The 65,489-nt window shown below is 60.1% G+C and overlaps 3 protein-coding genes across 21 annotated transcripts; 1 reads left to right on the plus strand and 2 right to left on the minus strand.

Moving 5' to 3' along the window:
- Positions 1–217: 217 nt before the first annotated feature.
- MED9 (mediator complex subunit 9) lies at positions 218–10,599 on the plus strand. Its single transcript, XM_010971814.3, has 2 exons — positions 218–518; positions 7,614–10,599. The coding sequence occupies exons 1-2, from the start codon at positions 298–300 to the stop codon at positions 7,828–7,830; spliced, it is 438 nt and encodes a 145-aa protein (XP_010970116.2). The 5' UTR covers positions 218–297; the 3' UTR covers positions 7,831–10,599.
- Positions 10,441–12,848, minus strand: RASD1 (ras related dexamethasone induced 1). Of its 2 annotated transcripts, none has more exons than XM_010971934.3 (2): positions 11,783–12,808; positions 10,441–11,569 (listed from the first exon to the last, which is right to left on the minus strand). In XM_010971934.3, exons 1-2 carry the CDS (start codon positions 12,066–12,068, stop codon positions 11,028–11,030), a joined length of 828 nt encoding a protein of 275 aa, XP_010970236.1. In that variant the 5' UTR covers positions 12,069–12,808; the 3' UTR covers positions 10,441–11,027. The 2 variants fall into 2 exon arrangements, with proteins under 2 accessions (XP_010970236.1, XP_074198059.1); XM_074341958.1 differs by having other exon boundaries at positions 11,264–11,495; positions 11,783–12,848.
- Positions 12,849–15,257: 2,409 nt separating this feature from the next.
- On the minus strand, positions 15,258–50,473 carry PEMT (phosphatidylethanolamine N-methyltransferase). 18 transcript variants are annotated; one of them, XM_074341947.1, is made up of 9 exons: positions 50,402–50,473; positions 49,019–49,077; positions 39,161–39,268; positions 37,775–37,966; positions 23,447–23,562; positions 20,369–20,514; positions 18,605–18,716; positions 15,793–15,867; positions 15,258–15,505 (listed from the first exon to the last, which is right to left on the minus strand). In XM_074341947.1, exons 3-9 carry the CDS (start codon positions 39,251–39,253, stop codon positions 15,448–15,450), a joined length of 792 nt encoding a protein of 263 aa, XP_074198048.1. In that variant the 5' UTR covers positions 39,254–39,268; positions 49,019–49,077; positions 50,402–50,473; the 3' UTR covers positions 15,258–15,447. The 18 variants fall into 18 exon arrangements, 15 of the variants coding, with proteins under 15 accessions (XP_074198048.1, XP_074198046.1, XP_074198055.1 ...); XM_074341945.1 differs by lacking the exon at positions 50,402–50,473 and adding an exon at positions 49,329–49,453; XM_074341954.1 differs by lacking the exons at positions 37,775–37,966; positions 50,402–50,473 and adding an exon at positions 49,329–49,416.
- Positions 50,474–65,489: the final 15,016 nt, after the last annotated feature.

Below are 65,489 nucleotides of genomic sequence, written 5' to 3' on the forward strand. Positions count from 1 at the left end.
AGCCAAAGCCAGGCCACCCCAGACCGGCCAGCCGGCTGTTGCCTAGTAACGGCCGCCGTGGCCCCGCCCCGCGCCGTGGCCCCGCCCCGCGCCGTGGCCCCGCCCCGCGCCGTGGCCCCGCCCCGCGCCGTGGCCCCGCCCCGCGCCGTGGCCCCGCCCCGCGCCCTAGAGCGTGCGCTGTCAGCCGTCCTCCAGGTCCCGCCCCCGCGGGCGCACGGTGGTGACGTCAGGAGGCCGCGACGCTTCCGGCGCGCTGAGTGGCGGCACCGCTGACCGGCAGCCGGAGCCCGGGGAGCTATGGCCTCTGTGGGGGTGGCCGCCGGCCGACAGGCCGAGGATGCGTTGCCGCCGCTGGCCGAGCCGCCGCTGCCCGAGACGAAGCCGCTGCCGCCGACGCAGCCGCCGCAGCCGGTCTCCGTGCCTCAGCCACAGCCGGGGCCGAGGCCTCCGTCCCCGGCCGGCATGAAGGCGGAAGAGAACTGCTCCTTCCTCCCGCTGGTTCACAACATCATCAAATGGTAAGGGCCCAGAGGGCGGTCCGCACGCCCTCCCGCTGCCCGTCGCGTGCCCGAGCTCCGGGGGCGCCCCGCTTGACAGATGGGGGAGACGGGCCCTGAGGGGGCGGCCTTGCCGAGACCGCATGGAGTCATCCCACCAGTTCAGCCGACTTTGAGTCCCGAGAGTTGCCAGGCCTCGTGCTGGCCAGGCGGTGTTCTTAACGAAGCGGGCCCAGAGACTAAACGCACAGGCTCTGCAGTCAGACTGCTCGTGTGCAGCCTGGTAGCCTGGAACCAGCCAGGCTTCTCGGAGCCTCAGTTTTCTCACCTATAATTAGAGGTGTCATTTTCCAGCAGATTCAACGGATACGGTCCTCTTTCGCGTGGCGCACTGCTAAGTGCTATGGGATGTGCACGGGAAAGGGAGGGTTTTTCACCCCCACATTGCCCACCACTTGGAAGGAAAAAGGACATGAACAGGAGTAACTCCTAATGCAGAGGGATTATAGGGGTGATGGTGGGAACATTACAGGAAAGGGCCGCTGGCCGGGCTCATCACACCCAGACAGGTGCCACAGCCTTGGCTGTCTCCTTTTGTCCAGTCTTCAGGTTCCCTGACTTTTCAAACTGGTCCTAAAGGGAAAAAGAACCCTCAGCCAAGTCTCCCGACCCCCACATTTGCCTAAATTATTTTTACTGTTAAATGTTGTTTACGTCCGCATGATAACTGGGTGCAAACCCCCGGGCTTTTAACTTTTATTCAACCATTCAAAACCAAAACGAAGTAAACTAAGACAGAATTACTGTCTCAGTAGCATTCACGTGAGCATCAGTGTGCTCTGGAATGTTTGACTGGAGTGGAGTGACGCTCACAACGTGAAAGTCGTTACTGGCCCCAAGGGGCTTGTTCTGAGTTAAGGCAGACTCGGTCTGCTTGCTGTGGGGTGACCTGATGCTTCCCCCACTTTCCAGATGACTGCAAAGCCTTTTTTCTCCCTGGACGTTGACTTCATTTGGCTTCTCTTGGTGGACGCACTGTTTAGAGGGTGAGGCAGGCTCTGTTCTGTTCTCAGAAGTCTGTGGGCGTCCAGTGGCACTTGTAGACAGCAGTGACATAGCAAACACAGATGCAGACCCTGCAGTCCCAGGGCCATGCTGGATTATAAAGGCGTTATCCAGATTTACCCAAATATACTTCCCCCGGTTTTGAGGGAAAATGGACACACTCCGTGTACACACTCTGGGAATGTATTCTTGAGACAGGAGCCAGGCTGGGCCCGGCCTGAAGTCGGAGCTGTAATGCACACTGGAGAGGACATGGGTTTTCAGGTCACACGGTCTCAGATTCACATCTGTGTGCTGATGCTTGCTGGCCTTGGAATCCTAGCAAATATGTAGCCTTTCTAGGCCTTAATTTTCTTATCTCCAAAATATGGATAATAATAGTGAATCTCAAATGATGGGTTCAGATGATAGCTTTATAAGGGACTGGCTGGGTGACATTGGTCAGACAGCTCTGAGTCTCTTTTCCCCTTGTGAAATGGGACTGATCGTACTTAAATCGTAAGATTGCTGGGAGGTGTCCTCCTGGGAAAGATGACAGCTTGGTCACATGTGTTGATCTTTGTTCCCTCTGAAAGGACAGTGAAGAGTTGTTTGTTTGTTTTTTTTTTACATTGTTTTTATTGAGTTATAGTCATTTTACAATGTTGTGTCAAATTCCAGCGTAGAGCACAATTTTTCAGTTATACATGAACATATATATATATTCATTGTCACATTTTATTTTGCTGTGATGAAGAGGTTTTTTTAAGCATAAAACTAAAAGGGACAGGGGAGGAGGTGATTGCCACAAAGTGATGACCAAGGGCTGATCTCCCTCCCAGTCCCAGAAGCAGCTGGAAGCAGCTGCCTTTGACCGTGGCCAACCCCCACATCTCAGGAATGGCAGTGCAGGGATCTCTGGTGAAAGGGCTAAGGGGGACTGAGAACAGGAGGCTTACTTGAAAGTCTGTTTAAGAAGCAGATCCCTGGGGAGCAGGGGTAATAGCTCAGTGGTAGAGCACATGCTTAGCACGCAGGAGGCCTGGACTCCATCCCCAGAGCCTCCATAAAACACAAGGAGCGAGTCCCCTTAGTCTTGTCCCAGACTGCAAGCATATGGCCCTTCATCTCAGCCGCCAGTGAAAAGCTTGCCCTTTCCCAAGATTTATTTTTGGGAAAGAATAAGCCAGAGAGCATGTGGGGAACACCAGGCGCACTGCAGGAGCTGGGGGCTAGGGAGCCATGCTGAACAGGGGCTAAGAGAACGTTCACACACTGACTGCTGAGGCTCAGCCCTAACCTTCGCCGCCACTGCCTGCCCCGGCTTCCAGACTGGCAGCCAAAGAAAACAGGTACCTTCTGGGGGGTCTGACCCAGAGGCCCCAGGAACAGTGGGGGCTCCCCAAGAAAGACCTTAGTTCATCCTAAGAAAGTAGAACGTCACTCATCCTGGAACTGCCACTCAGCCGTTTAGTGTTTTACTCTTTTTTGGGGGGATGGGTAATTAGGCTTATTTATTTGTTTTAGTAGAGGTACTGGGAATTGAACCCAGGACCTCATTCATGCTAAGCATATGCTCTACCACTGAGCTGTACTCTCCCCCACCCCCACCCCCAATTTTTACATGTTAGTCTAGGCATGTATTTCAGTTTATAGGCTAATGAGTGAAGGAGACAGAATGGGGTCAGGGCACTTATGGAGAAGAGGCCTTGTGAAGCCTGGAAAAGTCAGACAGAAGGCTTGTTAAGGGGTAGTGCTGGTGATGTGTCTTAAATTGTGGGAGGGAAGGGGGTGGGGCAGGAAGCGGGTGGGTGAGGGTGTGATGGCAGGAAACAGCACGGACTCGTGGGGGGTCCACGCGCAGTGTGGTGGGGCGGGGGCATAAGTCCCTAGTGGGAAGGGAGAGCTGGAGGGGCAGGAAGAGCCAGGGTCTGGGGCAGTGCACCCCCTTTTGGGGGTGGGGGAGGTCTGTGCCCCCTGGGTGTGTCATCTCAGTGGACAGGCTGGGAGCCCTCGAGGACACTGGGCATTGGCCTGGCCCGTTCACCCAGGCCCTTGATGTCTCCCTTTCTGCAGCTTCCCTGCCGGCCCTTTTATTATTTACTCCTCGCCCAGGGGTGAGCAGGAGAGAAAAAGCTGAAGTGAGCTGAGCCTTTGTAACCTGCAGTGAGCCTCTTTGTGAGCTCTCGAGAATCTCTGTAGAGTATGTTTCTAGCAGCGGAACTTACGAACTTAAAAATTTGATCACTGTTAGCAAATTAGGAAGAATGCACCGATTCGGGCTTCCCATGCCCCTGCCATCACTGTTAGACTGTTTAACCTGGGCGAATCTTCTCGGGCAGAAATGATGTGTTGTGTTAATCTGTGTCTTTTATTACATGAGGCGGAGCATCTGTTCATAAGCAACTTTATATGTCATTTGTGGTTTTTTCTTGTAAGCTGCTCCTGCCTCTTTCTGTGAGTTCTTTGTACAGTAAGGAAAGTATGCCTTCGTCTGTCAAGCGTATTGAAATATTTCCCCCAGTTGTTGCTTTTCTTTGGACTTTGTTCCTGGTTGTTAGTGTTTGTTTTTTGTTTTAGTTTTTTGTGGGCTTTGTTTGGTCATTCAGAAGCGGATCCTTTTGTGTAGGCAAGTTTATTAAGCTTTTATGGCCTCTGAGTTCTGGTCCTAGGATAAAGGCCTTCTCACTCTAGTAAAATGGCAGAAATTGATGCCTTTTTCCCAGGACCTTCGTGGGTTCGGTTTTTACTTTCAATCCTGTGATGCTTCTGGAATATATTTGATGTAAGGAGTGAGGGGCAGCCCTCCCCGCTGCTGTTACAGAGGGTGGTTGGTGTCCCTGCGTGAGCCGCCTCCTCTGTCACCCCGCGTCCCGTGCCTTCTGATCTGCTCTTGCACGTTCTGTTCTTCCCTGGCACCAGGCACGTGTCGTCACCTTCCAGGGCTGGTCTCTCTCTCGCCTCCCTCTTGGCTGTGTCTCTCTGCGGCTCGCTCACCTCGCCCGTCCTTTTTCCTGGCAGCCCGTCTGGGATGTGGGGTGCTTTTGGTTACCCAGCATTTAGGCTTTTATCTGCTCCTGTGCCTCCGCGCCCGGCAAGACCACTCATGGTCCAGGCCTTCTAGCCTCTTTTTGATTAGCCTCTCTGCCTTCGCCCTCCTCTCTCTCATTCGTCCTGTGTGTGTGACCGAGGTCATTTTGCTCTGATCGCAAATCCCTGGGGCTCCCTGTTCTGCCCTGGTGGCTCTTCCAGCCTTCAGCCCTCCACTCGTCTTCCAAGGCTGTCTGGCCTATGCACTGAGGCCTGGAGCCCCGAAGCGAGTCATTCTGGCGCAGCAGTTGTTGCCCGGCTCGTGCACCCCCACCCTCCATAGGGGGCCTTCCAGCCTCCCACCCTGCCTTTGCCCAGGAAGATGCCACCTCCTGCTGCCCCTGACTCCTGCCACCTCCTGGCAGGGGATGCCCTGCCCAGTGTCAGAGAGGAGCTCTCGGGCCCTCAGCACTTCAGTCCCTGTTGGTGTCTTTCCCGTAGTTGAATGAAAGGTTAAAACTACACGTTTGTGTCATTGTTAAAGACTAAGGAAAGGGAAAAGAAAAGTCTTATTTTTATGCCTGTAAGAAATGACCCCAGCTCCTTGAGGCCTTCCCTGGTATGTTCAGAAGCTGCATTAGAGAAAGACGTGCCTTATTGTCGAGGAGGAATGAAGTGAGGCCTTTTGGATCGGGGGAAGTTACCATGTTTTTCCCCTTCAAACTTGCCACATCTAATCCGCATGGGGAACCAAGTGTCCCAGCCCAGGAGCCCTGAATCGCGGTTGTCAGGCTGTCTCAACAGGTACAATATGCTGTCACCGTGTACTTTTTGCGGTTTGCATGGATACGCCCAGCGTCTTTGACTCAGCGGGGCAGTTCATGTGGCGGCTCCTGATCTGTCACCCCACGTGGGGCTGGGCCGCGGCCCGCCAGCAAGACCCAGAGCCGCAGGCCCTCTGTGGTGGGAGCAGGCTGGGGCTGACCCGCTTCTTCCCCCGCCAGGGCCTGTCCATGGCCCAGCCCTCCACGCCCACAGAGCCCGGGAGTGACCCAGGGCGCTGCAGCTTGCCTGTGGCCTCTGCCATTCCCTGTCTTCCCCTTTGGCCAAATCCTGGTGAAAGGCTGCGCCCAGATGGGGACTGTTGACGGACTGTTGGGAGGAACTCTTCCTGGGCCGCTCACAGACCTGTTTACTACTCTGCCACTGCCCTCCACCCGCCTGCCTGGTTCCCAAGCGCCTGCCCAAGGCAGCGGGGAACCAAGGAGGCAGCAGCCCGGCAGCAGCGGGGGTGCCCATGCTGGGTCCTGGGGATAGAGGGCACTGTGCCTGGAGAGGCCCGAGGGGCTGGGGTGGTTCTTTCATCCTGGCCCGGAAGTGGGGGGTGGCCCACTGCCCCATCCCCCTGGGGACAGCCTGAAAAACGGACACGGTCGCCCCTCAGCTCAGCTTCCCTCAGGGCAGCCTTCTCACGTGGCTCCTCCTTTATTACCTGAAGACTGTCTCCTTTACTCAAGCTCCCCAGGTAGAGGGCGGGCAGCTCCTGAGATGTGGGTTTTCAGAAACAGGCATCTTCAACATGGCTCACTTTTACTTTCAGAATTAAGTCTTCTTTTGGGCCAGCTTATATTTGCCTCCAGAGCTGGATTGTCATAACTTCTCCCACATTTTTATCTCACGTGTTTTTGCTTGTTTTTACTGTGACCTTTCAGACTTAAGTGCTGTGAATCAGTTTTCTTAAAACTATATTTTAATTTCAGAAGTCCAGGTGGTGTCTGTTCAGAGTTTTAGATCTGAGCTGAGACATGAAAGAATTAGGAGACGGCCCCTCAGAGCTGGGCTGAGGTGCACCACGGACAGTCTGCCTCACTCTGGGGAGGGCTGCAAATGACAGCAAGAACTGTTGGCTGGCCGTTTGTTCCCGGAGTAAACAATTGTTTCTACGAATCTTGCCTGAGTTTGAGCTGTTGATAAATAGTGAGCAGGCCCTGGTGCGTCTTGCTTGCCAAGAGTGAGCCGTAACCAGCAGATCACCAGGAAAGATGGATATTCTGTCTGCGTAAGCGGAGAAATGATTAGTAATAAACATGAATTAACACCATCTGGGTTGAAGTTTCCCATAAGCAAAGAACATTTATTAGAAGAAATAAGTAGTCATTGACAGTTTTTGCCTCTATTCTCTCAATGGGTGATTTTTAAAACCGCCTGTGAATCGGCTTTTAGATTTTAGTCTCAGCTGCCTGTTTCAAAAGCTCTTCCATCCATTTACTAACTTTTAAAAAATGGGTGGGAGCAACCGGCAGGCTGTTTCTTTGACCGAAGGTGAGCGTTTTGTTCTTGCTGTTTCTGATTTAGCAGTGACAGGGACCATGGGTCTCTGGGCAGGTGATAACAGCTGTGACACGGAGGGTATGATCCTGCCTTTAGAATGAGCCTGACCCAAAGGCGAGCGGTCTGCATGGCTGTGGGGGGAGAGGGCGCCTGCCCGCTGAGAATCATCCGGTGCTTGTTACTAGTTGAGCGTTTGTGAGCAGATCTGTGGGAATTGGACTTCATGTGAATGCGCTCAAGCATCAGAACATCAGCTAAAATTCTCTCTTGCTAGTTGGGAAAGCCTCCTGATTGGCCTGGGTGTCTCAAGTTAGAAGAAATGTGGTATTTCAGCAAGTTTCATTTGCCATTTGTCACCTGATTTTGGTAATGGTTTTTTTCATTAATTAGCAGACTCTTACTATCTTATTTGCCAAGTGCTCATTCTTTCAGCAAATGCTGCTTCAGCGCCCGCAGTGCCGGGGCCCGGGTTGGGGCTGTGGCTCTGGAGGAAGGCTGAGCGTCCACCATGCGGGTGCAGAGAGGGGCTGCGGCGGCCCTGCTGGGGGTCGCGTGCTGAGCCGCGGTCACACACCGGTGCTGAGGCCGCGGGCACAGCCGAGTGGGGGACACAGCCGACAGGTCCCGATACTGTTGGGGCAGCACGCTCGGGGGTGCGAGGAGGGCGTGGTCCGGGCTGCGGATGCTAACCACTGCCCTCTGCCCCTGCAGCATGGACAAGGACAGCCCCGACATCCACCAGGACCTGAATGCGCTCAAAACCAAGTTCCAGGAGATGCGCAAGGTCATCAGCGCCATGCCTGGCACCCACCTGAGCCCGGAGCAGCAGCAGCAGCAGCTGCTCAGCCTCCGGGAGCAAGTCCGCACCAAGAGCGAGCTCCTGCAGAAGTACAAGAGCCTCTGCATGTTCGAGATCCCCAAGGAGTAGAGGCGGGGCGAGGGGCGGGCCGGGGCCTTCCTACCCCGCCCCCCCCCCCCCCAGCGTGGGCGGGGACTGCCGGGCTGCGGCTCAGCTGGACGGCGCTGCCGGCTTCCTTGTGGCGTGAACCCACAAGTCTAGATGCACGGTGACCTGAGTGCCTGCAGGTGGAAGGAAGAATGTTCCCCAAGGCTGGGGGTGGGGGTGGGGGACTTTACCCCCTCTGCGGGGGGGCCCTGCTGCGCTGGCAGGCTGGCAGCTGGGGATCCAGAGGCACAGCAGGGAGGGGTGGCTGCGCCCTGATCTCCGCCCCCCCGGAGCTGGTGAGTGTAGCAGGCACACAGCGTTCTGCGAACAGCAGTGTGTGTGGCATTCACCGGGCAGTAGGCCTACACGCGCTCAGTGAGGATGTAAGCCGTGAAAGAAGACGGGTGGCTTTCTGCCCCGGAATAGCTGTTTCCTTTCCTTCTTGCCCTGTGGGTGTGACTGGGGGATGTCGGCCTGGAGCCCTGCCTCCGCGTTCTCTGTCACCTACATGTTCTTGTTACTTGTAGCTCTTGCTCCTTTGTCCCCTGTCTCCTTCAGTCAGCTTGTTTAGCCATTTAATGCCCAAGAATAGCCAGACCACCTCAGCCCACGCAGTACTGGTGGCCTTGGGCTCCAGGTGAGCAGACCCGCCTCTTCCAGCCTTTCAGAGTCCTGCTCCCTGGTTTAAAAACCGATTTCCCCTCGGCCTTGTCCCTGAAAAGTCGGCCACAGATGTCCTCTGCACCAAAGACAGGTGGTCATGATGGGGCTTTTTGCTCAGAAAAGGGCAGCTCAGAGCGCTGGTTCTGACGGCCCCTCGCGGTTGGGGAGGGCTAGGCCTGGCAGCCAAGCAGCCAAGGTCTGGTTCAAGGTGTTTATAAACACCCCTTGTTTCTTCCTGGCAGGACATTGAATGTGTGTGGTCAGACTGAGACCAGAGCACTTCTTTCCCTCGCCGCTGAGGGATGAGGGAAAAGTCAGCAAATCCTGTTTAGATCTAGAAATGAGCTCGTAACCTGTGCTGACCAGTCAGGGGCTTAACAGATGGCCGCCACTGGCAGGATCCACCACTGGCAGGATCATTGGGTGAAGATGTTCTCAGCAGGAGTTCTGTTCGCGTTGACCTGCGCTCCCGCCAGAAGGTCTGGTGCGTTGGGAACTCCGGGTGTGCAGGAGAGGATCCAGTTCCAGTGGCCTCGGAAAGAGGAGCAGGCTCTGAATTTCAGCGGGTGTCACCTATTAGACCAGCTCTACTGTGGGGCGGTATTAACTGAATCAGTTATTTTCTTGAGATTTCAGAGTAGTGTGTGGGCCAGTTTTAAGGCCCTGACCAAATAGCATGGAACACGAAGCACGCAGAAATGCCAGGAGGCCGGGCTGTTGCGGGGCTGCAGCGGACGAGGGCTCCTTGTAGGCGGAAGGGGACGGAACCTCTCCTGTGCTCCAGTGCTTTGACTTGTGGCAATTTTCAAGAGAGTAATTTTAAAAACTTGTGCTCTGCTGTCAGGATATCTTGGTTTTGTACTGAGAAATTCACAGTAGTATGTCTCTTCTGGACAGTTTGGAGGAAAACGTTAACTTTGCTCAGAGGAGACCGAGCAGATTTTGAGGACCTCTGTCCGCACCTCCTCCCACAGCCCCAGCCCCCAGCACTCACACAGCCAAACCAGTGAGACCAGCGTGAACATGGCGTGACCTGTCCTGTGAGCCACACCTCTCCCCAGAGGCACTGTTGGCCTGGTGGGTCGTCCTGCCTGCCTGTGACCAGCCCCCAGGCGTCCCTCCTTGTAGGGGAGAATTTGTCTGTGGTGGGCACAGTCACAGCGCAGGGTTAGTCCCTCCCTGGGACAATATTGAGTGCATTATTTGGATTACGGGGGATGGGGCCTGTACTGAGTACTCAGGCACACGTGACCCTCCCCGCACACCCGAGCAGAGGCGCGCTGCTCTCTGTGTTTCCCGGATAGGGACTGAGGCTTGGCAGGCGTCACTTGCCCCAAGCTTGCATGGTTACAAGAGGCAGACAGAGCTGGGCCCTCAACTGCAGAGAGAGACTGCAAGACAGAAGGTGCCGGACCTGACCTGGGTGATGAGCTCTTCCTGGAGCTGGAGGGGCCGGGCCGGGCCGGTGACCATGACTGGGTCCCACAGCTACGTGGCCAAGCCTGCAGCTCCCTGGGGACTGGAGTCGCGCCCAGAAGAGGGCCTGAGTGACCCCTCACACCACCTGTTCCCGGGGTGGTGATGCTTCATTGGACCTGTGCTGAGTGGGACCAGGCTGGCGGGGCCCTCGGTCTCAGCCACGGGAAGACTGGGCAGGTGTGCGGCTAGAAAGGTGCGTCTCTAGGAGGGACCCTGAAGTCCTTTTTTCCCCTGGCTTTCTGAGGACTGGCTCCTGAGATAGACGGGCCTCCAGTCAGTTGTCTGAAGCTTTTCGGGAGCCTTTCCTCCAGGAGGGCTGCAGCTGTTTTCAGAAGGCAGAGTTACTTTCCCACTCTGGGGAAGGTGAGCCTCATTCCTCAGAAGTAGAAACTGCCCCTCCCTGCCCGCCCCTCTGTCTTCCAGCCACTTCTAAAAGCAGAGGAAGCAAGGTTTTCTATTTTAAAGTATTTTATTTTATATTAAAAAAAATACAAATAATAACTTGAGAGACTGTCTCACACACACGGTACAAACAGCCGTGCACGATTTTGTTCATGTCACAGCGACACCGGAGCTGCTAATAAAGTGCAAGGTTTCTGTTTCGCTTCACTTTGTGCCGTTGCACACACATGTAAACGAGTCACTCCCTCCAGTCTGACCCGTACCCTCGTTTCAGGCCAGCCAACACGGGGACCCCCAGTCACGGACAAGTTAGTGCCAGTTTGTCCTGGCCCTCCTGCCCAGCCGTGGTTGGTTAACTCCCACCTCACCCCATTCGTAGGTCTTTGTGAGAAGTGAGGCAAACCCACCCTCTGCTGGGACTTGTCCCCAAGTCGTGGGGGTTGGTGGGGGGTCCGGCCTCAGCCAGTCCTCTCTCCTTCCAGAGCAGATGATGGTCCTTTCTGGTCCGGATCCTCCCCCGCGCCTGGCCCGGCTCCGGGAGGGAAGACGCCCGTCCGTGCGCGCTCAGCCGTGTCAGTAGACTTTTGGACAAAAGGGCCTCCTGAGGTTCTGCGGCCCCGCGGGGGCGGGGACTCCTAGCTGATGACGCAGCGCTCCTTGTCCTTGGCCTGGCCGCCGCTGGCCTTCTCGCGGATGTACATGAGGTCGCTGTGCACGCTCGGCCGGCGCGCCCAGGGCGCCACGATGCCAAAGGCGTCGTCCGGGTCTCCGCTTGCGCGCCGCAGCCTCTTGCCCCGCAGCGCCTTCTTGTACAGCGCGTCGCAGTGCTGCACTGACACCCTGCGGTGCAGGTCCGGGCTCATCTCGCAGGGCAGCTTGGCCATGGCGAAGAGCGCGCGGAACATCTGGTCCAGGCTGCTGTTTCTCTTGGCCGAGATCTCGAAGTAGGCGCAGGGCTGGGAGTCGGCGCCCACCAGCTGCTCGATCTCGCGCTGCTCCACCTCGCGGTAGAAGTCCCGGTCACCTTTGTTGCCGCAGATGACGAGGGGCACGTCCGCGTTTTCCTTGGTTTTGTTCTTGAGGCAAGACTTGGTGTCGAGAATCTGCTGTTTGAGCCTCTGCACCTCCTCGAAGGAGTCGCGGTTGTCCAAGCTGAACACCAGGATGAACACGTCTCCTACGGGGACAGCAGAAAAGGAGAGGGTGAAGGCGGTGGCCAGGGGCTGCCTAAGCGGGCTGACTCTGGGGCTGCTGCGCGGGGCGCGCTTACCTCTCCAGCGCACCTCGCGGCGTGAGAACCGCGCCTCCAGCCGGGGCGCCCTGGGACCAGGGTCCCCCGTCTCCCGCGGCGCACCACCTCCCCCGCCCGCTGCCCGGCCCCGGGGCTCACCAGTGAGGATGGAGAGGCGCCGCATGGCGGGGAACGGGTGGTTGCCGGACGTGTCGAGGATGTCGAGCTGGTAGATCTCGCCGCGGATGGAGTAGAACTTTCGGTGGAAGTCCTCGATGGTGGGCGTGTAGGTGTCCTCGAAGCGGCCCGTGAGGAAGCGGGACACGATGGCCGTCTTGCCCACCTTGGACGAGCCGAGGACCACCATGCGGTAGCAGTTCTTGGCTGGAATACTCGGCTCCGAGTCACTGGGGCACATCTTCTTGATCATCGCAGCCAGTTTCATTGAGCACAAGGGCCGCGGGGGCGGGCGCGGAGCCGCAAGACGCGCAGACGGTGGTTGAAGGCGCGGGGCAGAGCGACCGGGCGGCCGGGCTGGGCTGGGCTGGGCTGGGCTGGGCTGGGGATCGGACTCGTGCTGCAGCTGCGCTCTGCTCCGGGACCAAAAGCTCTGGCCCTCTGCACCCTGTGGCGGCCCCTATATGCAGCCCGCGTGGTCGCCCCGCCCTGCGCCCGCCCAGCCTCCGTGCGTCACGCCCGCGGGCCCCACCGCGCCCTCCCTCCACCTCCGCGGGCCGCTGCCCTCTCCCGCCCGCTGAGCCCGGGAAGGAAACAGCTCTGGGTCTGGCCGCGGCTACGGGCGCCCCGAGGCTGCCCTTCTCCCCTGCGCGGAGCTCAGCGGCCGCAAGGGGGTCAGGGTCGCAGTCCCACCTGTGCCTCTGACTTCAGGCAAGGAGCCCCCACTATCCCTGCAAAGCACACGCGCGCGCGCACTCTTTGGGCTGCAGTTTCCCCAGAGAATACACTGGGCTCGTGCTGGCCACAGAATGGCAGCAGGTGCTTGCCAGGTGCCAGGCACCGCGCTGGGGGCTCTGCACACCTTCTCACCCACCCTGGGAGCCGGCCCCTTAGCATAGCGGACTGGTTTTGCTCCGCGCAGCTGTGCCAGCGCAAGGTGGGTGCCACCCACTCCCGCCACCAGAGCGCAGCAGAGGCCCCGCCGGTGGAGTAGGGAGGCCGTGGGTGCCTGGCTGTAGTCCCGTAGCTGGAGTGTCCTAACCCTGCGTCTACTGCAGGTCTCAGCTTCTTTCTCCCAACCAGAGCTGCGCTGGAGCCTGGCAGGGGATTTGCAGCCAGAGGCTGCCCACCTAGACTGGAGGGACCAGAGGCTTGCCCTTCCTCAGTCAGGCCTAGGCGAATGTCCCCTCCCTCCCCTGCTGCATTTTGTGCCTTTGGAGTCCCATTTTATAGTTGGGGGAGCTGGTCTTGAAGCACAGCTGTCCCTAGCCTTCTCTGGGCTTCAGAGATAGTGGTCTGTGGTGATTGTGGCTGAGAACTTGCAGTTTAGGGGGCGGGACCTGGTAGTAAGAACAGCAAGTGATCCTTGAGGCCTCAGGTCTGGGTGGAGGAAGGTCAGGACAGCCCAGGGCCCCCCGCTGGGGAGGGGGACATGTGCACCCTCCCTGGCACTCTTGCCTGTGTCCCCCACAAACTGCACTGGTTTTCGGTTGTCCAGGTTCATGGTGTTGGCCGTGATTTCCTGTTGTTTGGATGTAAGGCCACAAATGGCACTAATGAGGCCACGCCTGCCTATGAGGACCGATTACCTGCAGTGTGATTTTCCAACTCAGAGTGGAATGGAAAGTTCTTAAAACATTTGACCAAATGTTGAGGGTGAGTTGGGGGTTGGACAGTGACCCCCGAGGCAGGAAATGTCCACCACAGGCTGGTCTGTTGGCAAAGAGTGGTTCAGAAGTTTCTCGAAAGCCATTTGAGGAGTGTGGGCAGGCCCGGTCAAGGGGCATGTGGACACTTCCAATAAGCGCTACGTGCCGGCCTGCGCTCACCCCAGCCGCTCCTTGCACAGGGAGTCCTGGTCACCCTGGCCTGCAGCCGCTGGCTGAAGAGCGCAGGGCTGAGCGGAGCCAGCTTCCCTCTGACCGGCTCCTTCATCATGCCGAGGTCATAGGTATCCAGCAGTTTCCTCCTCAGCTGTGAGCTGCTGGGTCACAGGAGCCCCTCGGGCAGAGCCAGCTGGGCCCGGGCTCTGGCCCCACCCCAGGCCCCGCCTCCCACGCGTGACCCATGGGTCAGAATGCCTGGAGGTGCTCAGTCCTACCCTGACAATGGCTTGGCTCACACCGTGGGAGCCAGCGCGTCCTCAAAGGCTGTGTGCAGACGTGCCTGCAGAGGGGTGAGCGTCCTGTTTCTGGAAGTAAGTGAGCACAAGGCATTGCATCAGATCAGCCTCCATGCCTCCCATGGCCCCTGGAGCCCACTCTGGACTTCGGAAACCAAAGGGGCAGGCTTGAGGAGCTCTGTGGTGAGGAGGTGGCCCGGCCAGCGCTGCTCCAGCACCAGCGCACCACGGGCGGCCACGTCACCGGGGAGGGCGCTGAGGCTCTGGGCCCACCTGTCTCCCAACCCGAAGGGAGGAAAGGCCCGCCCATCCTGTGTCCTTAGAGGGCTGGGGGCTGCGAGGTGAGGCTGGGGCCAGGACAAGGGGCCGGCCCGGCCCCCACAGCTATGTGGTCAGGCATAACAGCAGGCCTCTAGTGGTCCAGGAGGGATCAGGAGAGAAACGTCATTAACCAGAGACGCGTTGTCAGCCGGGCCGGGGGGGGGGGGGGGGTATCGCCTGGCGCCAGCCCAGTCTCTTTCCTCTGAATCCTCTCACCTCAGAGGGAAAGAGGGAGGCGTGGGCTTGGAACAGAGCTGTCACTCACTCACGTGCCCCCTGGGACAAGTCACCCAGGCTCTCTGCACCCCAGGTCCTCTGTTCCCAAAAGGGGTGACCAGCCTGCACGGGAGTCAGGAGGCAGCCAGTGCAGAGGGCCTACCCCTACCCAGGCTCAAGCATTGGAGGCAAGTTGGCCCCTTCCCCCGCAGTGCCTCCAGGGTCTGCCACGTGCCGGCTTCTGGGGCAGGAAAACCCTCAGATCACCCACCAAGGGCGACCTGTCTCCCAGGCCAGCTCTCCTGGGCTGGATCCAGTGGCGTGGGGCTCCTACATTGAGCTCACCCCACCTCAGGGCCTCTGTAGTCACCTTTCCTGTGCCCGAAGGCTCTTCCTCCAGTTTGCTCCCTCCGGACATGTGGGTCTCAGTTCAGCTGTCACCTCCTCAGGGAGGCCTCCCCTGACCACCACGGCTGAAGTCTAGTGTGCCTCCCTGGCGGCCTACACAGGACCCGTCCACAATTTCTTGTCACTTAAATTTTCTGCATAGTATTTTTCACCCTTTAGTCATTTTCACTGGACAGCAGCTCACAGAGCTGGGCACCATAGTGACACCTCCACCCTGAGGCTGGGCTGGCTCACTGAAGGGCAAAAGTGGAGTGAGGCAGGTGGCACAGGTGGCTAAGGCCTGGGCAGGTTTCCCCAGGTGTGGATGGCAGTGCCCCCTCCTGGCTCAGGAACCCCCTCTCGGAGCCCCAGCCTGCTCCTCCCAACCTGGATAGACAGACTGACGGGGGCTGGGGTCAGGCGCCTTTATTGGTAAGTTAGGAGGCGGTGGGCGGCAGGGGCAGGGGGCTCTGTCCAGGGCCCCCAAGGCCGCGTTCCAAGGCACTGGAGCAGCTGCACCGGGCACCATCCTCCCCTCCCTGGGCGTGGCGCAGGGCAGGCTGGAGATGGCAGACCCTCAGCGGAGTGGCCACGGGCCCAGTCAGCTTCTCTTGCAGGCCTGGGAGGCTTTCTGCCGGTAGACCTCAGCGGTGAAGGGCCTGTGGGGGCAGGAGAGAGGCTCCGGTCAGCTGCGCTCGAGGTTGACACTGCCACCCAGGCCTCCCTTCTCCGATCTGGGGTGGATGGAGTGAGGGGGTCCGTGTGGGACCAGGAGGCTCTAACACTGCCTGCCCGCCCCCAGGCTGTACTGCGTCTGCCCTAAGCTTCCCAAATGCCACCCTGTGCACGGCCCAGCTGCCTGGGGCCCAGGAAAGGCCCTGAGGGGAGAGGCAGGGCCAGCCGGGGGTCACACAGCAGACAGCAGCCCTGGCCCCGGCCTACTCACTCCTCGTACAGGATGGCGACAACGTAGATGAGGGCCACCACCGCGGTCAGCAACAGGCCGGTGGGGCTGGCGTGCCTGTGGAGAAACGCTCAGTCAGGGGCAGGCCTGCTGCAGGCTCACCCGCCACGGGCCAGGCAGCCCCTCCGCGTCTGGCCTTCCCTCAGACCTGGGCCCCCGAGGCGCAGGCCCTGACCCGAGGACCAGCTCGCTGACGGCCTGGCCTGCCCGGCCCGGTCCTCAGGGTGGGGCCACGCTCCCTTCTCTCCAGCCCCCAGCCCCCTGCTGGGAGCTCAGGACAGAGTGGGAGTGACGCAGGATAGGGTGGAGGAATGACTGGCCTCCTCAGATCTCCCGAGGGGCCAGGTGTGCTCTTCTGCACTGGAGGCTTTCCCAGGGGCAGAAAGTGCTCTCTGCCCTCTAGGGGCGACATTCTCAGGCTGTTTCCTGGAAATGGGTCTGGGGCCCCCAAAGCCTGGCAGAGTGTCCAGGGGGTTCCTTCATGGGCCCTTCTGGCCACTGTGGCAGCAGCCGGGTCCCTGTGTCCAGAGAGGCGGGGAGGAGGTGGGGAGCTGGCTGGAGGGGCCACCATGGAGCCTGGGGGCCGGCAGGGAACATGGCCCCCGGTGGGCTCTGCGCCCCCAGCACGGCCTCCTTCACGGGCCCCAAGGCAGAGGGGCTTGAAGACATATGAGTGCCCTCTGTGGGCAGGGACCCTCTGCCCTGCCCACTCCCCTCCCCCCAGGACCTCACTCTGTATCTCTGTCAGGGGCTCTGGGGACAGTGGAGGCAAAGTGTCCTCTCTGAGCCCCCTGGCCCCCATTCCGTGGGCTCCGTTCGAATCAGCCTTGAAGGCGGAGCAGGCCCCCTGGCCCTCAGCACTGCCACCCGGACATGCCAAGGCCACAGGAGCTTCAGGGCTGAAATGAGATCTGCCCTCCCGAAGCCCGGCTCACTGCCCCGGTGCTGTTTCCTGGGGTGAGCAGAGCCTCCTCACCCACAGCCAGGCACCCCAGGAGCTGAAGGGGGGGGCAGCAGGCACGCTGGACCCCCTGGGTGGGCCTCATGGGTAGGGGCCTGTGGTCACAGTATCTCTAAGCTGACAACCCCTGGGAAACCACATTATCTAGGAGCCACAGAGGCCAGGGGTGGAGGTGGCTCCGGCAGCTGACTGCGGCCGACCCCCGGCCAGCCCCCCGGCACGGGCCCTGGGATGTGAGCCAGGCACCCTTTCCCAAGGGGTGTGTGTGAAACTTTCCCACTTTGAAAATGCTGTCAGGCTAACCGCCCTGTGAGGAGAAACTCATCCACATCTTGAGCCCAGGCCCGCCCCCAAGCCCAGGAGGGGGCGGGTCCCAGGGACCCCGCTGTGCCTGCTGGGGAGGGGGGCGTCTCACCTGGGCCCCTGGGCCTGGTGCCCCGAGGGATCCTGCTGCCCTGGGCCTTCCTGGGCCCCCACAGCACGGTTGTGTGGACACCAGGCGCCCATCCATGGGGCCCCAGGTGGGAGATGGGGGGATGGATGGGCTGCAGAGGGCCTGGGAGCAGCCAGCCCTGCTGGGTCAGCGTCTGGCCACCCGGGTAATGGTTTGTCTCTAATGAGCTCTCAGACAAAGGGTTCCCACCCCAGCACAGCTGAGGCCCCCTCCTCATCGATGACTGCATGGCTTATGTCCTCCTGAGGGCACCTGTGGGAGCCTGGCTTCCCTAGGGTCCCTTGTGTGTTCCTGAGAGCCCTGGCCTGACAGCCCTGAGGAGGGGGTGACCTCTCACTCCTGGTGAGAGGCACTGCTGGGGCAGAGAGGACCCACGTGTGGGCAGAGGAGGCACCTGTGTGTGGGAGGGGGAAGGTGTGGCCAGGGAGGGCTTTCTGGAGGAGGGGACACTTCAAATTGGGTTTGGAAGGACTGGGGATGGAAGCAGGAGGGAACAGTGGGTGTGCTGGCAGGGAAGGCTGCAGGGAGGACCTGTGTGGGGTTCACCCAGCCAGTCTCAGGTGGGAGATGCTTTGGGGAGCAGGTTGGGGTGTGGAGCCTGTCCCCCTGGATCCCACTGCCCGGGTGCAGGGAGAGGGGACAGGCTGCAATTCCCAGCCAGACCACAGTGCCCTCTAGCTCCTGGTCCCCCGAAGCCCAGTGCTGGGTCCTGGCAGCCCCCAAAGGTGGGGCTGAAATTGGCTCCTTTGGATCTTACAGCCTCTCTGGTCTCTGAGCACCTGTAACCTTCAAGGCAGAACGCTGTGTACAAAAACCTTCTACGAAAGAAGTCCTAATCCAGAAAATGGACAAACAGGAACCGTTCTGAAGGACACTTGGTTTAAGCCCAGGGCCCACAGCACCCCAGTGTCAGCCTCCTTGCCCTGAGGGTCACTGCTGGTGCCCGCAGCGGGCGATGCAGACAGCTCTGTGGGGCAGGGACCGCTGCAGCCTGGATGTGGCCACCAGGACCCCTAGCCCTGCTGTTCTGGCATGGGGTTGGCGGCCTATGGTCCCCAGGCCAAAAACAGTTTTTACATTTTTTAATGGTTTTTTAAAAATCAAAAGAATATTTTGTGACTCGAGAAAATTATGTGAAATTCACACACTGGTGTCCACAAACAAGGCTCGGCCACGCCCACCGGTGCACCTACTGTCTTGTGGCTGCTTCCACGGGCAGAGGCCTGCCTGCGGCCTGGGAACCTCCTCCCCTTTAGGAGAGTCTGCCAACCCCTGTTCTAGGATGTTATCTCCAGAGAGAACAAACTCCCGAGGTAGGGGAGCCCTGGGCTGACCCGTCGTCAGGCGGCGCACAGGGAGGGTAGGGGCTGGGGGCTCACATGATGGCCCAGCCCAGGTAGTTGGCCGTGCTGCCCCAGTACATGGGGTTGTCCAGGATGTTGAACGGGAATGAGGTCACTCTTGCCTCCTTGAAGATCCCGAAGTAGTCACCTGTGGACAAGTCAGGGCAGGACAGAGGGCCACGCTCGGGTCACACAGCCTGAGGGAGGCCCCCGGGGGCGTGGGGGCCCCCGGGGCTGAGGCACTGAGCCCCCAGCCCCTTCCGCTCTGGGCCTCAGTGCCTCTGCACGTGCTGCTACCTCTGCTTAGCTGTCTGTCCCTGCTCTCGGGACAGCCGTTCCTCCTCGGCCACTTCCCTCAGTTCACAGGGCCTACTGCTGGACCCCACACGCCCACTGTCCAGAGCAGCCCAGCCTGCTGCTCGCTATTTCTGCCCCCAACTCCACCCTCCTCACCCAAAACTGTGGTCCGGGTGAGCTCCTACCCATGGCACTGCCACCCCAACCCCTGGTGGTCAACCTGGAGGTCAGCTTTCCCACCGCAGCCAGGAAAGTGTGACTGCCAGATGGCCAGTCCCCCCTCCTCGAGGCACAGGGACACGGGGACAGGCCTGTCCATGGCACTTGCCCCCAAGGGCACGGTGCTGCTCGCTACGACCCCTCCCCAGACAGCCCTGAGCATCGTGGAGGGCGGGAGAGGGGCAGCTGCATTATCACTGTCTGGGGACAAGGGGGATGGGGGCTGGGGAGCCGCGGGGGCTAGGAGAGCCTTTCTTCCCAGCGGGCTGGAAGGCAGCGGCACAGAAACCTGCTTTGGAGTGACTCACGGGAGGGGGTGGCCGCTGTGCCCTGCATCCTGAGTTTCCAGGCCATTTCTCCTGGGGGGGCCGTGGCGACTGGTGCTCGAGGCCCCTTCCCGCTCCCTCCTCCAGACCTTGCGCCCCACCCTCCCCACTCTCCACCGACTCCCAGTGGGGCCACCCGCAGCCTCCTGACCTGCAGTGAACCACGCCCTGCCCCTCCATCCGCCAGCCCCCTCCCCATCCCACAGCCTTCTCTGCGAGCCCCACACCGTATCCCCACCTCCTCCCTGGCCCCCGTCCAGCCTCCTCATCGCTAGGAGAGGGTCTTTCCACCCCACAACCCCCACCTCCCGAGAGTGAAGCCTCAGCCCCTGCGTCGCCTTCGGGGACACGTGACAGGTCCGCCGCTCACCTTCCGCTGTGGCCCCACTGGCCCCTGTGCTCCAGCCACCCTGCCCGCCCCCACCTGCGGACCAGGGGCCCCCACGCGCCACCCAGTTTCCTGCCTGTGCACCCTCTTCCAGCAGCCGGGTCCCTCCAGCTCCTGCATGGGCACAAGGAGGCGCTGCTAGGGCCTCACCGCTGCCCAGGCCTCGCCCGCGTGCAGGCCTCTCGGGATGGTGCCTCATCGGCCTGTGAGCAGAGCCCCCGCTCCCCCCCTTCTGCCCACTGTCCCCACCCTCCCGTCCCTGTGGCTTTTCCTTCCACGTCCGGCCAGGCCAGCCCTGGGCTCCCAGCCCCAGAGCCCTGGAGCCGCAGGCAGTGGGGTGAGCAGAAGGGACAGTGCCCCCGACCTGTCACCTGCCCCAGCCCCACACCAGCCCCAGCATGTGGCTGGAACACAACGAATATAAATCCTGCCTGTCGGGACAGCCACCCAGCAGGACAAGGCTGGATAGCCTGGCCTCCCGAGTGGACCGGGGACGGGGGGACCGGCGGGGAGAGGGGGCGGGGCAGACAGGGAGACAGCAGGGCCCAGGCCCTGTCCTCATGGTCTCACCTAGGAAGGTTCCAGTGAAGCCCAGCGCCAGGAAGCTGGAAAGTACAAACACGCTGCCCACTCCCAGGAGTGCCAGGCCCGCGCGGTAGGCTGTGGGGTTGTCCAGGCTCTGCATCCTGGGCTGGCTCAGCATGGCCTGCATGAAGCTGTGGGCCGGGGCGGGGAGACAGGTCACTGCTGTGGGGAGGCCCCCTGCCCTGCCTGCCCCTGTCCCCCAGTGGCCCCCAGAGTAGTCAGTCCAGGGCCCTCAAACTCAGTGCCTGCTGGGGCCAGGCAGGTGCCGGAAATGGGTGAAGTGGGCAGCAGGGCCTGCTCGATGTTTAGATTCTTCCAGAGGAGCCAGAAACCCTAACTTGTGTGTAAAGCATCCCAATTTCTAGAAACAGACAATTAATGACAACCATTTTAGACTGGGCAGGACAGCAGGTGGGTTGGCCCAAAGACCACCAGTTTGCAGTCACTGACGGGGCAGAGGGAAGCAGGCTCACGGAAGGCAGGACGCGGGCTGGCCCTGCAAACCCGGCGCTGGGCGTGTGCATGTGTGGCCGTAGGGCACAGCCACTGTGCTCGGGGGGGAGCCAGGAGCAAGGGTCAGGGTCCGCCTCACCAGGGGAGGCGGGCGGCGCGGCGAGGGGGCAGGAACAGACTCGAGGAAAGGATGTGTGTGGGAGCAAGTGCACGCCTGCATCACGACGCACCCCACGCCAGGGTCCTAACGCTCAGGAAAGACGCAGGATCTGTCTCACGCAAGACAGCTACCTGACTCGCTTCGTACCAGGAACCCCCCAGCAGGGTGGCTCGCCATCCACCCACCCACCGACCCGTCTCTCCATCCGTCCACCTGTCCTAGCCATCCAGCCATTCATCCTTCCCTCTGTCCATCCGTCACAGGGTCCTTCTGTTTGCCAGGCTCTTGCAAGCAGAGCAAATTCACCATCTCTGTCCATCTGCTCCATCAGTAAATTCAGACTGTCGTAAAAGGACCCTTGTGTTGAGCTAAAACCCACCTCCCTGGACCTCCCTCCTCCAACTACCTTCAGCTCTTGGAGAACAGAGGCTGCCTCCCCCTCCCCTGAGTATCCCTGGCACCTGGCACACGGCAGGCAGAAGGGGTCCCAGTACATACGCATCAACTGGATGAAAAGCGGCACCCCTCCCAGCCCCCCAGGCTGAAGGCGGGGGAGCAGGGAGGGAGAGGGTCTGTGAACAGACAGCAAACAGGACGCCAGGGGCAGAGCCCGCATGGTGACCCGACAAACTGGCACACGGGTGTCAAGCATACCTGGCCGCCGCTCACACTGCCCACGCCCCCTGCTCCCTGGGCTCAGGGTCACCTGCTGCTCCAGGCTGAGCCTCCGGGACGGGCTCAGGGTCACACACACCCAGGGCTGTGCCCAACTGCCACCCCCATGCCCCACCCCCACGCCCTCACCTGGCCTTTCTGGTAAACCAGCAGCCCTGAGACCCAGGCACACCTTCGAGCCTGCAGGCCCAGCAGCTGAGGCCACGGAGCAGACGGTGAGGGCACGGAGCGGGCGTGGGCTCTGCTGGGGCGGGGCTCACCTGCAGGCCCTGAGCTCCTTGGCCACCAGTGCCTTAGGGACCACACAGCAGAGACAGTGCGAGTGTGTGTGTGTTGGGGCTGGGGGGGACGCACCGCTGTTCGGCCCCTGGGCTCTAACTGCCAAAACACCAGTCTGACACCTGCCCCTCCCTCTGGACTGACCCTCGACCCTCAAACCTAGGGCAGTGAGGCATGGTGGGCACCCTCTGGCCAGCCCCAGGCTGCCCACAGCCTGGCAGACCCACCTGACTCAAGCTTTCTGGGGCCCTCTGGGGCGACCTGGTAAGAGACTCAGAGCCCCAGCAGAAGAGCGGTGCTGGGCTTCGGACCTGGGTGCCCCGGGCTTCAGCGGTCACCTCCGTGTCATGGTGACACACACTGGGAGCCATGAACCCGCTAGGCTCTGCCCACGGGGCCTGGGTGCAGTGGGAGGGACTGGAGTGAGTCGAGGGGGACACCATGTGACAAAGCCGGACAGGCACACTAGACAGGGCCAGAGCCGAGATCCGACAGGAGACGTTCGCCGGGGGAAAGGTGGGCAGGAAGAGCGTTCCAGGAGGAGGAGCAGCCGGGACCCAGAGCGAGGGGACCAAGTGCGGCCCCCCCGCCGGGGGTCACTGGCATTGTCCGGCAGCAAGGAGGCCCCTCGGGGTCCCATCAGGGCCGGTGCCCACCGCGCCCACACCGGGCTTCCAGGAACACGTGGCCACCGTCGGGTCTGCAGTTCCCAGCGGCTCCATGAAGCCAGGAGAGCACAGTCCTGCACCGGGAACCTGACCAGGACGCTGGGCTCCCACGGAATGTTCTGTGCTGGGGGTGGGGGCGAAGCGACCCAGCCACTTGTCTCGGGGCTCCACTCTGAGAACTTGGAGTGAGCTTTTGGTCACCAGTGTGACAAGGCTGTCTGCCAAGGGGGTCCCACGGCGCCCACTTCTATCCGCGACAGACAGCCGTGCGGGGACCTCGGGCTCAGGCAGCTCGCTCGTCTACCAGCAAGTAAGCCGAGCAGAATCCCCAGGAAGCAGGCGTCCGACTCACTTATCTCTTCCTGGTGCGCAATGAAAGAAGCCGTACCCCAGAAACAAGCAAGCAGAAACGCTCACCTGCGCAGCCCCTGAAAAGTCACCTGGCGTTTGCAGCTGTGATGCTGCGCTGACTCTGCGCGTGTGACGGACACGGCGCCTTCACACAGGGAGCCCCCACAGCCAGGGGTCCTGTCCCACAAGGCGGCGTGGGAGGGGCGGGGCCAGGCCGCAGACCAGGAGCAGCCTCTGGGAGGAGCCCGGGGCCCACCCAGCCCTGTCTGCGCCACCCCTCCGTGCCCAGACCCCAGGACGTGGCCCTGACCCGTCCCTGCGGTCGCCGGGCCGCCTCTGCTGGCAGGAGTGTCAGGACCGGGGGCTCGGTGCAGTCAGGCGTCTTGATGGACCCCGATACCGTGGCCGCCCCACGCAGGTGCGGGCTTCTTACAACGAGCGGACAAAGGGCCGTGTCTGGGTCCACCGGGGACTTACCAGTGGGAACGCAGCACGTTCAGGAGCAGGATGGCGCCGCCCAGGGTGTAGCAGGCCAGGTGGGGTGACCGGAAGGCCCTGCTCAGCTTGCGGGTCTTGTGCTCCCATCTGGCGACCTACACGGGCGGGGAGAGGAGGAGACGCGTGAGGCGTGTGCGGGGAGAGAGAGGACGAGAGCCGGGGAGCCCAGCACGCACCTCCACCCTTAGGCCTCTGCGGACGGACCACAGGCCCCTGGAAGCAACCTCTGCAACACAGCAACAAGCAGTGGGGGGCCTGGCAACCAGGGAGACACCCCGAGCCCAAGAGCGGCTCTGAGCAGCCGAGGATCCCTCCACCAGGGCCCAGCACATGCTCACGTCCCAGACACACAACATCACAGACACACATCACACGCATCACAGACTCACATCAGACACATCATAGACGCACAACATCACACACACACACACCAGAGGAGACAGCGGAGGGGAGGGGGGTAGAAGGGCAGCCTGAGGACATGGGGGCACAGGCCCAGTGCCCCACCCCACTGGGCACTGTCACCTGCTGTCCTTTGGCAAGGCCACAGGGACCACCCACACCCTCACCCCAACTCCCTAGCACTCCCCGAGGCACAGACTTTCACACTTAATTTTCAGCCACAGAAGCTGTATTTAACTTTCCAAACTAAACACACCTAGAATCTCAACAGCTACCAGCGGGGCTCAGTGAGGAACCGGTCCAACCAGCGCCCCTCCAGCCTCTGCTGTCTGCCTGCCTGCTTCCCACACATGGGCCACCGGGCCCCCACCGTGGGGCCCCCACTGCAGGGCTGGCTGGGCACCAGGGGATGATCAAGCTGTGCTCTGGGGCAGGAAGCCGGGGTGGGGGTGGGGGGCCAAGACCCAGCCAGGGACGCGGGGGGAGCAGTCGGCAATTTCATGAGCTCGTTACCCATCTGGGCCCTGAATGTGAACACGGTATAAGGTGCGGAGGGCCCCCGGGGCTCAGTCATGCCTCTCCAGGACAACTGTCACCTCCACGGTGGCCTCAGCAGTGGCAGGAAGCCTTCACCCTGCGGCTGCTCCCTGGACTGGACTGCAGAGCACCCGGACCACTGCTGAGGAAAGGCTTTCTCCACAGAAGGCCCACAGCTAACAGGGCAGGAGGGAGGGCGCAGGGGAGCATTGCGCTGCAGCTCCCAGTGAAGGGAGGGCAGGCAGCCGCCAGTAACTGGGTCCGGGACAGGGCGGGAGCCCGGCGGTGAGGGCCAGGCTGAGCCCCCAGCCCATCTCCGTGTCGCTCAGAGGCCCTTCCCGAGGCACCGGGACCAGAAGCGTGAGGCGCGACGGCAGGAAACCAGGAGCGGGGCAAGCAGGCAGGTACGGGCAGGTTCGCACGCTCAGCATTCACGATGGGCCCCCTGCCCCTGCCTGCCTGGCTCCGAAAACACACAGGAGCACGTTAAAAAGTGCCACAGAGATACGCTCACCCAAACCCAGGAAATTCTACCGGACAAATGGCTCAGCCCCTTGAACACACACGGCGTGGGGAGGGGGGGAACTGTTCTGGTGCAGGGGCTTGGAATCGTGTGACTGCGGCAGCATGCAGACCTTGCTTGGCGCCTGCTTCAAACACCCCACCTGTGACAGACACTTAGGAGACAGGGAAAGGGACAGCTGAATGGCCCTAAGTCACTGCTGCCGTCCTTTCTGTCTCCAGCCACGATGGAGTTCAGCCTCTCATCTGAAACAGCCAAAACACAGACAAACGTACAAGGGCCTTCCAGACGCTGGACATGAAGGAACGAAGGACGTGATTTAAACCTGACCACGTCAACACTAACGCTAAATGCTGACGACCCAAACACCCCAATTAAAAGGCAGAGATCGTCAGACTGGATCAAAAAGCAAGCTCCGACTGCGAGCTGGCTACAATACACTTTCCTTATGAAGATACAAACCAGGCAAGAGTGCAGGCCGGCCCGAGAGACGTCCTGCTGACACGGGCCAAGAGGAGGCCGGAGCGGGGCGCTGAGTTCAGACAAAGTAGACCTCAGAGCAAACGTTATTACTGAGACGAAGACTGTCCCACAATTAATGGAGAGGACACAGCAAGCACCCTTGCGCCGATCCCTGAGCTTACAGGGCCTAAAGGAAGCGACAAGCCTGCAGCACAGAAGAGCGACTTCCACACCCCTCTCGATATGGACAGCACCAGATACAAGCCTGACCCCCAGCCAGCGTGGTCTGTTTACGAAAGACTTCACAGGAAACAAATCTGTTTCAAGTGCACAGGGGACATTTACCAAGATAGACCGTATTCCAGGAAATAAAACAAATCACAGTAAACTCAAAAGAGCCTCACATCACACAAAGGGTGGTGTGCTTTCGGCCGCAGTGGAATTAATCGGAAATTAGTAACAGAAAGGTCTCTAAGGAAATCCCCAATCTTCTGAAAACTAAGTAACACATTTCCCCCCCAAAAAAAATTCATGGGAAAGAGAAGAAATCAGAAAGGAAACCAGAAGGGTTTTTGAACTGAATAAAACGAAGGCACGACATACTGGTGTCTGCGGGATGCTGGGTGGACAGCGCTGGGAGGCGTTCACGGCGCTGAGCACCCCCAGGAGAGAAGGAAGGAAGGGGTCCAGTCACTGGTCTCTGCTCCCACAAGCAACTAGACAAAGAGAAGAAAACGAAAGCCAGGTGGGTAGAAGGAAGCTTGGAGTGGAAATCAGTGACAGAAAACAGAAAAGCTACAGAGAGAAATCAGTGAACCCAAGGGCTGGCTCCCCGAGAAGAGGAGCAAAGCCCCTCCACCCAGACGGATGGACAGAAAAAGACACAAACTCACAGCATCAGGATGGCATCGCTCCAGAGCCTGCGGACGCTGAACGGGCAGAGAGCGGGCGCGTGCTCAGCAGGCACCAGCTCCTGGGTTCAGTCCCAGGCCCTCCACTAAATAAACAAACAAGTAAATCTAATTACCTCCCCTGACTCCCCCCAAAAGAAGAAGAGGTTAAAAATTCTCAAAAATAATAAAAGGGCAAAAAGGGAATATGCATAATACTTTATATCGATGATTTTGATAGCTTAGAAAAATGCAGAAATTACAAAAATTCTCCAAAGAAGTGGAGACCCTGACCAGCACTATATCCATCAACATACATGTATTTTTTTGGTGGAGGTGCTGGGGATTGAACCCAGGACCTCGTGCCTGCTAAGCACGTGCTCTACCACTGAGCTATTAACCGTGCCCTCGTTAACGTATTTTAAGGTAGAGTCAAAAACCTTCACACAAAGGAAGTTCCAAATCCAGATAGCTTCACTGGTGAACGCTACCAAATATTTCAATACCAATTATGTCCAAATGCTTCCCAAAAACTGAAAAGGAAGGAGCACTCCCCAATGAGGTCAGCATTACCTGATACCAGAATCAAAAACATTACAAGAAAACTAGAGAAAAATATCCCTTCTGAACAAAATGCAAAAATTCTAGACAAAATGTGAGCAAATCAGCAAATGGAATCCGACAACATACCACAAGGACAAGTAGGGTTTATACCAAAAAGGAAAAGCTGGCTTAACGTCTGAAAACGCATCCATGTCATTCACCGTGTAAACAGACTAAGGAAAACATGATGATCACCTTGTAACAGACACAAGAAACATCTGACAAAACCCAGCACAGGTTCCCAACAAAAACTCGGCACGTGAGGACTCACGGGAAAGGCCCCCGTCCTGACCAGGAGCATCTGAGGAACCTGCAGCGACGGCACCCCGAGGGCCGAGCCCCTCAGATCGGGAAGAAGGCGGGCCAGGCGAACGTGGCCCGGCCTGAGCTACGCAGAAACGCTGAGGGAGGCGACAGGGAGGTGGGGGACTGGCACCCGAAAACTGTGACGCTTCGCTGAGAACTTAGAATAAATGGAGACACAGCGTCCATGGGTCTGGAAACTCAGAATTATTACGACGTCCGTTCTCCCCAACGGGTCTATAGATTCAACGCAAACCCAATCACAATCCCAGCAGGCTTTCTGTTGCAAACTGACAACCTGATTCTAAAATTCACACGGAAATGCAAAGGACTTGAACAGCCAAAACAAACGAAAAGAACAAAGCTGGGCTAAAGTGACAGATTTTGAGCTGTGTAATAAAGCAACACGATCAAGACTGTGCTGCAAAGACAGACAGATCACTGGAGCCGCACGGGGAGTCCAGAAAGAAACCCACAGCTGCAAGGTCCACGGACGTGTGACCAAGTGCAGAGCAAGTCAGGGGAGGAAGGCTGACCGCACCGGGCGTCGCGCACGAAGAGCAACCGACCTGTAGCCCAGACCACGCACAAAAGTGAGTGCAAAATGGATTGCGCATCCACACACAAAACCTGAAGCTACAAAAGGGCCAGAAAAGCTTTAGGGCCCTGACTTGCGCAACGATCCCTACTTACACCACGGGAAGTCCATAAAAGGAGGGCGTTCGATGAACGGACCCTGCGTGTCGGGCGCTGCCGCCACCGCCGCCCCCAGGAGTGAGCGCCCCCCGCTCCCACACGCGCTGCCCTCCGCCTGCACCGACACCCAGGGCGCGCAGCCGGCGGGGCCCAGACGGCAGTGGCCCGCGACATCCCAGGCCCCTTGGACACCAGCTTCACACTGAGCCCCCACCCGCGGGGGCGCCCTGGTCCCTCCGCACCTCCCCGACCTCTCTTTGCCTGCGAGGACACCCACAAGGGGCCTGGGGACCCTGTGACAGGCCCGCTGGCTGGCACGTGGGTCCTCACAGGAGGCTAAGCACCTAAGAACCACCCTCTCCCCTCATACGGGCTCCGACGGCTTCACCAGCCGCTTAAGCCAAGTCCAAAGGCCTCCTCCACCCTCCCAGGGGAGAGCTGGCGCCTCTGGCCCCAGCATCCACCAGGCAGGGGGTCTGGGGACACCGTCACCCCTACCAAGAACTCGCCCTGCAGTGGGGCCCCTGCCCCAGCGGGGGAGGCGGGAGTAAGGAGCCCCTCGAAAGGCACCCCCCGTGGGTCTGGGTCGGGCCTCGCGACACACCTGGGGGCCCGCTGCCAGCTGAGCTCACGGCACAGCCCTGGCATCGTGGGAGGTGCCTGGCCCGGCAGGGAACTGGGGCTGCTAACGGTCTCTGCACCTGACAGGGAGGACCACACCCCAAGCCTGTGGGGAGTCTGCCCTCAGCCGTCCCCTCTGCAGGGGGGGCGGGGGGAGAGGACACAGAGTGACTCGGGGCTGGACAGGGACACTCTGTGTGGCTACTGCTCCTGAGTCTGTCCGAATCCCAAACCAAGCTCTTTGTGTCCCAAATGTCACCCTTGAGAAGAGCAACAACAGACAAATAAACAACGTGATTCAAAAATGGGCAAAGAACTCGAACAGACATTTCTCCAAAGAAGACATGCAAACGGCCAAAAAGCACATGGAAAGATGTTCAACATCACTGCTCGTCGGGGAAGTAAAACCAAACCCCGGGTGAGCTGCCCCCTCGCACCCATCAGGACGGCTGCAGCCAAAACACAGAGGATGCCGAGTGCTGGCGAGGGTGTGGAGAAACTGGAACCCTCGTGCCCCGCTGGTGGGAATGTAAGATGGTGCAGCCGCTGTGGAAAACAGGATGGAGGCTCCCCCAAAAGTCAGAAAATAGAACCGCCATACGACCAACAATGCGGGCAGCTCCCAGGAGAACGAAAAGCAGGGTCTCAGAGAGAACTCTGCATACCCACGTCCACGGCAGCGCTGTTCACAGCAGCCAGACGGTGGAAGCGGCCCAAGCGTCCAAAGGTGTAAAACGGATACACGAAGCATGGTCCACACACACTGCAGCACTGCTCAGCCTTTAAAAGCAGGGAGCTCCTGACAGTTGCTGCAACACGCATGAATCTTCAAATTATTTTAGGTGGGGGGAGGCAATTAGGTCTGTTTGTAACGGAGGTGCTGAGGACTGGACCCAGGACCTCGTGCATGCTAAGCACGTGCTCTACCCCTGCGCTACAGCCTCCCCCAACACAGGCAAATCTTAAAAACATCATGCTGTGTGAGGTGAGCAGTCACAAAAGCACTGCACGATTCCACCGACATGAGGCCCTGGAGCCGCAAAACCCCCGGAGACAGGAAGCTGGGCGCTGGGCTGGGGGAGGGAACCGGCGTGAGTGCTCAGTGGAGACAGGTTTTCAATTCTACGGGATGAACAGAGTTTGGGGCAGACACTGATGATCCACCGAGAGGAATGTATCGATACCACTGTAATGCACATTTAAAAACCTGAGATGGCCAACTTTACGCTAAGTATATTTTAACACAACAGAACAAGACGGCAGCAGAGGGCGCGCCTAGGGGTTACTCAGGGGAGCACCCAGGCCACGTGGCGGCTCCACGAGACCCCTCCTATCCCTGGGTCCCTGGCCTCTCCCCACCCTCTGTGGACACCCCAAGACGGCCGATCACACCCCTGCAGGTCCCCAGGCACCCCCTGCACAGGGTGACCACCAGGGCAGGACGCAGCTGCCCGCCCTGCGCTGGCGCCCAATGGGGTCGCTGTTGGTACAGCACATCTGCCACGCATCCTGCCCCGCTGCGTGGCCGCCTCTTCTTCACTGATACGTGCCTTTGGGGAAACTGGGAGGAAAGATAAGCTGGGGGAGCCCAGGACCCAGAGGCCCTGTCCCCACGAGCCCACCATCCCGACAGGCAGGCGGGGAGACAGCTGGCGAGTTCAGGTCCAGGTCTCACCCCCGCGGAGCCGGGGGGCTGGTGAGGGTCTTCCCACTGCCCGGCCGCGCAGGCGGCCCAGGAGTATCTGACGGTCACACAGCTGTGACTTGGGTGGGACCCGGTCCCCCTGCTGGGAGCCTGGCTGCAGGGCCAGGGTGCTCTCCGCTGGTAAATCCCTCAGGAGGGGACAGCTCAGTGGTGGGACCCCGCCTGTCACCCCCTCGATACGCCAGGAGGCTTCTGGTCAGAAAGAGGGTGGCCAGGTGGCCAGGGAGCCCCAGGCCGGGGCAGAGGTGCCCTGTGCGTCCCCGTGCATCCCAGTGACGCAGGCCTCGCTCACCGAACACCTGTTTTTAAGTTTTACTTAATACACGAAAGGGGAGGGAGAAGTGCTTCTCCATGGAGGACCCGCTCGCGGATCCGCCTAAACGTGCGGCTTTCCTGCTGCGCTCGCCACGTCTGAATCACACACAGCTTTTCAGGGTCTTTTTTCGATTTTAAATGAAACAAGCCTCGGAGGAAACAGCCTCAGAGAGGCTCTTCAACCATTAACCAAATACAGCACAAAACCTGGTCTGCCTTCTCTGGTCAATATTTACCTGGACTTCAGCCCCAGAAAGGAAACCTGGACGTGTCCGTGAGCAGCTGGGCCTCCCCTGGTGCTGCCAGTGGGCCGGGGACGCACCGAAGACGCCCGGCACCACCGGCACCACCGGCACGGGCTCAGCGTCAGCACCTGCAGGGCCCCCTTGTTTTGTGCCACCATCCCTGGTCCCCGCACCCACCCAGCCTCCACAGCTCTTCCCGCACCGCTCCTGCCCCCTGCAGCGGCTCCAGACCCTCCCCTGGCAGCCCCACCTCCGGGGGCCAAGACCCCAGGAGCCCCCCCATCCAGTGTCCCCGACCCGGGCCTCGCCGCCTCCTCCAGGCTTCTGACCACAGGGCCTGGACTGTCCCCTCCCGTTCCCGGGGGTGGGCACGTCCAGCGACTCATCTGCGCGTTCCACTCCAGAACACGGAACAGCCCGCTCCCGCCTGCTCCCCAGCTTTGCTCACAATGTTCTCTCCTGATAATGAGGTTGTGCTGAGGCAAGAAGTGTCCTCCGCTCTGGAGGCAGGGCTGCGGGGAAAGGGGCTGTGCCAGGTGTCCCGGGGCCCGGGTGCCGGCAGGGCCCTTCTCCCCACTGCTCCACGCACTTAACATTTGCCAATAAAAAAAAATTCCCACTGCCTGGGAGCTGCGCCTTCCTGCTGGAGCCTCAGGTCCTTTGTGGTCTCGGCCCTGCGTGCTCCGAGCCCCTGGGCCACGTGCCACTGCCTTGCTCCCTGCTGGCTTCCTCGGAGCCCTGAAGCCTATTCTGGCAAAGCTGTCCCTCCTCAAGTGGCCTGGGGACACCGGGGAGGGGCCTCACTCCTCCCTGAACCCCCAGGCAGGCGTCCTGCACTCAGACCAGGCTGAATCCCGACCCCCTAAGTGCCCACGCTCACGACGGCTCCTGCGTGTGTGGCGGCCCAGGCGCAGCTGGGGCCGTGTCCACGTGGCTAGGCCAGGGGTGGGGGGCGTGGCAGGATTTAAGCAGCCTGGAGGCTTCTGCCGTCTGCAAAGCCGGCTAGGAGCGCGGGAAGAGTACAAGCAGCGGTGCTGTCTGCGGGGCTGAGCAGCAGGGGGAGCCTGCCAGCCCACCGGGCCTTGCGCCCACGGGAGAGCTCCCTGTCCCGCCCAGGTGCCCCCTGGCCTGCGGGGCGCCGAGCGGGCCAGCCTCCAGCTTCAGAAGGCGGGGAACGGAGCGGGCTCAGGGTTCGGCTCCGTCCCTCAGACGTGGTAGGTAGAGGCACCGAGGAGAGACACTGCCATCCCCGTGACAAGGAAAACGGGATGTAGGAGTGGAGCAGTAGAAACAAAGGAGGCAGAGAAAGAAGGAAATCTGAAACTCCAGAGACCAGTCAGAGCAGAACCCGCAGCACAGGAGTGGAACCAAGGAGCCCAGTGGTTCAGCTCACGTCGGCCAGGGGCTCCCCACCTCCCAGGACCCGCCATCCACAGACCAGACCAGGGGATGCCCACGCCTGGGGGGCCGCAGGAATGAGGCCAGGAGCCTCAAGGAGGGGGCGCCCCGTGGGCAGAGGATCCGGGAGGGGTTGAGAAGGACTGAGGGCCATCTCGCCCACGGCCTCCAGGGACCCAGGGACCCGACGATCAGAGGGCAAATGTGACCTGGAGTCCATGAGCTGTCTGGCGGGCGGGAGGGAGGCCCATCAGGCAGTGGGACCCAGAAGTGCACGGGCCACACACGTGCAAAGATCAGCGACACTCGTCCGGAGTCTCCCTGGCCTGATCAGCGGCTGATCCAACGCTCTGCAGTGACAAGAGCTGTGGCATTTTTAAAATAAGCTTTTGCTTTGGAATCTAGCAGATTTCACGAAGCCGCGAGAGAGCAGGGGGCCCGAGTGCCCCTGGCCGGCTCCCCCGAGCCGGCCGCCTCCCAGACCCGCGGTCCACACGTCCCCACCACAGCTGAGGAAAGCCCTTCCCTGGGCAGGGGCAGCGCTCTGCTGCCGGGTCTGAGCCCCGGGGGGTGGGGCAGGCACGGCCAGGGCACGGCCACACGGCCAGGGCCACCAGGGCCCGCGCGCCCTCCCGAGGCACTGCAGACGCAGTGGGCAACCCCCCCAGGAAACCCGATCCCCTTGCAGAGCCCTGTGACAGGGACAGCGCCAGGCACAAGGACGCTCTCTTCCTGCTGGGTACAGCCTGGGTAAAAATACCGTGTTCTGTGCTGATCACCGCCACCCCAAACATCCCTTTGACCTCTGAGGAGGGGCTGTTTACGGCTCTGTCCTCCTGGACAAGGACAGACGGGACAGCACAGGACAGTCCCTGCCCACAGCGCCAGCCCCCCGGGGACAACCCCGCGCCCCCTCCCTAGGCGCTCGGCCCAGGCGGAGGCAGGAGCCCCTGGGCCCAGCGAGGCACTGAGGAGGCAGGCCTGGGGGGCTCCCAGGGCACTTGGGGGTCAAGGTCACACCCACAAGCCACACCGGTTGCTCAGACTCGGGGACAGTGTCTCCTGGACACGCTGCTCCCCCGCCCGCCTCCATCAGTCACAGCCACACCTGTCCTGTCCGGGCAGGCCCTGGCCGTGCCGCGTGTGCAGGTGAGCAGGGCAAGGACGTTGCTCTAGGGCTGCTTACGGGCCAAAGTCTGGAAAAAGGGCACCTCCACCAGCGGAGCCCGGCGAGTAAGCACGGGACACCCACACACGGGGCTGAGAGCAAGGAGGCCTCAGGATGCAAAGCGAGCCGTCCCCCAGGCCCAGGGAGAGCCGCTCGGAGGGCCCAGCGTTCTGGAAACCCCAGCAAAAGCCAGTTTCCACTGCTGCTCCCAGATCCGCAGCCTCTGCTTCTACGAAGGAAAAGATGCCGATGCGCAGGGGCTGCCGTCTGCGCAGCAGAGGCCACCCCTGTGCACGCAGGGGCCTCGGGCAGAGCCCACCCCGGGGCCCAGGGGCAGGCCCCAGAGAGGCCCTCTCACCGCAGGCCTTTGCACCGTGGGAATCTGTATCATGCACGTGCGCTGCCGACACTGAAACTTTCAACATCATAACTTCAGAGACTGAAAACAAGCACCCTGTCCTCGGTGGGGGTGGGGGGCGCGCGGACGGCTCCCCGGGGGAGGCAGGGACCCCGGGGGAAGCCGGAACTGACCGCGCACCCTCAAGGCCGTCCCAGGCGAGAGGGCATGCAGCCCTTCGTAGGTGCCCACCGCCGGGGCAGGGCCCTTGCCCCCCCAGGCCGAGGGCAGGCACGGGGACGGTGACTCCTGCTCTCACTTGACATACGACTCTAACAAGCCCGAAACAGCAGACGAGTGTCGGGTCGGGAGGAGGATGCAAGCAGGGGCCATGACACCCGACCAGGGCTCAGAAACACTGGACCAGCACAGGGCCTGCCGTCCAGCCCCGAGCCCGTGCGCGACTGAGGGGGCGGTGGGACCAGCGCGACTTTAAAGCTGAGACCTGGCAGGTTTGCTGATGCGAAGGGGGCTCTTCCCAGAAGGCGCTGACAAACCCGCCTCATGAGCCCAGCTAGCTGCCTCCAATGGCGCCTCGGCCCCCCACCCGGCCCCTCCCCGAGGCTCCTCTGAGTTCGGCCCCGTGGTGTCCCTCCTCCCAGGCTCGTGCTTCACCACGGCCCTGGCCGGGCCAGCCTCGTTCATTCTTTCCTTTTAATTATCCTCCTGTTCTGACACGAAGACCCAAGGTCTAAAATTAGGCCACTGGATCTCACACCTGACTTTCCAGGCTCCCGGGGAAGGTGTCAAATCCGCACCTGGGGACAGTGTCTCCTGGACACGCTGCTCCGGGCGTGCTGGCTGGGGGACGCCTGCCTGTAGCCCGGGCCCGGGGGTCCCAGCCCCTGGCCGCCACTTCCAGCCACCAGCGCAGTTGGTGCAGTTTCCAGCAGGGTGTGAGGCGCCTGGAGGGCGGGGGTCAGAGAAGCCTGAGGTCCTCCCCATGCCCTCCGGACCAAGTGCTCAAAACCCAGAGCTGCCTCCCTCCGTGCAGGCCACACTCAGACCTACGGCAGAGAACAGGGCTCGGGGCTCTGCAGGCCCTCTGCCCACCACCCAGCAGCCGGGGTGGGGGCGCGGCTGAGGGAGTCCTGCCCTCTCGCTTTCTTGCCCGTGACAATCCCCGTAGCTGGCCCGCCTCCTGGCTCCCTGCCTCGGACGCCCAGGGAGGATCACTGCACTCCCAGTGTTGCTGAGCCAGATATTCCAGCAGTTTCTGCAAAGAGGGGACGAGGGCATCCCCCGGGGTGTGAGCCGTGGGGGGCAGAGGTCAGGAAAGAGGAGGCGCAGGCCCGAGGTCCTGGGGGAGAGACGGGAACCAGCCGCCCGCTGCAGACGAGGACTGAGAGGGGACGGGGCCTGCAGGGCTCGCCCACCTGCACCTGCTGGTGTGCCTGGGGATGGGGCCCTGCAGGCTGCGGGCTTCCCCCACCTGCACTCACCCCTGCTCCCTCCCCCCGTCCTGCTGCCCCTGCTGAAGAGGGTCTGGGCGGCCCACTGGTGCTGAGGGCGTGCAGCAGCACAGCGAGCAGACTCCTGGGAGCCCACGCCGCCCCCAGCACATCCACGTCTCCAGTCTCCCCCTGGGTAATCCTGACCCCTGGAGGCTGGGGAGCAGCCACCAGATACAGAAATGCTCCCCAGGACGCACTCCTGAGCCGTGGAGCCTCTCTGGGCGTGAGATTCTGGGACAAGTGAAAGCACGTGGTGGCCTGCTGCTCAGGAGGGCGGGGAAGACTGGGCGTGGCCACTGATGCCTCCGCCCTCGGGGACGTGCGGGACGGGGTGGGGCAGACCCAAGAGATTGCCCTCCCGCCGCTCCAGCCACATTTGTCCCGCACAAGCTACCGCTGCAGACGCCAGACCAGAGACGCGCCTCCTCCACCCACGCGGCCCCCAGCAGGAACGGTGCGGAAACTCTGCCGCATCCCTAGTGTCAGGGCCCCGAAAAGGGCTGGCAGAGCAAGCCCAGTCCGGGGGGTCCCGCCGGGCTGCGGCAGAGGAGCCTCCCTCCTCACCCTCCACGCGGCCTCGGCCCTCGGCGAGCTGACCCCATCCCAGCAGCCAAGGACACTTTACCAGCTCACTGCTCGAACCCTAGCCCTGCCGATGCCAAGACAGCTCTCCCTGCAGAGACGGTGGGGCCACAGGCAGAGGGGCTGCTAGCAGCTGAGAACACAGCCTACTCCCTAAAAAGCGCGCGCGCATACACACACGCGCACGCGCACACACACACACACACACACACACACACACACACACACACGCGCTGCAGAACACCTTGCACTTGAGCCCACGTCGAGCCCAGGGGAGCAAGTGTGGGTCGAGGCCAGACGTCCATTAGTCCTTCGGGAACCCAGCTCTGAGCACAGCAGGTGGGGGCGGGGAGAGGGGGTGCGCCGTGGTGTCCGAGGGGACGCTGGTTGGAAGGGACAGTGGTTCCTGGGCCAGAGCCCTGTGCTCCCAGAGCCAAGGTCTCAGTTCGGCCCGCCCAGCCAGCAGGCTCTGCTCAGGAGAGCCCTCCCTGGGCCACAGTTTAACATCCCCGCAAATAGGACGCACCTGGGGAGAATGTTTTTTGGTCCAGTGGGTGCGTGGCCATCAAGCCAGACTTCTGAGCCAGATGGGAGCGAGGTGTCAGACAGCTCCCCTCACTCACACATGCACACACGTGTCCACCCCTCAAACACCAGCACACGACCTCACTGAGGCCTCTAGCACACAGGGTGGCACTTAGGGTCCTCCCTCTGCAGCCCAGCTGGCTCGTCCACCTCCCTACCCCAACCCTGCTCCTCCAGAAGCCCAGGCACCAGCTCTGACGCTGTGCAGCCCCCCACTAAGGAGCCACGAGATCCCCGAGGAGCCACGAGACCCCTCGCTGAGGAGCCACGAGACCCCCCGCTGAGGAACCACGAGACCCTCCACCAAGGAACCATGAGACCCCCTGTTGAGAAGCCATGAGACCCACTCCCAGGCTTCTGGACAAGCTTCATTGTTAACCAACTCCAGTGTTTGGACTGTGGATCTAATAAACTATGCTGTCTCCTCCCAAGCACCACCCTCTCCCCTGGGACCTACCAGGGGCCACCCCACTGGCGGGGGCCTCCTTCCTACAGGTGGGGCGGGGAGAAGTCGGGGAGGTCTGGTTTGGGTGCAAACAGCGAGCTCCCTACAGGGCCTGGACACCCCCAGGTGGGGCCACAGCACCTGGACAGAGACACAGGTGACAAAGGAAGAGCCCCCACTGGTCCCTCTCCAGCTCCTTTCCAAGCACCCTCGCAGTTTCATTCCCTGGCGACTGGAATTGGGGGGTGAGCATTTGCATGAACAAATGAGCGAGTGGATGGATGACAGGCAGAGGAAGAGGTCTCGGCAGAGACAGAGCCAGAAACACAGCGAGGAGCCAAGGAGGCCCCGCAAGGGAGGAGAAGCCTCCTGCAGGCGGGGCTCCGGGGCTGCTCAGGCTCGCGTGGGCTCTAGCGGGCGCGGATGCTGGGCGCTGCCGGGCGGGCGTGGTGGGCAGCGCCAGTAGCTGCGGCCCAGGGAGCAGTCCAGGGGCCCGGGCTCCAGGCCAGACGCAGCCCTGGGTGGCCACCCCCGAACCCTGCCTCCCCTGGAGGCCCCGGGGCAGGTCTGAGCTCCCCCCACGCCCTCGCCGCTCTCACGCTCTCCAGCGGCGCACCAGTCCCCACGGGAGGATCCTCCCCACACACCCAAACAATTCCAACACCAGCCGGGCGTCCTACCCCTCAGCGCAATCCCGACACGGCCGTCCCAGCTCTGCAAGCTCCAGAAACCAGTTTACTCACGGGTTACAGGTTATTACAAAGGATATGAAAGGATACCGATGAACAGCCAGAGGAAGATCCTGTGGCCTTGGGCAGGAGGGCCTGAGTGGAAGTCTAGAGCTTGCTTTGCCCCGAACCATCCTCCGGCCTCCCAGGTCTTCCCTGCCTGAGCAGCCCTGACCTGACACAGGCCTCCCGCCAGAGCTGGAGTCGCCGTGCCAGGCCCCGCAGAGATCCTGCTTGCCCTTCGCCCTCACCCTCACACCCCGTGCACCTTTCCCTCCGGCAGCACCGGGCAATGAAGGGTAGAGGGTGTAGCAGCTGAAAGCCGGCCTCGGTGATGTCCACGTCCGACCACAGAACCTGGGGAGGCTGCCTTGCTTCAGCCTGCCTCTGGGGTCTGGAGGTGGGCGTTGTCCTGGCTCCTCGGGGCCCCAGTCACGTGCTTCCTTGCAGGAGGGAGGCAGAGGGAGTGTGAAGACTGGGGGAGCCAAGGGAGGTGCAGCCGTTGGAACCAGCGTCTCCTGGGGACCGACTCCCGCAGCCTGGGGGCAGCGTGGCCCTACCCACGCCTAGACCCGGGCCTGGTGTACTGATTTCAGGCTTCTGGCCTCCAGAGCGGAGGCGGGGAAGGGGGAAATATATCCCGGTTGCTCTAAACTACCCAGTTTGTCACAATTAGTTCTGGCAGCACAGGAGACTAGTGGAGTGTGTTAAAAAGGGAGGTGCATTAACCCCCAGAAGGAGGGACGCATCTGTCGGGATGCGAGTGGAATGCAGCCTCTTTGAGGTGAGCACTCGGCCCCTACCCGCTCTCCCCGATGAAGAAAAGGCCTAACTCCTCAACCAGATGCAAACACGTCCTGTTCTGCCCCTGGGAGCAAGTGGCCACCTGAGATGAGCGCAGTTCTGAACAGCCTGTGCTGAACTGGGCCCGCTTCGCTCATCAGGCCGCCCTCCAGGAGGGCCCGGGGGGCCCAGGGCGTCCGGGTTCCGTACCAGTGGGTGCAGGGCAGGAGCCTCGGGGAGCAGCCCCAGACCACCCTGCCGCCCTTCTCTGTGCCTCCAGAGATGCCACCACGGGCAGTGGGCCAGAAACCCCTAGAGCTGCCCCCACATCTTGGCAGGAGAGAGGCGTCTCAGAGAAAGGCTGGCGGGAGGCACAGCCCAGAGCCCACCTACCACTCAGCCCAGCCACCCTGCTCCGGTCCTCCACGTCCCGCGCACCCACGGAAGAGCCGGGTGCCGCTCTGCAGGTGCTCTGGGGGGTGCAGGCCGCTCTGCAGGGAGCCTCACTTAGGAAAAGCTTCCGGAGCGCGTCCTCAGGGCGGGGAGTCACAGGTGGCTCCCCTGGGGTGTGGCAGAGGGGCACACCCCACCGAGACCACTGCCCCGCCAGCCAGGAGACCGGGACCCGCCGGCACACACGGGCAGCCCCGCTGCGGCCCAGGGCCGTCTGCTGGGCACCACCACGTCGTGGGGTCCCCGAGGAGAGGGGCTTCCCCGGTCAACGCCCTCCAACTGGTGCCGATCTCAGTGGGGAAGCAGAGGGGATGATCCCACACGGGCCAGACAGATGGCGGGGGGGCGGGGAAGAGCCATCCGTCCGTCCGTCCGTCCGCACAGCCCGCCGGGACACTTACCACATTCCAGAAGAGCGGATTGAAAGCGATGGCGAGGACCGCAGCCACAAAGCGGGGATCTGAGGGGTCCACGTAGCCCAGCAGCCGGGTCATAACGCAGAGGTCTGCCTGCGGGGACAGAGCTGGCGTCAGCGGGAGCCCGCCTGCTCCCCCCCCAGACCTCAGAAACAAAGTTACCCTCCGGGAACACGGCGGGCGGCTCAGGCACATCCAAGTCCAGCAAAGGTTAATGTAATCTCATAAATCTGAAGATAAAAGCCGAAACCCAACCAGCCGTGTCGTGCCCGGTCGGAGGGTGGCCAGGCCGGCGGCGGAAGCGCAGGAAGGAAGCCAGCAGCTCTGAGTGTCCAGCACCTGGTCGCGGCAGGGACCCCACCGGGGTGACCGGGCCCCTGCTGGGGGTCCGAGGCCCCAGAGCAAGCCCGCGGGGCCGATGCCCAAACAGCAGATGCTCAGCTCAGCCTCCCAGAACCAGGAAAGAGCCGGCGACGCTGCAGCAATGGCCTCTCGGCTTGTCGGCCCTCGGGCCGGTCACTCTGCGGCCTGGGCCTCCTCCACACTGGTAGCGCCCCCCCCCACCGCTGTGGCAACAAAACTCGACTCCAGACGTGGCCCAGATGTCCCCAGGGACAGAACTGAGACACCCCCCCCACCGCAGCCTCCAAAGACAAGCGAAGAAAACAGCTGGCCGTTTCCAACGCTGAGCTCTTTCTCTAAGAAGACGAGACACCTCCGGCGCTAGAGTGGTGAGTAGTTACTGAGCCCTCGCCTCGAGCTTTGGGTTCTACTTTTTCTTCTTAGTAACTCGTGGCACCCCTCCCGTCCCACCTGGGAAGTAAATCTAGGTCCGTGAGAGTTCCGATCTTTGCCACAACATCTACTTCGATGGTGTTTTATGTTTTTTTTCGTTTGGGGACAGAGTTCATCCTTTCAGAGGATAACACCCCTGGTCTCCTCTCACCTGCAAGTCCAACCTGTGTGGTGACCCCATGGTTCTCCTGCTCAAAACTCCTCCAACAGGTCCCACTGCCCTCACTCCCAGCCACGCCCACACCCCAGGCCTCCTCACCTACACAGGCTCCCTGACGGGCGGTGGATTCCTGTCCATCCTCCTCACCCCCACCCTCCCTGCGCCCCATCACCCACAAACACCGTCTTCTGGAGCCTTTCAAACGGCTTCTAAAATACCCCTACCCCTCACACTCCTGTCCATCCCTCAGGACCTGGGGGAGCGTCCCCACCCCCTCACCCACGGCACCCTCCTTTGCGTCCTCAGCGAACACCCCAGCACAGTTATTTGCGCATCTGTCTCCAGCTTGTAATTGTTCCTCCAAGACTTGGGGCTGTTTTCTCCCCCATCTCCATACCTTCTGCCTGGCACAGACAGTGAATGTTTGCTGGGGGAACCGTGGCCCTCATTTCATCATCCGTAACACATGGGGACTAAAGGCACATCTTAGCCACCTGTGCTCCTGGGACTCTGGTCCCCTCCCTCTGGCTTGGGGCGGAGGCAGGAAAGGCCCCGAGGCCAGCACATCCCTCTACTTCGGAGGCCAGAGATTCACCAGCTGCCAGACACTGCGCTCCATAAAAATTTACTTTTCCGGCACCATTCAACCTAAGAAATCAAGCGATGTTCACAAGCCTTGGCAGAAGGGGGCGGGGTCTTCCTCGGTTTCTTAGGAACTTGGGGGTGGAACCCACTCTAGGCGGTCTCCCTTGTCAGGCCTCCGTCCCCGGGGGGCTCAGCTTGGGGATGAACATGCACAGGGAGGAGCCCCAGGGACCCCCAACGGGTGCTGAGGCCCTGACCCTCCCCGAATTCCACCCCATCCAACAAGTCCATAAACCACGCTTCCTGTCAGCGCCTGGCCAGCCTGGGCCCTGAATCACGTGCAGCTCGGGGCGGCACACGAGACGCACTTCTCACCACTTGCGGGGTTTACCACGGCAGTTCCCCCCCGAGATGATACAGCATCTCTGCAGACCAAGGGTTCACTGTCAGCCAGACTCTCTTTTAAAAAAGGAGAGTTCTGTCCGAGGACATCACTCCTCCAAGCCAGAATTCTCCTGCCTTCTCCTGCGTGTCCACGGTGACGCCAACGTCCCCGACGCCAGGGCCTGCAGCTGGCCGTGGCCCCTCCCCTCTAAGCAGACAGAGGCCTGCCGCTCTCTCCTGCAATCACCACCAACCCTATGCGCCCAATGTCACGCATCTGCATTCGCGGAGAAGCACAGGGAGGTGGCCGGTGGGTCAGATCCTCGGGCCCACTGCCCACACAGCCTCGAGCTCCATCACTTTCATCACTTTTCACTACAGGCCAGGAGCTGCCGTGGGGACGCCCACCTTGGCGAGGGCAGGAAACCACACAGACCCAGGCAAACCCCGTGTGCCCTCAGGTTGTGCCTCCTGCCCCACGGGTGGCCTTGGGCTGGCAGGGCCAAGAGGAGAGAAGGTAAAAGGTCACGTGTGAAGTGCGGAGAGGGGCCGGCCCACCCGAGAGGGTGGAGATGGGTCAGGGGCCCCCGGGGACAATGAACCAGAGAGAGCTGGCAGCCTGGGGGGCAAGACGTTCTGGGGTGATGGCAACATTCCCTGGCTCAGCTCAGAACTCTCCAGCTGGGCCTGACTCTGCATTTCCCCGTGCGAATTAAACCTCAGGAAAGAAAGTCAGCTGGGAACTGGGAACTGCCCCCTAATTCCTCATAGGGCCCTGGGGGGAAGAGCATCCAGTCCCCTCCCAGAATGCTTCAGATATTTTTAAGGATTTGATTCAGACTCACTGAACAGGGGCGTCTGACACTGAGCCACCTGCAATGCACATCTGTTTAAAGCTCTCACACCTTACCTGCGGCAACGCAGGAAAGACAATAGCCATTGCCTGCCCACAGGGAGATAAGTAAGCCGCCCCGCCCTCCGGATTCCGGATTCCCCTAGAGATTCTGGATTCCAGCAGTGGGGCCAACCGCTCCCAAGGAGGCCGGGCAGGTGGGGAGGAGAAATCCCGGAGCAGAGGCGCAGGAGGGACGCCGAGGCACACAGAGGTCGCCCAGCCGGCAGCGGCCGAGGCTGACAGCAGCCCACGTCCGCCAGCGCCGCTCAGCACTAGAGCCTCGGCCCCACTCAGGCCCCAGAGCCCTCGGCCAACCTGTCAACCCGCCCAGGGAGGGAGTTGTCCACCGGTCACCTAGAGAGGAGATCTGTGTCGCCTGGAGAGGACCTGCTGAGCCAGGCAATGCTGACAGGTTGGGGGCAGCAGAGGGAGCCCCTCCGGCTTCCCACTCCTGGTGGCTGTCACCCGCCTCCCTCCAAAACCCGGGTCAGGCAGGAGCAGAGCAGGAGGGCCCCAGGTCCCCCCACGCCCTCACCCCACACATGTGTGGGCCACCCTGACTAAGAGGAGGGTCCCCCCGTCACCCCTCTGCCCCAGCCTCATTAAGCTGCAGGAGTCCTGGCCTGCTACCCAGTAATTCTAAGAAAGGAACCCCTCAAGGTGACAGACTGCAGAGTCTCTGAGTTTGAACAGCGGGGAGGAGGGGGCATGACCTACCGCAACCAGGGGCCACGCACTCCCATGTGGGGGGGTCAGCTACCGACTGCCCACTTTACTAAGGAAGCGTGGACACGGCAGGGACTCAGCCCCAGGGTCACATTGTGACACCCAAACAAACAGAAGGGGCCCAGGACAGGCCCCTCTAGGTTGGCGCTGAGCCCATCCGTCTAAGAACACACTCAGTGTCAAAGGCAGCGATGCCAGGAGGTCAGCTGACCCAGCCTTGGCCACCCTGGCAGAGGCAGGGCCCATCCTGGGACAGCGTCTGCCCCAGACTGGCTGAACCCATGCCCAGAGGAAGCCAGGGCAAACCTCGGTGGTGGGAGTGCGTCCACCCTGGGACTGTCACGGAGACTAAGTGAGGTGATGTGAGGAAACCTTGCCAGGTGGTAGCTGTTCTTGCCACGTGACCCGGTTTACCCAGCCATTCTCTAGATGAAAACACTGAGGCTGGGGTGGGGGTGCAGCTCAGCGGTACAGCACCTGCTTAGCAAGCACGAGGTCCTGGGTTCCATCCCAGTGCCTCCATTAAACAAAACAAAACAGCAAAACCTGAGGCTAGCACGAAGCAAAATCCCGTAGACAGAAAATCCCTGAGGACGCAGTGGGTCTGAGCCCCACCACGACCACGGGGCCCAGCCGCCCTACCCCCGTAACAGCAGGAGGCCCAGCCCTCGCAAGGGCACGTGAAAGCACAGATACAGGGTCCTACTGTGCAGCACAGGGAACTATATCCAGTACCTTGTCATAACCTCTAGTGAAAAAGAATATAAAAAGGGTGTATGTGTGTGCAACTGAATCACCATGCTGCACATCAGAGACTAACAACACTGCAAATCGGCTGTACTTCAATAAAAAAGTGTTACAACTGCACACACTGAAAAACAAGAATAAGCAAATAAGTTCTTGAACCACAACAGAATCAAACTAGAAACCAGTAAGAGAGATGCTTGTTAAAGACGCATTTCCAGGTGCTCCACGGGTCGGAGAGAAAGTCTGAGGGAAAACTCTAAAACAGTTTGAGTGAAAATGGAAAAACGACCTAATAAGAGTTGTGGGACGCAGGGCTGGGAGGGAGAAGCGCAGCTCATGCCGACGGAGCAAAGTCTTAAGGCAGCAACAGAAGCCTTGTGAAAGCAGAATAAGGAGTAAAGCAATCTCAAGGCCAGCAGAGAGGAAAAATGAAAGTCACAATCAATCAAACTGGAAACAGAAAAATAAAGGGGAAAAAATCCCCAATCTAAAGCTTGCTCTTTGGGAAAAAATAAAATCAATAAACCTCTAGCCACAATGACCAGGAAAAAAGGGGGAAGAGATGAATTATCAGGAATAGATGAGGCCACCCTGCTGACCTCACAGCCGTCCTGGGTCCTCAGGGGGCGCTGAGACCACGCCCACAGCCCCACAGCTCAGGGGAAACCCCCCCGCCCCGTCCTGGAAACACACAGCTGCCAAAATTCACTTGAGACGACGCAGTCCTGTACCCATTACTGGACCTGACCTCACAGTTTACTTTTTTTTTAAGAGGAGGTACTGGGGATTGAACCCAGAACCTTGTGCATGCTAAGCACTCGATCTACCGCCTGAGCTACACCCTGCCTTCCCTACCAAATATTTAAGGAAGAAGTAACACCAATTCCACGCAATCTCTCTATTCCTCGGGAATGTGGCCAATGAGATTCTCAACAAAATGACAGCAAATCAAATCCAGCAACAACAAGAACACCCAGGACCAAGTAGGGGTCGACCCTGGAATGCAGGGCTGGTGAGACCTTAGGACAGACGTCAGTGCAAGTCACCAGACTGACAGGTGGGGGCGGAGAAGCCACGTGATCACCTCAACCCTCAGTGGAGGCAGAAGAAACCACGGCTACTTGGCGTGCCCACGGTCACACGGAGCCGGAGAAGCCAGCCTGCTCTCTGGCCTCTGATCCAGAATCACTGAAGACAGGGGAGGGTATAGCTCAGGGGCAGAGCGCATGCCAAGCATACACGAGGTCCTGGGTTCAATCCCTGGTATCTCCATTAAAAAAAATTTAATAAATAAATGAACAAACCTCCCCCCACGGGAAAAACACTGATGACAAAAATCACGTCCTTGCAAGCTTCACAGAATAAGTCATCCAATAAAGTAGGTTGACGCTTACTCTGACGTGGTAAGGCAGCTGAGAAGTCTCCTACCTGCCCCTGGGGCTTGCCTCCCAAATGGTCACAAATGAGTCACAAGTGGGGACTGCGCACCTCAAGGGACACCCCCAGCAGGGCCTCGATGCTTCCGAATACAGGGACCCTGCCTTCTGCAGACCACCCACCCTCAGGAGGGCTGCACCTTACAGTTTGCAAAGCTCCCATTTTACAGGCCAAGTAACTGGCGCGCACCTCGTGACACACCTCCCCCAAGACGGACATGAAAGGGGCTCCCCGGCTGTGCCTGGCGGGCTGGGTTCTCCAGGAAGTCAGCACCCCAGGAGCCCTCCGTCCCACTCCCACCCGCCACCAGCCAGCGGGCCTCGTGCTCCAGCCCTGGAGTTCAGGGCAGGAAGGGCCCCGGTTCATGTGGCGACAGCAGGGACGTTCTTCTCACCAGCAGGGACCTTTTCAAGCTAAAAACAAAACCAAGATTCCATTCTAGCTGGAGCAGGCCCAGAAGATAGCCGGTCAGGGGCACTGTGCCCACGCCACATGCAAGGCCACGAGGACCACGGCACACCTGCCGGGGTGACACTGTTTAGGTGTTGCGTTAAATAAGACGTATTGTTAACAGCGACGTCACTGGTTCTCTCTTTCTTGGTAAAATGTGGCTACCAGAGGCGTTTACATCCTAATGGGACAGGCTGCACCCCCGCCAGACGGCTCCAGGCTGAGATCTTGCAGCTCAGACGCCATGGGGTGAAGAAACACCTTCCCACTCGCTCAGGCCCAAGACTGACATCTTTCCAAAGCAAAGGTTCTGACGGAGGAAGGAGGAGGCACGACAAATACCCAGTGTTGGATGTTGTTGGCAACAGGGAGCTTAACTGTACCAACAAGGGTAACGGTGGAAAAAAACAGAATGTCAACCAAAGAGGGTCACCCTGACCTGTCCCCCAAAATGCTCCCAGATCTCTCCAACTGCACAGCCCCGTAGGGCTCTGGAGGGGAGGGAGAGGGCACAAAAGACCTTCCCACACACACACCCAGGAAATCCTCCCCTGACCACGGCTGACGCCTGCCTCCAGCTGCCAGGGCCACAACTCCAGCCTTGCTGGATCCCAGGGCAGGACCCTAACCCTCAGCTGGGCCCCCTGCCCCACCTTGATTTCTGCCTGAAGGCTTGACCACCTCCGGCTTGTGGGGACGCACACTTTCACCCAGAGTCACTCCCCCAAGAGCACCTGCCCTGACACCAGAGGCCCTCCTCGGAATTTCAAGTGCCCTTCTCGTCTGGGGTCTTCTGTCATGGAAAACATGGATCTCAGTCCCACCACTGACCATGTGGGCCAGAGGTCTCTAATGGCCACCTACAGTCCAAGGTTCTAAGGATCCAGTGGTCCTCCTGAGGGCGGCTTCCGGAGAGCTGGCGTTGGTAACACGGGCGAGCTGACTCCATGAACGTGACTGAGCTGTGCGGTGTGACCGGGCCCCCACCTGACTGTTACACTTCAAGGAAACTTCACTGACATAGTGAGTCTTCTCCTCTCCTCCCAAGCATGGCCTGGGACTGCCCTGCACTCCCTCGGAGCCAGACACCAGTCGTCTTTGTTCTTGAACAAATACTCCTCCTCAAGGCCACTGCTCCGCCGGCCTCCCCACAGCTTAGCACCTGCCCCCTGCTTAGCACTCAGGACTCCGCTCAGAGGTCACCTCCTCAGACCTGGAACCGGCTATCTGGGGATCTCAGTCCCACCTCCCCACCAGCTCCTCTCTAAATCACTGACCAGTTTTATCACCGGCTGAGAATGCTGTTTCCAGGCTCACTGGAGTGAAAGGTCACTGAGAGCCAGTCTCCAACACCCCTGTGGACAAAGAATGTGGCCCCCATCAAGCCATCAGCCACTGCAGCCAACCTGACTGTTTGCCCTGAAGGGAGTTCAGGATGGAGAAGGGCAGGAGGCTGGCCCAAGCAGTTAAGAGGCACATGCAAGGAACAATTTCGAGGAGTCCAGGGTCTTGCATCTTCCCACACACAGAAAAGCACTAAAGCACGAACGAGAGAGGTCTGCTTTCTGTTACCAGCAGAAATGTCTTGATGTTCGCCTTGACGTTTTCTTTTTTCCAGCAAAGACTCCTGTGTCTTGGCTCCTCCCTCACCCCTGCGAACGGGCCCCTAGAGCTACCTGAGGGGCCGCATGCCGGCTGTAGTCTCAGCAGCGCCCCCAGTAAACCAGAACTGGCAACTTGCAGCTGTGCGCCGTTCCTCAGCGGACACCCGGCCCTCCCTGGGGACCGGCTGCGCGCGCGAATGGACGCCACCAAAGGCGGCCTGAGCGCAGCCCCCGCCTCGGGCGCGGCCGACGCCGACTAGGCTGAAGCGTCTCCGGGGAAGGCGCGGTGGACGAGCACGCAGGGCGGAGGGAGAAGCGTGGGGATGGGGGCCTCCAGCCCCGCCCATCCCGGCGCATCCCGCGCGACTCCGCAGGCTGTGCCACGCGCTGCCACGCGCGCACACACGCGGACTCACACACGCGGACTCACACATCGACTCACACCTGCGACCGCAGCCCCGCCCGCGCCGCCCGTTGCCTGGTAACGGCGGCCCCGCCCCCGCGCCGGATGCGGCCCCGCCCCCACGGACCCAGCCGCCCTCGCGACCCCCTCCCGGCCCGGCGGCCAGCGCGGTCCGTACCTGCCTGAAGTCCAGGTTGCCGAGGCCCCCGCAGCAGTCAGGCCCCGCCGCCAGGCTGTGCATGGGCCCAGCCCGGCCCAGGCCCCTCGGCGCGGGCCGCCTTGCAGGGGCCTCGCGGCAGCCCTCCGCCCCCAGGACCGGCCCCATCGCGCCCGGGGAGCGCCGCCGGCCGGCGCGCTTTCCCGGTGACCCCGCTGCCCCGGCCTTCTGGGAAATGTAGTCCGCGCCCCCGGCTCGCGCCGGCCTCTCGCGGACCCAGAACTACGAGTCCCAGGGCCGCGCGCTGCGGCGCCGTTCAGTCCCGAGGCGGCCACGCGGCCTGTCCGCTTGCCGCCCGCCGTCCCTCTGACGCCCGGTCCCCCATCCGGCCGGCCAACTGACCTGGCGTCCCTGTCCTCGGCCGGCGGCGGGCTGGAGGCCGCGGGCGGCGGGTCGTAGGTTTAAGTAGCGCGCTGCGTAGCCCCTGCGGACCTGGACTTTGGCCCGCTCGGCCCCCCGCCCCTGCGGAGGCAGCCGGTGCCGGGGGCGGGGGGCGGGCACGCCCCGCAGCTCCCGCCCCGCAGTCGGCGACCCCTCCTCCACTCACCCTCGAGCACTGACCGACGCTGCCCACACGGTCCCTTGGGGGATGAGAGCCGAGCAGTAATAAAGGATTATAGCTTGATGCGTACTGGGACGGAAGAACGGGGGGCTAGGTCGGATGGTCACAAGGGACACTGGCCGGGAATGCTCAGGGAGGGGCTCAGAGGGAGGCCTGTGCGCTGAAGAAGGTGCCAGACATGCAAAGTGCGGGGGGCAGGGCGGGCTAGGAAGAGAGGCCACCTATGCAGGGGCCAGGAGGCAGGACAGAATCAAGGGTCCTTCAGGAATCTGGAAAAGTCTGGAGGAGTGGTGGAGGGGGGACGATGGTGGGGAAGGAGTATAGAAAAGTAGGTGCGATTTTGGTTGGTTGGGTGCCAAGAGAGCCTCTTTTGTAGCTAGGTGTCTGTACCTGGGGAAACGACTCAGACTCCCTAATCTGGGAGCCCAGGCAGGCCTCTGCAACGCCAGCTGCTTCCTGATTCCGCGCCCACCTCTCTCCTCCTCGACCCCCAGCATCTACCAGGCTGGAGCGCTTGTGAGCACCTGCCTGCCGGGTTCTGGCCCCTGTGCCACCCTCCACAGCATCCTTAGCACCGAGCAGGCCCACCGTGAGACAGGAAGGACGCTGGCCTTGCACGCGCAAGCTCTGTGGCTGCGAGAAACTTTCAGTTCCTCAAAAGTAAAACCCACCACACACGACCTGACCTGTGGCACTGGCCATGACTGGGCTGGGTGAACAGCAGGTGCTGGAAGGCTGGTCTGCCCCCTGACCACTGTGCTTAGGGTGTCCAGGCAGAGGCTGCCAGAAACAGAGCCCATTCCCAAGGGAGAGGGGCCCCAGCGAGCACCCCCCACCACAGTCTATTTCACCCAAGCCCCGGTCTTCTCACCACCTACCTGGCCACTCCCGTTCTTTTATTAAGCCAGGAAAATTAGTTTTTGTGTGTTTGGAGTATCTGGGGACAAAGAAAGGTAAGTGTCAGAGGTCACCCCAGAGCTGATGCAACTGGAGGAATCCACTCCTCCACCCCTAACCCACCCCCACCACTCTCCCGCCGCCGAAAGAATGGCAGACGGGCAGAAGCCAAATGTGATCTGGACTATTTGCACCAAAAACCTTCTGCCAAAGATATTTTGGGGCAGACGTCTTTGCCTGGCCCTTTGAAACTCCCAGGTCTGAGCTTGCAGGGAAATCACCGAGGCCAACCTCTCTCGCTGGAATACTCCTTTTCAGGCATCCCTGGCGAACAGAAAAGTCACTTCTGAGCCCGCGTGCTCCTGTTGGATGGGATGTTTGTTCCTGATGCCGACCCAAAGTCCCCCTTCCTGATGCTTTAACAAACAGGGCCTTCTACCTGCAGGGTTATCGCTCTGCCCCTTGATAGCTCTTCAGATACCAGGACCCATTTATCACAGCCGACTCCTGGTCTGCTGCAGGGCAAACATCTCCAGATGACCTCTCTGGCCAGGAGTTTGACCTTTGCTACGAGAGGATCAAAGCTGACAGCCATTACCTTGCCTTCTTCCAACTCCCTGCCCGCCCTCCCCCAGTGCCACTCAGTCTGGCTGTCTGGCTCCCAGCAATCCCCAAAACTGGCTTTTATTACTAAAGTGAACATCTGCGTATTGGGTGGCCTTGGGTAAAACCTAAACCTTCCCCTACTCGGAGGTACCAGCTTATCGCCTGCGTGAGGCTGAGGTGAGGCTCAGCGGTGACAAGGCGCAGAAGTTCCTGGCTGGCACACAGTAGGTTCTCAGGAGATGTCTGTCTCCCTCCTGTCCATATAACTAAGACTCGCCTGGTAAGACCACACTCATGAATGAAGCTCATGGACATGCCCAGGTTTAGGACCAGCCCAGCACTGGGGACCAGGGTGGGGGCAAGGAGGGCAAGGGGGCTCATGGCAGCTTAGGGTCCCCCGAGCTCCTGGGAGGACGTGGCTGAGAAGCCAGGCCAGATAGCGAGAAGTGCTCTCCAGACAGCCTCTCCGGAGGGTCACCAGAACCAGGTCATCGGAAAGCCTTTAAACCCAGGAGGGCCCTCGGGGACTGTGGCCAGTATGCCCGGCACCCCCCTCCTACGTTCAGGCCTGATGGCCCCCACCGTACCCAAGGGTGGTCCAGGAACCCAGAGCAGCAGGGTCAGCAGGGGCCAGGTGGGAGAGGGGGCAGGGCAGCATTGCTGGTAATGAGTAAACCCTCCCTTCCGCCAGGGCCTAGGGAGGAGCCCCTTCCCCAGTGACCTCTGCTGCTGGGAAGAGGGCTTAGGGCTAGACTCACCGAAATCCAGTTATCCAGGGCCCAGGAAGCTCTAGCAAGGACCCAGGTAATGGTGGGGACTCCCTGCCCCCTCACCGTCCACAGCGCAGGCAACCTGCCTTCCTGCTGTTCCTGGAAAACCCCAGGCACACTCTCACCCCAGGACCTTTGCACGTGTGTGCCCTCTGCCCCGAATGCTGTTCCCCGAGATGTCCTCACGGGCCCTCCCTCACCTTCCACTCAACTGAATGTGTCAGCCTCCCCCACACTCTCCATTCCCTTCCCAACTTTATTTCTCTCCGCAGTGCTGGTGCCATCTCACCAGGTATGAGGTGTCAGGCTCCCCCATTGCATGTAAGCTTACCAGGGGCAATGTTTCTGTCTGTTCATATTCAGCTGTCTCCCTGCCACCTGGGTCATGCTGGCACAAAGCAGGCACTCAGTAAACAATGAATGACAGAGTAGTTCTGCCATGCCCAGGTGCTGGGTGTCTTTGGGTGAACCATTTCTCTGGGCCTCTGGGACCATGTCTATGGAATGATGAGGGTGAAGGATCCTGGCCATGTGGCCAAGGGCAAGTGGCTTACCCTCTCTGACCCCCAGTAGAAGGGAAAATCTTAACCAGAGAAACAAGAGCTAAGATGTTTGAGCTGTTGCAAGGCTGCAGGCCTGGCGCTCAGCACCGTCATCTTTGAGTCTCATAACTGCCCTGTGAGGGAGGGGATGTTATTCTGCAGCCCAAGTGGGAAGGTGACTCATGTGGAAGGGGCTGGTCCACAGCCACACAGCTGAGTGCATGATGGGCTTGGAACCTGCCGGCCCAGATGCACGCCTGCCTTTGCCCCTTGGATGGAGCAGGCGATGCAAAAGGCCCAGCACCAGATCTAGTGCATTTGCAGGACCCAGCACTTGTTCACAGCCTCAGTGCTCAAAACCCACCGTGTTTCTGCACCTTTCCTGCTTCTTTTCATCACATCCACCCTTCACTGAGGAGCCTCACTGCTCCTGTAAGGACAAGGACAAAACGTGATTCCTCACCATGTCCTGTGAGTTCCCCTGTGGCCCAGGTGTGGCCACCTCCCCAGCCTGTCTTGCTCCCTGTGCTCCAGCCACAGGGCCTTTGCACATCCCATTCCCTCTGCCAGGCACACACTCCCTTCTCTTCACGAACAGCAAGGGCGTTTCCTGCTGTGGCCACCACCGCATCCCCTGCACGCACTCAGCACCAGTCAGATACTCATCAAACATTCACCCAACGAATGAATAAGTGAATGAATGACGGTCAAAACTGCATTTCAGCCCAGTGAAATTATCCCTCAAAAATGGAGACAGAGTAAAAGGTGTTTTCAGACAAATGAAGGCTGAGAGGATTCATCCCCAGCAGGCAGGAGGCAATCCCTGAGAGTTCCTGGGGAAATGCCTGTTTCCACAGAAGCCTGGGGACACCAGAAGGATGGAAAGGACAAATCCAATGGATGTTAGACATTTGCATCAGTAAAAACATCTTGTGAGGGAAAATATTTATCTTCGTGATGGAGAGAAAAGGCAGAAAGGCAGAAAGCCCCTAGGCTTTGACCATAAGCCGACTGTCCCTGACCCCTACAGAGCCCCCTCCATCCGCAGAACATACGTCCTCCCCAAGGGCACGCAGAGCATCTGCCAGAATCGACCATGTGCCGGCGCAAAAGGAAACGTCAATCAATTTAAAAGGACTGTGGTCACACAGTTTATTCTCCTAAACACCAGTGGGAAAGAGAAAGATGACTAAAACATCTCTGACGTTTGGAATTAGACTTTTTTTGGCCGGGGGGGGGTGGGGGGTGGGTAATTAGGTTTATTTATTTGTTTATTTGGGGGGTGATCAGGGCTTTTTTATTGTTTGTTTCGTTTTATTTTAATGGAGGTGCTGGGGATTGAACCCAGGACCTCCTCCTGCCTGCTAAGCATGTGTTCTGCCACTGATCTGTCCCCTCCCCGAAGATTTTTTTTTAAAGCCCCAGAGACAAGTTCCAGTTGCTTCTACCTGGGCCAGGTGTCCAGGAGCACCAGGGCGCTTCACCTGGCCCGAATGGGTCAGGTCACCAACCCCAATCCAGCAGAGCGGTGGGGAGACAGGTCTAGGAGAAGAAGGCATTTCCTGCTCACTCCCAGGTTCCGGGAGGGGAGGAGTAGGGGTGGGCGGACCAGGGGCCTGGGCACGTGTGCAGGAACCAGCATTCCTGGCCCAAAGCTCCGGGGTGCCTGGAGTGCCAGAGTGAAGGCTGCCCCGGGGGCTCGCACGGGACGGAGGGCTGAGCAGGAGCTGGAAGCACCGGGGATCAGCGCTAGGGTGGGTCAGCTCCACGTGGGGTCTCACTGAGGGTTATTCCCTTAGCTTTGACCCCAGGAGCACAGACAATGCGGACAGGCAGGCTACTTTCTAAAGGCCTGTCCTCTGCATGCTTGCCAGCGTGGAGTGTTACTATTCCAGACATGCTGACAGTAAGTTCACAGCTGATTAATTGTACCTCATTTAAATTGGTTTTTGGGCAGAGGGTACAGCTCAGTGGTAGAGCACGTGCTTAGCACGCACAAGCTCCTGGATTCAATCCCCAGGACCACCTCTAAAAATAAATAAAAAGATAAATAAATAAACCTAATTACCTACACCCCCAATAAATAAACTAATTAAAGTCACCTAGAAAATGTTTTAAATTAATAAATTGCACCCCCTCACCCCGCTTTCCTCCTTGATTGGAACAGGGCTCTGTGCACAGTTGACCGGGCGCCCTCGGGGCCTTCCCCCAGAAAGGCCTGTGAGCCTTGCTCTCCGCAGTCTCTCAGACTTCTTTCTTAAATCAGTTGGGCCTTTGCGACTTTTAAGTGATTAAAACTTTCTTTTTTTACTTTGAAAAATTTCCAACCCATCCAAAATTGCAAGAATTATACAATAAACACCCACCTACCCTTCACCTAGACCGACCCACTCTCACTCCTCGGCATTTGCTTTGTCCGTTCATAGGCAGTTTTTGTCAGGGAGTAATTTGAGGGTCTGTTGCGGGTTCTTCACCCCTGAACACTTCAGCGGGTCCTCCTGAGACATCCCGTGGGAAGCCTCAACACCACCCCCAGAATCAGCAGGTTTGTGGCGGATCCGGAGGACGGCGAACACGGAGGCCACATTCAGATGTCACGCCTCTCCTGGTACGTTTGCTCAGATCCAGGCTCCAGGCAGAATCACGCGCGGCCCCGAGCGTCGTCTCACTGCCGCGAGAGTGTGCGGTGGTCCTCACCCGCATCGCTGTGGCCACAGCTGCCGGACGCAGCCTGGGGTCTGGGGCCAGCTCGGGCGTCCCAGAGCTTTGTTTCCCGCCATGTGAAGGTCGCCCAGAGAGCACTGACCTTGTAGGACTGTGGTCAGGATCAAAGGGGACAATGCCTTCGGCCCAGTGCCCAGCGCACATGACGTACTTAGTAAGTGTGTTATGCGTTCCTGTTACCACACTGCTGGACTCTTACCATCGGCTGCGCTGCCCAGGTCCCCCTAAGGAGCCCCAGCCTCTGCTCTCAGGGACTCCAACGGTCTGCTGTTAACGAATTAGATGGAGAACTAGCCCCTGCTTAAGGTGGGCAACCCCCGGGAGCGCCCTGCCCTGGTCCCAGAGTTGCCCCTTCCCCGATCCAAACTTGAGCATCTTGACAGGGCTGCCGGGGCACCAGATGGCTGAGGGCCTTGAAAGGAGGTCCGGCCAGGTCACAGTGACCCATCGGCCACAGGAAACTCAGAGCCAGCCTGGACCCTCCCCGAAGGGCTTTGCCCTCCTTCGGCCCAGCTGGGGGGCCCAGCCCCTAGCACGCGTGTGTGGATCAGGTATGAGAGCCTTTGGGTGTGTGTTTCTGGGCATGTGAGCAAGTGTCTAGTTTCAGTGTGTGAGAACAGGTGTGTCTGTGTTCAGGGGAGGGTATGCCCAGTATAAGCGAGCGTGCATGTGTGTTACCGGGGCAGTGGCTGTAAGTCTCACACTCAGAGCACCGCCGTCCAGAGGCTGCCCCTCCCGCCCACGTGGGGACCAAGCACACCCGGGAGGCCCGGCCTGGCTCTGCACATACACACTGATCAGGGGCAAATGCCCCGGCCTCCCTGGGCCCCCAATTCCTCTGGTGCTTGTCATGAGGGTCAAAGGCGGCAGCCCCTTTCCCCAGCTCCCGGTGGGACACTCAGACCTCACTCAGGAAGAGGACAGGGTGAGCTCCAGGTGGCCTTGACAACGGAGAGGTTACAAGAGGTCCCAGTGTCCAGCGGCCGGCAGGTGTGGGGCCCAGGGCCACAGCTTGCATGCTCCTCACGGCCATTCCATGTTTGTGTTTTTCGGCCACTTCATATTTTGTTTTGCTTTTTTAATGAACTGACTATTTTTCAGAGCACTTTCAGGTTTACAGAAAAAAAGAGCAGAAGGCACACAGTATCCCATATACTTGAAAAATTTTGATATTGATATAAAATTAATCATTTAACCATGTTAGTGTATGGTTCAGTCGTTTTTAGCACATTCGCAATGTCGTGTGACCGTCAGTCATCATCCCCCAGTTCCAGAACACGCCTGTCCTCCACACGGAAACCCGGGACCCACCAGCAGTCCCCCTCCACCCTCCTCCCCACGCTGGCAACCGCTAATCTACTTTCCCTTCAGATCTGCCTGGCCTGGAAGTTTCACAGAAACAGGGTCAGGCGATATGATGTGCGGCCTTCGGCGTCTGGCTGCTTTCACCGAGCGGGAGGTTTCTGAGGGTCCCCATGCTGTAGCAGGTGTCGGTGCTTCAGCCCTTCCTGCGACTGAATGACATCCCGCTGCTTGGATGGACCACACCTGTTCACCCAGCCACCTGCTGATGGGCACCAGGATTGCTTCCTCTTTTCGGTGGCTGTGAATTGTGCTACTGTGGGCATTTTTTGAGGAACTTCCAGGCTTTTCCAACGCGGCTGAACCATTTCACTTTCCCACTGGCTTCTTTGAAGATAGCTGTTCTCCTCGGTGTGCGGTGGTGCCTCGCTGTGGTTTTGCTTTGCGTTTTCCGGGTGTTTAATGCCGCTGAACACCTTTTCCTGTGCTGCTGGCTGTCTGTATGTCTCCTTTGGAGAAATGTCTGTCCAGATCTTTTGCCCGTTTTTAATTGCGTTATCTGCTTGTTTTTTAAATTGAGTTCTAAGTTAAAGGGTAATTACACCTCAGCAATCATTTAAAACGGAAAGGGGGACATCTCAGTTTCTCAGGCTTGTCAGCCCTGTCGCCCAGGACTCGCGTTGTGCGGGCTGCCCCCCCCCCCCCAGCGTTTGCAGCCCTCCTTGCCCTCCCTCCCTGGGAGGACAGAGCACACTGCGCCCGGGAGGCTGCTTCCAGTCACGCCTGAGGCTGTTCGCCCAGCTCGGGGCTCCTTATAGTGTTTTCCCAGGCGCTGCCACCTTGGATGGATGCAGGGAAAGCTACAGCCGGTTTCTTAAAAATAGAATTACACCCGGGTTTTTTCTTCCAGTCATGTTACATGACTGTTTTCCATTTTTAAGACTTTGCTTCCAGACTCTTTCCACCTGCCAGACTTCACCCCACGGGGGCTCTTCCAGGCACCTGGCCCCCAGCTCCCTCCATTCCCCAGCTCCCCAACTCCCTTCCCCCCCTCCACAATGAATCAGTCACCTGAAACTGTTCTCTGGGATGGCTCTGCTCAGGCCTTATGAGCTCCCACCTGGTCGGTCCCCCAGCCTCCACCCTTTCCAAAGCATCCTTCACTAACAGCAGGTGACTCCCCTGCCCAGAAACCCACAATGGCTCCCTACTGCCAGGACCGAAATGCAGTCCTCTAAGGCTGGTGTCGAAGACCCTCTGTGAACCAGCTCCTTCATTTGTTCATCCACTTTTCCGAGTACCTACTGTGTGTGAGGGACTACGGTGGACAAAAAACAGGGCTTTGAGGGGAAGCAAGCACTACAGGGTAACTGGCGGTCTGGTGGCCCACAGGAGACAACGGGGGCAGGCAGGAGGGGACCAAGCCCAGCTTGAAGAGGGGGCTCCCCAGCACCCACTCTGCTCCAACCACATCAAGTCCCGCCAGCTCCCAGAATGCACCTGCCACCCCAGCAAACCCTCCGAAGACCCCCTGCTCCTCCCTCTGGCAAACTCCACCAGCCTTCACCACCTGGTTGCAGTGTCTCCTCCGTTACAAAGCCTCCCACCCCCTGTGCAAAGCTGATTCGTCGGTCCTGCCTTTGAGACGCCCCCAGCCCCACAGAGACCCCCCCCCCATGTGGATCTCATCCAGGGACTGTTTTAATATGACTTGCTGGTTAACCGGCTGCCTTCCTGGTTTTCTTTCCTGCTACTGTAGGCACACCAGACACAGTGAGCGCCCCTTTTCCCCTCCAGCACCTCGGACCCCCGCCAAGGAGAGACAGCCTCTCCTGTCCCCATTTGCAGCATCTGCTAATGCAGTGTTCTCAATCGGGGTGATTTTGCCGCATACGCCCCCCCCCACCCCAGGGGCCCTGGGCAACGTCTGGAGACATCTGCGGCTGTCCCGGCCGAGAGGTGCTGTGGACACGGCGCTAGGGAGCCGGCCCAGCATCCTGCAAGGCGCAGGCCGCCTCCCGGCCACGGACCCAGCCTCAAACGCAACGGCGCGGTTCTAACGTGGGGCGGAGGCCCAGGATCGGGGCGGGAGCGGGTGGTGCTGGGCCAGGTGGGCGTCCAGGCGCCGGCCGTCGGGGAGGGGGGCCGCGGCCACGTGACTGCGCCCCAGCCAGTCAGCGAGTGGACGTGACGCCGCCGCTGCTGGCCGGGCGCGCGCGGCTCCGGATGCGGGCGCCCCCACGAGCTGCGGACCCTCAGCCCCGGCGACGCCGGGTGCAAACCGGGCCCAGACTCGGATGCCGGCTCCTTGGGTCTGCGGGGCCGTCCCGTGTGCAAGGCCAGGTCCCTGGGCTTTTCCTGGCTGAAGCCGTTTACCCTGAGCACCCCCACCTCCCCCACCACATTCCTGGGCAGCTTTTCCAGCCCTGACACTTGGGCTCGATGTTTAAAAGAAGAGGGGTTTCTCTGCACTCAGAGCTGGCAACAGTTCGTACCAATTACACAACTTGTCACCCTTTTCTGTGGACTGTGACCCCTGAGGGGCGGGTCACCACGGTCGGTGGAGGCCGCAGCACTGGGCAGTCCCAGGAGCTGTTTGTGGACCTCTCTGTGCAGGGGTGGCCCTGCTGGCCACCTGCTCTGCCTTCAAGTCTATCGGTTAGGAACACATTTACCTGTAAAAAAACAAAATCCAAAGAGGCATAAACAAATAGGTAAGAGGTTCTTTTTTCCACATAACACAACTAGAGGCAGGCAGTTGCTAGCACCAGGGACCCTGACTCCACCATCCCTAATATAACTGACCTCTCAGCCTGAGGCTTCAGCCTCACAGTCACAAGATGGCTGCCATAGCTCTAGTCCTCACACCTGGGTTCCTGATGAGCCAAGGTCAAGGGCCGCACTAGCTGCACCTGTCTCTTTTTTCGAGGCGAGCAGAAGCTTTCCCAAAAATGCCCCCAGCCGACTTCCACTTCAGGATTGATTGGCCAGAACTGGGTCATATGACCAGCATGAGCAGCTGGGAAATTTGATAACAAAACGATCACCACTGGCTTAGAATAGTGAATCAAAAACACGTTAAGGTTTTGTAAGCACAAAAGGAATAGGCGTTACGAAAGAGGCCAATGGTGTCTGCCTCGATTTCCAGTCATATTTCTGGGGCTGTTGTCAGCAAGCCCTCTTCTCCCAGGACCAACAGGGCCACCATGTCTGGTGCTCCCCAGCCGGAGACTCTGTGGGAATGACCAGCAGGAGAGTTCAGGGCTCCGTTGCTGACCTTCCCATATCCGCCCACGGCCTGTCCCAGCATTTCTTCCTGGGAAGCCTTCGGTGTGGCCACTACCCCTGTCCACTTGGCCCCTCCCAGCAGAGACCATCCCAGGCACTCAGCAAAGCTGGACTCTGTCCCCAGGAGATGGAAGGAGAGTCCCTGAGTCAGTCTCCCAGCAAAGACAGCTGGGTCAGTGGTTTGAGCATAATAAACCCAGCATTCCCAGTCACTCCCATTTGAGAAGCTATCACGTTTCCCCACATGAGCTGCACATAACCACTGGGGCTCACATATAGAATCCAGAATTCCAAGAATATGAAACTAAAAATAGCCGGAGGTGGGGAGATGTGTTCCTGGGCAGACAACATGTGGCCAAATGTCAGCAACCAGATGCCAGAATCCGAGGGCTGGGAACAAGGTGACTACAGCCAATGCGTGCCAAGCACCTACTATGCACCAGGGGCGCCTGCTGTGCGCCAGGTGCTGGATGGAGCACGTCACAGCCCTCCGCGTATTCTTGGAGCCTCAAGCCAGCCCTAGGAAGTTCTGACGTCTCCACTGTTCTGCAGACGGGGACACCAAGGCTCACGGGGGTGATGCCTGGGGTGGGGCCCAGGATATGAGCTCTGTGGTTTCCCAGTTTTACTTAAATGCCTCAGTCTCCTCATCTATAAAATGGGAATGATAGCAGACCCCACCTCAGGCTCACTAGGAAAACCCAGAGCATGAGTACGTGGAAAGGGCTCAGGGCGGGGCTGGCACACAGTGAGCCCTTGAGCTGTGGGACTGGAGCAAATCCCTCTACGTCTGGTTTCCTCACCTGTGAATAGTGACAGTACTCCTGTCCTCATAGGCCTGTTGTGCCCAGATGGCCCAGGGAAGCCTGCGCACACGCCAGGTCACTGGCTGCTTCCACCATCTCTGTTATCACCCAGACCCATGAGCTTCCCTTTGACCCCTGCAAACTAGCCCCGTATATTAAGCTCCAGCTCTGGGCTGACCTTCTGGGAGAAACAAAAGAAGTGTTTAAACACACCTCTATCGCTGGCCACGGTGTCCATGGGCCATGTGTCCAAAGCACGGTGTCCGTCAAGGCCCAGGTCAAAGGTCACTTCCTCTGAGAGGGCCTCCCTGACGACTCCAGCCCGGCAGAGCCCTCCCCTCTCCTCTGGTCTCAGGTGCACAGATCACCCTTGCCTGTCTCCACCCAGCAGAGAGCTGGGACTCACATGCATTTAGGTGACGTGGGCGAAGGGAGGGGTGCAGGCCCACGTCCAGGGGGAGCATGGGGGCCTGCCCCGAGGCGTCCAGCTGCAGGATCCACGGCCCAGCCACCTGCCAGGCAAAACCCAGCTGGTGGTGAGGCTGGGACCTCTCTGCGGATGGTGACAGCCCCGGGAGGCAGAGGTTTGCTTTTTCAAGTTGGCGTGTTTTCAGGGTCGCCTCAGTACCTGCAGGTTTAACTGGAAGGAGGTGGCTTTGGGGATGGCTCTCCCTGCGCCCACAGCGTCACTCCAGGCATCTGTGGTCTCAGATGTGCCCCGCCTGCACCTCTGCCCTCCACTCAGCTGGTCCTCCTGCCAACCCACCTGTCAACCCACCACCCTCCTGGGCCCACAGCACAGCCTTCGAGGACCTGCCCCACCACTGCCCCTCAGAGGCCCAAGAGAGGTCCCCAGGCAAGCAGCGGGGTCCTGCCACCGGCCAGGGTGACGACGATGGAGCCACCAGGAACTGAGGCAGCAGCTGTACTGTCCCGGGCGGGAAAGGCGGACACCGCACCTCCTGAACCAAGAGCATGGCTGTGCCTCTGAGCCCTTCTCGCCAGAACCAGCCGCCCTGAATCTGCCCCAGCAGGTGCAGAGGGAGCCTGGCCCTGGGACAACCTGACGGCAGCTCCGCCTGCCGTGAGATTGGTCAGGAGACCGGCCAGGCCACGAAGGCAGCTCTTGGGTCTAGACCGCGTGGTTCTACCTGCCCCTACCCCCCGGGATGCTTGGCCACATCTGGAAACATGTTACGTTGTCATATCTGGGGGTGCCACTGGCATGTCGTTGGGGGAGGCTGAATGTCCCACAGTGCTCAGGGCAGCCCCACAGTAAAGGGGTTTCTGTCCCAAATGTCAAAGGTGGGGAGGCTGAGTGGCCCCCAGGCAGCTCTGGGGGTCTGGAGGCAGGGAGTGGTGTGAAGCGATGCCTCACCCTAGCTTTGGTTCGCGTTTCTCCCATAACTGGCAACGTGGAGCTCCGTTTAGTGTGCCTGCTGGCCATCTGGAGGCCTTCTTCTGATGGGGGTCTCCCCTGTCTTTTTAGGTCTCCTGCTCACTTTTTGATTGGGTTGTTTTTTATGTTGAGCTCTATGAGCTGCTTGTACATTTTGGAGATTAATCCCCTGTCTTTTGCATTGTTTGCAAATATTTTCTCCCAGTCTGTAGGTTCTCTTCCCCAGGTCCTTTTTGTGGGCTGTATATCAGGAAGGTAGGCACACCTGTCCACCCACAGCTTCAGGGCACCCAGTCACCTGTGTACCTCGTGGAGATGTTTCCGGGGGCTCAGGCTGACATGCACAGTTGCACAGGTTGGGCACTATGCAACCCAACTGGGGTCTGTTTGCACAGGCTTGGACATCACTAGTATCCTCCCTAGGGTTAGGAGGTGCGCAGCCCGCACAGTGAGGCCTGGCAGTCATGTTCGTTGGGGAACTGCTGTGTTTGGAAGGTAAGGGGCTCCCGTGAGAAGAGACAGGAATGTTTGGGAGAAACATGCTGGTTTTCTCTGCTTCTGAAGGTCACATGCGCTCTCTGACATTTAAACACAGCCACTGCAGTCACCCTGCATCCTGTGTTTTCCTTCTGAGAAGAAGAACTTGGCCAGGAAAGGTCAGCTCCGAGGTCCACCCCGCCACCAGGGAGCACCGCTGTGTCGCCACAGTCGCTGGGTGGTGGGAGGCCCCATCGTGCATGCGGAACCTGACTTCTCACAGGCCAGGTGGCCGTGCCTCACTTGGCCTTGGGGTCAGCAGACAGAATCCCCTGGGGACCCCACTGGGCCTGCACCTTAGGGGTCCGCAGTGGGTACAGTGCCCCCCGGAACTGTGCAAACACGAGCTGCCTTCCAGCAGCGTCAAGAGAGCCCCAGGTCTGGGCCCAGGCTACCTCTGTTCGCTTTATCTCTTGCGCAGAATTGTACCTCTCAGTGTCAGGTCTTCCCTTCCCTGGAACCCCCTTGCCTTGCTGCGGGGTCAGGTGAGATCCACCTTTTGTTCCACAGTGTGACCATCACCATCCATCAGTCACACCATCCTTCCCCAACCTGCGGTCCCCAGAGATGCCCACCCCGAGGGGACTGGGGAAGAACGTGGTGGGGGCCTGGGGTCTCCTGGCCCCAGGGAGCTCAGTTACAATGATAGAGACAACAGGAGATGTCACGTGACTCTGGCTAGACCCCCCCCCCAACGCTGCGCGTTTATGTCAGGATGTCCCACAGGAAGGCCCCGATGTCAGTCTCATTAAGTAGGAGACTTGCCTGGGGGGTGGGGGGAACAAGTCACACAATGAGATAAAATGAGAGGCGTCTCCAATGGGCAGTGGTTATAATTTGCCAAGACCACCCCTGTAGCGCAGCCTGAGAATGCGGAGACAGAGGGGCTGCGGGCTGGGTCTGAGGGCCCTGAACAGGGAAGGGCGGCTTCTGCCCACCCCGCAGTCCTCACAGCACATTCATCGCTGTCACCAGGAAATCGCACCAGGGACCTTCTCGTCGTCCAGGAAGGACCCAGAGAGAACTGACTATTTCACACTGTTTAAACTGAGGCCAGAGAAAGCTGAGCGGGTGGGGACACACCTCCACCCTGCCTGAGGTCTTTCCCTGAAGCTGCCCCGGGCCCACCCCAGGAGCCAGCTCCAGGCCTGGAGCCCTGGCCCGGCCCCTGTGACCCCTCTGGCCTCTCTGGCCCCAGGCTTGGCTCCGGCCCCAAGCAGGGCAGGGTGACCAAACCGCTGCCCTGTGACCTCCTGGGCATCTGTGAAAGCTTCGGCCCCATCCTCCTGAGAGTGGTGGCCAGGCCCCTCTGCGGCTGCTGCTCTTCCCGTTATTTATCGGGCACTAGGGGACACAGCCCCCTCCCCATTCTGCGCCTACTTGGCATGTAACCATCATGCTCTTTGAGCGCCGGCCAAGTGCTCAGCACTGGGCATTCACTGCGGACCAGGCAGGCGGGGGCTATGTGTAAGCCTATCCTTGGTCTCTCCCTCACGGGGGGCTCTGAGCTGATGTGGCAGAAGGGGACCTGGTGGCAAGTTTGGTGACCAGGGAAAGCCTCTCTAAGGAGATGACCATCTGACTGAGACCCACAGACAAGATAACCAGCTTTGCAAAGTTGTCGGGGTAGAGCTGTCCAGGTGTGGGGGCAGCAGGAACCAAGGCCTGGAGGCAGGAGCGAGGGGCCCAGCCTGGCTGGGGTGCAGTGGGAGGGCCGCCCAGTGGTGAGCCGGGAGGGTGGGAGGTCCACCAATCCGAACCCCGGCTCTCCTGGCCAGGCTGAAGCCCAGGCTGAGGACAGAGTCAGGAGGCGGGGAGGGGGCGTCCACTCCTGAGGGACGCTGACCTGCCCACCGGCACTCAGCCCTGCGCAGAGCTCAGGGGCACCTCCTTCTGGGGCGAGCAGGCTCTGGGGGGTGGTCTCTATGGTCTGCCTGGGACCCCACAGCCTCCAGGCACTGAGGCAGATGCAGCGCCAGCTGGAGGGGGGATCCTGGGGGTGGAGGCTGAGGGGCCAGGGGTCTGCCTATGCCACCTCAGTGCCCCCGACTTGGCCAATGAAGGAACAGAGGCCTCAGTGCAGGGCAGGGGGCTGGGATGGTTTGGTGATCGGCTGCCTGCCATGGTTCAGCCCCATCAAGGTCAGGAGCCACTGTTATCCCCGTTTTACAGGTAAGGAAACTGAGGCTCAGAGACGTCCTGCTGCTTGTGCAAGGCCACACAGCAGAGCTGGGGTTCAATTAGAGACCCTCAGGGACGGGAGAGGAGACTTCATACAGGTCAGCCTCCAGCCAGCAACCTTGTGTTCTCTCCAACTGGGAACTGTAATCTGAAATCGTGTCAGCAGGAACCTGGAGGGCTCACCTGCACCTGGGGCTCTGCGAGGGCTGCAGCCAAGTGTGCGAGACCTGGCCCCGGCCCTGGCTCTGGCCCGACTCATCAGGCGTCCGGGGGCTGGTCCAGGCCCCTCGTGGGCGACGCAGTGTCTGTCGTGGACTATGTCACAGTTTCCCGGCCCCTGCCCATGCCTTTGGGTTATTTCCAGTTGTGCTGTCTGCAAGGGTGCTCTGGATCTGGCCCAGGTCCCGACTGTGGCTTCCCCGCCCTCACCTGGGCTGGCTGCCGAGCCTCTTCCCCTCGAAGGTGAGGGCAGGCCTCGTGGAGCAGGCGCAGGACCCTCGGGGAAACCAGGAGCAGTGCGTGGGGCGGAGCAGGCCTGCACGTTGTTCCTGGTATCAGCACCGCCTGGCTGGAACGAGTCCAGGAAATCCCTGGCAGGCGTCAGCTGTGACACCAGGTGCTGGGGCCTTCAGGGCTGGGCCAGAGGGAGGAAGGAAATGCATTTCAAGCCTGGAGCCTCTAAGGCCCAATCCTGGCTACTTTCAGACCAGGCTCAGGGGGAAATGGGCCAAGAGGCAGCAGTCAGAGTCTGGCCTGGCCCACCAATTCCCTGAGCTGGTCATCTCCCAGCTCGGCCCCACGCCCACCCCGCCAATGGAGCAGTGGGTCCTGTGAAGCACCAGGAATCAGGCAGCAGGGCTGCGGGGAGTCCAGATGGCAGGATCTGAGGGGCCACTGAGCCCCTGGCCTGGGAGTGGTTGTCACTCAGTGACCAGGGAACAGGCTTCGCTGGCCACTCAGGACAGACGCCAGGCCCCACCAGCACCAGTCCTCCACACAGAGGTGCCCTGGTGACCGTAGGATCATCGCTGGGGGTGCCGACAGCAGCGGGGCCCCAGGTGGGGGTGGTCCTGTCCAGACACGCAACTTTGACCGCGAGGCTGGCCGCATATCCCTGCTGTTGGGGACGTTGGCCAGCATGTAGTCCCCAGGGTAAGGCTGGGAAGGCTTCCCCGTATACAGTCACTGCTTTTGAGGGATTCAAGAACCTACTAATTTTTTTTGTGGGGTGGTAATTCGGTTGGTTTGTTTATGTATTTATGTATTTATTTATTGAAATGGAGGGGCAGGATGGAACCCAGGATCTCCTGCTTGCTGAGTGCAAGCTCTACCCCTGAGCTACACCCTCCCCCAAAGAACATACTTATTTTATCAACAATACAGATAAGGAAACCTTGAGCACTGTTTTTTCCGAAAGACTGGTGTCGTGTGCGGTTGGGACCGGGAACGAAGGTGGAAGGAGGGCTCGGCCAGCGGTCGTCTGAGCCCGGGGGCAGGCCTGCAAGGACCTTGAACGCTCCGGCGGGGCGGGAACGCCGGTCTCCCCGTTTGTCTCCAGCGCTTTGGACAGTTTTGTGTCAACGCCTGGGCAGCAGCGCCACCTGGTGGACGGCAGGGGGCACTGCGGGCACTTCCTGCGCGGGCAAGGGTGGGGGGGCGGGGCGCCCCGGACCCCAGCCTCCCCCAGGATCCCTGCCTCCCCGAGGCCTGCGCCCTGGGCTGGCCCGGTTGACACCTAGCATCCTGGCCTCCTTTCCCTACAGGTGCATCGCACCGGAGTGGGAAATTTCAGTAGAGGCCAGAGAGCAAGCAGAGCCTGCAGGCTGCACGGGCCCAGGCGTTGGCTGGGACGCGGGGCCCTGCACCCTCAGTCTGGACTGCGGAGGGATCTCTCTGTTCCCTGACCGGAACCCCCGGCCTTGGAAGCCAGGATTCTGGGCGAATTCCTCACTCCCCACTCAATGTGCCGTATGGGCTGGAAGGCCTGCTCCCAGGGTACCGCCCGGCCATGACCAGGAGTGGTGGCGACCACAGCTCTCCCATGTGTCTGTGCCCCTCTTCTTTGTATAAGGACACCAGTCCTGGGATTGAGTGAGGGCTCGCCCTAGACCCAGCATGACTGCACTTTGAGATCTTTTTCTAATACATCTGCAAAGACCTTATTTCCAAGTGAGGTCTCATGCCGAGGGGCCAGGTGGATGTGAATTCTGGGGAACACTGTTCAACCTACCAGAGTCAGGATCAAACAATAACCTGTCTCCCCTCCCCTCCTCCCTCCCCTATCTCCCGCCCCCAGC

Source organism: Camelus bactrianus, chromosome 16, assembly GCF_048773025.1.
Source record: "Camelus bactrianus isolate YW-2024 breed Bactrian camel chromosome 16, ASM4877302v1, whole genome shotgun sequence".
Lineage (NCBI taxonomy): Eukaryota > Metazoa > Chordata > Mammalia > Artiodactyla > Camelidae > Camelus > Camelus bactrianus.

Coding starts and splice junctions, on each gene's coding strand:
- MED9 (XM_010971814.3), top strand. CDS start 298: ATGGCCTCTGTGGGGGTGGCCGCCGGCCGACAGGCCGAGGATGCGTTG. Junction 519..7,613: donor GTTCACAACATCATCAAATG/GTAAGGGCCCAG, acceptor CTGCCCCTGCAG/CATGGACAAGGACAGCCCCG.
- RASD1 (XM_010971934.3), bottom strand. CDS start 12,068: ATGAAACTGGCTGCGATGATCAAGAAGATGTGCCCCAGTGACTCGGAG. Junction 11,570..11,782: donor GCGCCTCTCCATCCTCACTG/GTGAGCCCCGGG, acceptor CTGTCCCCGTAG/GAGACGTGTTCATCCTGGTG.
- PEMT (XM_074341943.1), bottom strand. CDS start 47,686: ATGGGGCCGGTCCTGGGGGCGGAGGGCTGCCGCGAGGCCCCTGCAAGG. Junction 39,269..47,539: donor GCAACCTGGACTTCAGGCAG/GTACGGACCGCG, acceptor CTGTCCCCGCAG/GCAGACCTCTGCGTTATGAC. Junction 23,563..37,774: donor AAGGTGCACGGGGTGTGAGG/GTGAGGGCGAAG, acceptor CCGCCCGTGTAG/GTCGCCAGATGGGAGCACAA.